The sequence below is a fragment of the Malania oleifera genome, chromosome 9 (genome assembly GCF_029873635.1).
Source record: "Malania oleifera isolate guangnan ecotype guangnan chromosome 9, ASM2987363v1, whole genome shotgun sequence".
In the NCBI taxonomy this organism is placed as follows: domain Eukaryota; kingdom Viridiplantae; phylum Streptophyta; class Magnoliopsida; order Santalales; family Ximeniaceae; genus Malania; species Malania oleifera.
In genome coordinates this window covers 8674540-8746628 of record NC_080425.1, presented here as the reverse complement: position 1 = coordinate 8746628, position 72089 = coordinate 8674540, and the positions used below count along the sequence as shown (strand labels likewise).

At 35.9% G+C, this 72089-nt stretch overlaps 1 protein-coding gene across 2 annotated transcripts; it reads right to left on the bottom strand.

Moving 5' to 3' along the window:
* Nucleotides 1-33853: 33853 nt before the first annotated feature.
* LOC131163900 (AP-2 complex subunit mu) lies at nt 33854-66124 on the bottom strand. 2 transcript variants are annotated; one of them, XR_009139170.1, is made up of 14 exons: nt 65609-66075; nt 47226-47403; nt 43121-43211; nt 41354-41448; nt 41056-41145; nt 40913-40961; nt 40700-40838; nt 37894-38010; nt 37459-37549; nt 37237-37379; nt 35737-35851; nt 34435-34479; nt 34161-34342; nt 33854-33910 (listed from the first exon to the last, which is right to left on the bottom strand). XR_009139170.1 is itself a non-coding variant. In XM_058120720.1 (13 exons), exons 1-13 carry the CDS (start codon nt 65689-65691, stop codon nt 34262-34264), a joined length of 1317 nt encoding a protein of 438 aa, XP_057976703.1. In that variant the 5' UTR covers nt 65692-66124; the 3' UTR covers nt 33854-34261. The 2 variants fall into 2 exon arrangements, 1 of the variants encoding a protein (XP_057976703.1); XM_058120720.1 differs by having other exon boundaries at nt 33854-34342; nt 65609-66124.
* Nucleotides 66125-72089: the final 5965 nt, after the last annotated feature.

The window sequence follows — 72089 nt, the reverse complement described above, 5'->3', positions numbered from 1 at the left end:
AGCTTTTGAGAAGTATTTGCAATATAGCTTGATTGTTGTTTGTATTCCTTGGTGTTTTGAAATCCTTGGGTTTAAGGTATATTTATAGATTTGATAAAGTGTATTTCGTGTTCCCCAAGTGACTTGGAGTGTTTCCCAAGTTTTCATAATGTTTAGTATTCAAAAAATCAAATTTGGAAACTTCCCGTTATTTTTAAAATTTGAAATCTCGAATAGTCGGTCGACTGGAAACAGAGAGTCAGTTGCCTGGATAGTTAAAAACATATAGAATTAAAAGTCAGCAAGGAGTCATTCAATTGGAAACACTGAGTCAGTCGCTTGGGTCCTCTCGGGTTGCTGTTCAATCGCCTAGACAGATTATGTCAGTCGCTTGGGATGTTGACAATTTGACTAGCCTTCAGTATTTTGGGTATAACTTTCACTATACAACTCTGATTTTAACATTCCTAGTATCAACAGAAATCTAAGAGAAAATACCATAAATTTCATGCTGAACACTTTTTAAAATAAGGAGTGTTTGGTAGAGAAAAATGCTCATCAATATAGATGTAGAAAAAAGAAGGTAATTTGAAGAACCTTGTTTTGGTGCTTTTTATTCAAAAAAATAATTTAAACGTTTTTGAAATAACTTTTGACCTTATAAAAATATTTTCCAAGTATTTTAAAAGGTATTTAGGTCCAAGTAATTAACTTAAGAGCTTCATGTGTAACGCCTCGACCCTTCATACGGCCTCGAAGTGTTACTACACTTGTATAACACACGTGTCTATGATAAAAATATGTATACAACCCGCCTTGAATAGGGACATACAGGTGGTTCATACTAACCTTTAATCTCATGCACAGCAGAAAATATAAACATCCATATAGAAATCTAAAAGACATACCAGAGTTTCTAACTGTATTCTCACATACATACAATCGTGCTTAAAACATAATCTGTTCTTACAATACCCAAAAAGACATTCTGAACTAAGTTTATTACATATACAAAACACTTACGTAATCTAAACACAATATGAAACTCCAAGTCCCTTTAGCAACTCGTACTGACGTCCTACAGGACCTGAAACAAAGTTTGTATGTTGAGGTCAGACACTTCTCAGTAAGGTGGAAGATATTACATCAGTGTGTGACAACATGTGTTTATTTTAGTTGAAAGTAGTTACATATAAAGCATATTCTCAATACTATAATATAGGAGATATTTATATATTTCTTGCAATAGATAATTCAGCATCGTTGCAAGCAAGAGTTCCTGAGGTTAAGGTAGGGTACAAGCCCATACACTGTACAATCCCTCCCGGTACTCAAACCTGTGACTTTGCTTATTTTAGTTTTTAAATCATTTATATGCATATTTAGAACACCATCCAGCTTAGAAACTTCATAATTAATGCCATCAATGCCTTGTGGCGTAGGTTATGCGATGATAAAGCACTGCTCAAGCCCTACCTTGTGCAGGCACATGTCAGCCTTCACCGTTATTATAGTCCGACTGAACCTCCTTCACCTGGTCCATTAATTCACCAGTGGCCCTTCTTATCCAGCCAACTATCTCGATACCCACACTAAAAAATAGATGTGTGGTTGCACTATATCTGAATATAGTAACGGAACCGCGCTTAAGCTTTTTAAGGATTCATATAACGTTGAGCTTTTTAAGGCTCTCATAGTAACAAGCTGTGGTCCCAATTCACAATTTACAATAGAACAAATTAACTTGTTTCCAATTCACAAACCACTTGTACAGTTCTAATATTTTCACAAACTCATTCGTTCATACTGTGGTATAAACCAGCACACGCCCTCTCGGTTTAACCCTTTTCACATATAAAACTTGGTATATAACCGACACATGTTTTCCATATTTTCAGATAACAAAAAGGAACTCCAGTTCCCATAATTCATATACGTATTTAAACAGATTCAGTATATCCTATTTCATATCATATGCCACACTCATTTGATCAAAAATCTGCTATATATAGTATATAACTAGAAAAGTAATATTTAAACAGGAAACAAGGGGTTCAAGCATCTCTTACGTTAAGTTTAATGCACATATTGAAGTTTTGAAAAGTTTGGAGATCATACACCAAAACTCTCGTTTTTATCAAAATCGAAAAATCGACATTTTTACCTAGTGAAACTTTGCAAATAAGAAGTCAATACGTGCATATAAACATAGGCTAACTTTCTAGGGGTTTAGTTTTCTGAAAAGACTGATGTAAACAAATCTCCTTACCTTTTTCCGAACTTCGAAATACGAACTATACGACTCCAAAATAGCGAATCGAGTTCTCAAAACCTAAAAACCACAGAACAATACCTTAATACAATCCTATTTACTACAGATCTACCAAACTAAAAACAAACTTAGACCCTTACCTCGATTTCGGGATAGAACCCGAAAATCCTCAAAATGAAGATCCAATCCGCTACAATAGTAGAGGTTTTCCCCCTGATCCACGTAGTAACGTTGGACATGGATTTGGGTGACGAATAACAAAGGATCAAAGAGAGAGAGAGAGAGAGTTTATCGATTCTAGAGAGAGAGGGAGAGAGAGAAAGCTTTTAACTCCCCCTAAATGAAATGTATTTCATATTCAATAAATTCATAATTTCATTCTTGGAGTATAAACTATGTATTCATGAAGGTGTTAAGATTAGGAATCATGCTTTTAAATTTATCATGCCATGCTCAAATATCGATCATTTTCATGTAAGTCTAACCACACAACATAGAGTCTTAGTGTTAGATATATGCATTAAAAAATGGAAGAAAAAGGATAAAATAAACCAGTGTAGGAGAACTAGATGGTGGAACCTAAAAGGAGAAAATATAATAAAATTTAAAGATAAAATGATCAAAGATGGGGATTGGACCTTAGAGGATGTGATAGATTCAAATACTCTTTGGAATAGATTAGCTAGCTCTATTAAAAAGATAGCAAAAGAGATTTTAGGCGAATCAAGGGGAAAATTATCAAATAGCAAAGAAAGTTGGTGGTGGGATAAAGATGTACAAAAAATCATAAAAACAAAAAGAATTTGGTATAAAACGTGGCAAAAATGTAGAAACAACGATAACTTTGAAAAATATAAGGAGGCAAGAAAAGATGCAAAAAGGGCCGTTAGTGAAGCTAAATATAGATCATTTAATAGTTTGTATGATAGATTAGGTACAAAAGAAGGGGAAAGAGATATATTTAAACTTGCTAAAGCTAGAGAAAGGAAGAACAAGGACTTAGGAAATGTAAAATGTATAAAAAGTGAGGATGATATTGTCTTGGTTAAGGACGAAGATATTAAAGAAAGATGGCGAAGTTACTTTAGTAAGTTGTTTAACGAAAACCAAATAGAAGGCTTAAATTTAGAATTGTCAAATGAGGAAAAGACTAAAAATATAAGATTTATTCGAAAAATTAGAGTTAACGAAGTTAAGTTTGCACTAAAAAAGATGAAAAATGGGAAAGCTATGGGACTAGATAACATCCCAATTGAAGTTTGGAAATGCTTGGGTGATAACGGAATTATATGGTTAACTAATTTATTTAATACAATTGTAAAAACTAAGAAAATGCCAGATGAATGGAGGAAAAGTACTTTAATACCTATATACAAAAATAAAGGAGATATTCAAAATTGTAATAACTATCGTGGAATTAAACTTATGAGTCATACGATGAAACTATGGGAAAGAGTAGTTGAACAAAGATTAAGGTTAGAAACGAAGATCTCTAAAAAATCAATTTGGTTTTATGCTTGGGAGATCTACCACAGAAGCTATTTATCTTTTAAGAAGATTAATGAAAAAGTTTAGAGAAAAGAAGAGGGACTTGCATATGATATTTATTGACCTTGAGAAAACATATGATAGGATACCTAGGGAAGTTCTATGGTGGGTTTTAGAAAAAAAGGGTGTATGTTGTAGGTATACCGATGTCATTAAGGATATGTACAATGGAGTAATGACTAGTGTAAAGACTATAGATGGAGAAACTAGAGAATTTCCAATTACCATAGGTGTACATCAAGGATCTGCTTTGAGTCCTTATCTTTTTGCTTTAGTGATGGACCAATTGACTAAGAGTATTCAAAAGGAGGTTCCATGGTGTATGTTGTTTGCAGATGATATTGTATTAATTGACGAAACTAGGGATGGAGTAGAGGCTGAGTTAGAATTATGGAGAGAAGCTTTGGAATCTAGAGGTTTTAAGATAAGTAGAAATAAAACAGAATACATGAAATGTAATTTTAGTAATGATAGGAGGAATATTGGAGACAAAGTTAAACTTGATGATGAAGAAATAAATAGCACTTGTAGATTTCGATACCTTGGATCTATTATGCAAGTTGAAGGAGAAATTGAAGATGATGTAATGCATAGAGTTAAAGCAGGTTGGGTAAAATGGAGAAGTTCTTCAAGTGTTCTATGTGATCGTAGAATACCCTTAAAATTGAAAGGGAAGTTTTATAGGACAGTTATAAGACCAGCTATGCTACATGGATCAGAATGTGGGGCGACGAAGAAACATAATATCCAAAAAGTAAAAGTTGCCGAGATGAGGATGCTTAGATGGATGAGTGGTATAACATTGAAAGATAAATTAAGGAATGAACATATTCGTGGTAAGTTAGGTGTAGCTCCTATAGAAGATAAGATAAGGGAAGGACGACTCAGATGGTATGAACACTTGCAACGTAGGCCTTATAGTGCACCTGTGAGGAAGAGTGACTTAGTTACTGTGGGGGGTAGTAGAAGGGGTAGGGGTAGACCTAAAATAACTTGGGAGGAGATTGTGAGTAAGGATTTAATATCTTTGAATCTATCAAAAGAAATGGTCCATGATCGCATAAATTGGTAGAAAAGGATTCATATAGCCGACCCCACTTAGTGGGACTAAGGCTTGGTTTTGTTGTTGTTGTTGTGAATCTCTCTCTTTTGATTTATCATTTTATCAAGCTTCAAATGACTTTCTAAATTGGCTTTTTGAAGCAAATGACTTCCTTGATTTTGAAGATAAGCCTTGTATAATCCAAGCTTTCTTAATTTGTAGCAAAAAATACCATTTTTGTATTCATTTGTTTCAATGTTATAGTCGTCAATAAGCTCATAAATTCTTCTTTAAGATTTTCCATTTCAACTAGTTCAATATCCTTGTATTAATAAGGATTAAGTGATTTTCCATATATTGAAGAGGGAGAAATTTTCTTCTTATATTTAAATTTGACTATCTTGAATCTTGTAGACTATTCCTAATATATTTGGAGAGAACTTAGTTTGTGAACTAGGCCTTTTATCTAGGTGCCCATACTTTCTTAGGTTCGGATGATTTAACAAGAGTTGATTCTTTTATTCTCCAAAATTGTCCGATTTTTGCACCTTTTCTTTTTAATGGACATTCAAACTTAATGTGTCATTTCTTCTTACATAGCAAATATGTGGTATGTGTGTAATCATTTGAGGAGGTGCTAGTATAATCTTTGGAGGCTTTTGCAAAGTACCCCATGTAGAGGTTCTTTTTCCTTGTATTCTCAACTCCATTGAATCCTATGCCTTCTTTATTCAAGGACATTCTTTGTGTGCCAATCATTTTATCAAGATTTTATTTTCCTCTAGTGAAGTTGTAAATTATTTTATTTTGATACTCAATTTTTTTTTCAAGAACACAAATTTTCGGGTCTTGTGTATTTTTACCCTTTTATTGATTTTGAGACATTTTGCTGATTTTGTTTTCTAGTTTAGAAATATATAGATCTTTCTCATTATCAATGGAAGTTTGGAATCTTAGATCTCCCAATTCTTTCATCACCTTTTCATTCTTGCTTTCTAATCTCTTGATTTTTAAATCGTTTTCTTTTTCAGTAAGATTTTTAGATTCTAATTCTTTTATCACATCTTCATTCTTTATTTTCAATGAAGTATATTGTTTAGTTACTTTAACTAAAATCTAATTGGCTCGCTAAAAAAAAGAGCAGCTTGGAAGCTATCCAAGGTATAGGAGTTCAATCGTGTAATAATTAGCCTAAGGGTCAGATCGTCTCCTCAGGGAATGCAGTTTAGTTCCAAAGTTTGTGTAAACCCAAAAAAAAATAAGGAAAGAAAAGTTCACTGAATACAGTTCATATTTGGTATCCTGGAAATTTTGAGATTTTGTGAGAGAATTTAAAACAACTCAATCTCTAATTAAAGGTTTAACACGCATAAAAATAATCAAATACTCATTCATGAAACAAAGATAAACCAAAATTAAACTCAACAATAACGTACGAATAAATACCTGACTCAACGCAATTTAAAAGTAATAAATAGATCTTGCAATATCCCAACGAAACAAAAAAAAAAAATAAACTAGATAATAAATAAGGCTCAACTAAATAAATTTAACAATAAACAAACTCAAATAAGATTTAGCTCCAACAATATCTTTAAAAAAAAAACTGAACTTGATAATTAAAAATAAAGATAACCCAAAGAGATTTCAATTCAAATAGAAACTTGTAAATAATTAAAAAAAAAAAAACTGAACTGAATATCAGAAAGTAACCCAACCAAAATTGAAATTCTAACAATATTTTTTTTTATTAAAAACAACTAAAGATAAAGAGAGTAAGAGAGAGAGTAGAAGGGAGAGCAAATTGCAAGTCGTGAGGTCGGTGGAGGGTTCCAGCACAACTGCTCTCCTCTCGGGTCCCCCCTTCCTTGCACACAGTATCAGCACCAAGTAGCGGGCAGCAGCAATGGATAGCAGCAATAGTTCTGGTTACACAAGAAGGAATCCGAGAGGGAGGGCTAAAAGACTGACAGAGAGAGCGAAAGAGGGCTAAGGGAGACCAGAGGGCTGAGAGGTGAGGCAATGAGAAGAGACTGAGGGAGAGGAGAGGGAGAGAGAGCTAAAGGAGATAAGAGATCAAGCCGTGAAAGAGGGTCCTCCACGCAACAGCTTGCTAATGCTTTCCTCCAAGCACCCTGCTGCCGCACGACTTCCCAAGGAAGAGAAACTAAAAAAAACACTTTACAAACCCTACCTTTTCTAGCCTCAAAAGTCCTCAAAACACACCAAAAAGGCCCTTAGGCGCGACCTTTGTCTTGGAGCTTTAACGGCTGCTGCATGGGCTTAAAGCACGTGGTCACATCAGCTTCTCATGAAACCCAGCATATACACATGCGAACTGAAGCCCAACTCTTCACAACTTCATTGGTAGCCCACGGTTCTAGGCCCAACCGCGTGTCTCTCCACGGTTTTTGCATGTCCATCCAGTCCACGACCTTTTTTTGTTTTCATTCTTTATTCGGCTGCTTCCCAGCTTTTTTTTTTTTGTATGTGTATTCGGCCAAGCCCTTCATGTGCATGGCTTGGTCTCTTCAGGCATGCAAGCCCCTCATGCTCACACATGCATGACAGGTCTTCATTCGGTGTACACGACTTCAAACAAATGCGTGCATATAGTCACGTGCATGACTCACGTACACTTTAATTTCAGATTTAAGGTCCAAAATTTATCATGCAATAGTAAAAAACCAAAAGTTCCTAAATTATTGAATAAAAATTAATTATTATAAATTGAGCGCAATGTTAAAAGATTGAACATAATTTGGCGTTTAATTAAAAATATAATCTTTACAGCATGATTTTAAACACCTAGTTATGCAATTTAGACGCATAATCACACCCTCAACTAACGTTTTGCTAGTCTCTAACAAATAATATGAATGCAATCCAGGGCGATACCCACAGATACCGATTCCAACAAACATTAAATGAATGCATATGTGACATGACCGTACCATTTCACATACATAAATATAACTAGATTACACACTAGTTCATTCATACACAATTCATGCAACTACGAAGCAAGTCATTCGTGCAAGTTTCATCATTATATAGCCATTAAGAATAGTATACTCACATAGATTCAACCAGCAATACAATTCAAAGTTAATGTAGTCATATAAATTCGAGTATAAATAGGCAAAATCTCGAGGTATGTGTAATGTGTATGACTCGTTACACCCAGGATACCAGTGGACACCTACAAAACGGTCATTTTGACTCGACCTAACTAGTATACCCTAAAAAACACTCAAAAAGGATGGGTTCATTTGTCATATGTGAGGAGGAGTGTCATGATCAAACATCCCACATATTGCAAGGAACAAACTCTAAATGTATGGAGTGGACTAGTCTGAAAAGGATCCAACCTATTTGTGAGGTGTCGGGTCATTCACCCTAACATCTTCTCACCTACTCGCCATATCCAACTAAGACCATCCTAAATCAACTTATTCACTAATCAGGCGTGAATACATATGAGGCATTAGGCAGTTGAAGAGTCTTCATATATGGAGAAGATGTGTCGTGTCCCTGACTTTTGTGGTAGTTGTGTGGAGCTGTTTGACCATATTCATGTGCATTTCTATTTCTTTTTTTTTTTCTTTCTTCTGCTCATTTTTCAATTTCTTCCTTTTCATAGTCAATTAGGACAATCATTACACTTCTTTTGTTATCTTCATACCACCTATGGAAATTAAGCTCGAACAAGAGTCCATGAAATAAGTCTATCTTTAGGGGTGGCTCAACCTTCACATCTTGAGTAGGTTATAAGATCTAGGTTTCTATCTCCCCACTTGATGTCACCTCTAAGGCTAGCAAGTCAAAAATCAGGACTAGTGTACAAAGAGTATCGAGAAAAAAAAAAAAAAAAAAGGAAAGTTGAGTTTCATGAACTTTAAATTGACGTCAAAAAATTACAAAAATGATAAATGGCTCAAAAGTACCTCACAAGGTGTTAAAGTCACCACAAGCGCTCTTTCAATGCTCACAAGGAACCCTAAGTGCTACGAATCACGTGAATGTGTATATTCAGCCTCATGAGATACCATATAAATACAAGAGTTTGTATAGCCAAATTAACATGAATGAACTACCAGTCAACTTTCATGGAGTTATAAAGTCATATAAAGAGAAACTACACATAAATAACTCGAATGTGTAACTGTTAGGTTATATGTAAGTATGTGAAGGGTATAAGTCAGTGTTAGTCATGACATAATCATCCATCTTCAATATTTTTTTTTAAAAATTCTAAAAACTCGGCAAGTGGAAGCACATAGTATCACATGCAAATTTTCACCCCACCCCCCCCCCCCAAAAACTAAAGTGGAACATTGTCCTTAATGTGAAAGCATAGGGGAAATAGAAAAACTGTGCATGGGGGAAACAAGCTAATAGAAAAACCACAGAAAATCACTACCAACTAATGTAACAAAAAAAGAAAATAAAAAATGCAAATAAAGAAACTAATAAAACAAAAAGAAAAGGAAGAAGAAAAGTAATAGGAGAGAAAGGTCGGAAAACTCCGCTAGGGTGTTGTAGAAGCAAGACCTCTTCATTTGGATTGAAGGGAGTCATGAAAAGCTTGAGCCACCGTCCATTGACCGTGAAGTCATTACCATTCTTTGGATCCACAATGTCTACTGCACCGTGGGGATGAGCATGTTTAACGATGTACGGGCCACCCCATCGGGACCTCAGTTTCCCGAGAAACATATGTAATCTGGAGTCATAGAGAAGAACTTGCTGATTCGGGAAAAGTTGTTGATCCTTGATTTTATTGTCATGCAGCAGCTTCATCCGCTTCTTCGCTAAGTGAGCTTTGTCATAAACTTCCCTCTTGGATTATTTAAGCTTACACACCAACAACTTTCTCAAGCCTTTGGCATTATCAAGTGAAAAGTTAATCTGTTTTATAACCCATAATGCATGATGCTGAATCTCAATAGGTAAATGACATGCCTTATCGTAAACCAACCTGTAGGGAGACATCCCTAAATTTGTCTTGAAAGCAGTTCGATAGGCCCAGAGTGCATCAACCAATTTCTTTGACCAACCTTTTCGATTAGGACAACCCATCTTCTCAAGTATGATCATGATCTCTGCAAAGAACTTACGCTTATCCTACGTTACCCAATGTTCTGGCATTCAGTCGGTGACAAGGTAGTTCACAATATCATTAAACCAAGGGGTGCATGACATGTCGGTGATAGTGTTAACTTTATTGTAATCCCAAAAGGGGGGTGAATTGGTATTTTAAAGATTTCTCCCCTAGGTCAATCAACTAGGAGCAGTATTACACAACCCTAAGGTCAATCTAATGCAGATAAAATAAATAAATATATATTCAACTGAAATTAAACTTCACAAGTAAACTAATTAACCATGCACAATAAAGTAGTAAATAGAGATAACACCAGATATGTTATCGAGGTTTGGCAACAGTGCCTACATCCTCGCCTTGGCTCACAAGCACAACGATTACACTAAGGCTCACTTAACGGGTGGAGTGGCACCTAAATACAACCAAGTCAATTAGCACAGGACTGACCTCAACCTTTACAACCAATCCTTTTGAGCTGGATTAACGCCCCCTCAGGCCACGCCTGGAATACAACAATGAAATACAAATTTGTGTACAAATATTATGCTTCTTAATCAAGCAGATTGCACCAGTAATATCAAACACACTACAGTATGATAGGATATGATAAACTCAATGTAGTCTCAATGTCTACTCTCAAAATAATGCTAGTATATCAATCAGAATGTGAGAGTGTATGTGTTAGGATCTTTGTGTCAAAATAATAATAGCAAACACAAGATGTAGCAACAAAGATCTTCATTACTCAAGCAAATATCTAAAAAAATAAGCACAAGAGATATTTGAAATTGGTTTGTAAAAAGTTATTTCACAAAAAAAATGCAATACGAGCTCTTGAGTATTGCAATGATGATGAAAAACTCACAAGCTCTAAGGAGTTTTCCCAAGGAAGACTTATTGATAAAGTCTCCAAAAAAAAAAAACTCTAAGCTTACTCTCAAATGAAAATAAATCTCAATCAAGTTGAACAAAGAGAGTATAAGCTTAATGGGACAATCACAAGAACACTGTTACTAAATGAATTTTGCAATATGGATGAGTAAGAATAGAAGTATGGAGCTTGAATGTGAGAAATGGAATTTTTGAATTTCACAAAAAAAAAAAATTCGAATTGTATTTGCTAATTGGGTGCTAATCCATGCAAATGAGGGGGTATATATAGACACCCCAAGAATTATAACCATTTGGGACCTATCTGGTATTTTTGGAAAAGTTTAAATAAGGTTAATAAAAATTAACCTCGTTTTAACCTCGGTAAAATTCAAGCAACCCCAGAGGCTCAGTCGACCATTTTTAAGGTTCGATTGACTAGGTTGCTCAGTTTGGTCAACCAGGGAGTTTTTGAACTGAGGAGATGGTCGACCAAACTTGAGGCGATTTCAGAACCTCTAAGGTTGGTCGATCGGGCCAAATTCGATTGACCAAATTAGGTTGTTCGGTCGACTAGGTCATTTTTCTTCTTCAAGTTCAGTTAACTAGGGCATTGGGGTTTCCCCACGTGCCATTTTGGTCGACCAAGGCATTGCAGTTCAATTTAGAAGTGGTCGACCAAATGGTCAACTTTTTGACCCTAGAGAGGTTTGGTCGACCGAAGTGCTCTGTGTGTTGGGGCTCGGTCGACCGAACACACAAATTTTGTGCAATTCAGTCCTATTCTTCTTATAAAGTCACCCATATTCACATGATAATTAATTCTAAGATTATGAGAGACTTTTCAAGCAATATTTTGGGTCCTATGGTCATTCTAATGTCTTTGAGCTTATTTATCCTAACATGCATGCAATGCATTAATTATCACAGACCATTAATATTGAAATATTATAGACCCAAATAAAACTTAATATTTAAGTTATAACAAATGAATCTTCTAGGTCTTTATTCTTCAAATCTTCACATGCCATCAAATGATCTTACTAATATGAACCTGCACACAAACTTGATAGACATTAAATACCTGAGTATTTCTTATAATCAATACAGGGTATGACCTATAAGGTTAACATTCTCCCCCTTTTTGATGATGACAAATACATCATGCAAAAGTGGGTACAACCAAGAAGGCTCCCCCTGATAATATGCATAATGAGAATGTTAAAGATTTTAAAATGCAAACATTTTTCAAATACCCAATTTTGCCTCTTCTGCCCCTTTTGGCAACCATAAAAATGGGTACTGTAAATATAAGGCACGTAAGCAAGGCATTGATTATGAATCATTTATATGCAAGATATGATTAGGAAATTTTTTTTGGAAATTTCGGCAGCATGTTGTTTGAAAATAGAGTATTTTCCCAAAAATACCTGTATGAAAATGATCTGATTGAGTTTTAAATTAACAATTTATCCACAACTACTAACTCAAACAGTTTAGTATGATCAAGAAAAAAAACATAAATATAACTATCAACATGCAAGAGATATGATAGCCATGCATTTGCAAAGCACATACAAACTCATGAGTATAAAGCAATGATAGATTTAAAGTTCAGAGCCATATATTTTCTATGTTAAGAAGCTCGCCCTAAGTTTGTGCACTCTATAAAAAATCTAGGGGGCATCTCTACTATGCATTAGACCTAGCTCTCATCTAATCTGTATGAACCTATCTTCTTGAAGGGGTTTGGTGAAGATATCAACCCACTACTCATTTGTGCACACAAACTCAAGTGCAACATCCCCTTTCTACACATGATCACGAAGGAAGTGATGTCAAATCTCAATATGTTTGGTTTGTGAGTGTGAGATAGGATTTTTAGAGATGTTGATTGCACTAGTATTATCACATTTAATTGGAATCGTATCATAGTGCAATCCAAAATCCATAAGTTGTTGTTTCATATAAAGCGTTTGAGCACAACAACTCCCAGCCGCAATATATTCTGTTTCGGCTGTAGATAAGGCAACTGATTTCTGTTTCTTGGAGAACTAAGAAACCAGAGATTGTCGTAAAAATGAAAAGTGCCGCTAGTACTCTTCCTATTAACCTTACTACCGGAAAAGTCAGCATCAGTGTAGCTAACAATCTTAAATGTCATTTGCTTAGGGTACCATAAGCCTAAGTCTATAGTCCCAACTAGGTACCTAAGAATTCTTTTGATTGCTAATAGACGAGACTCCTTAGGAGCAGCCTAAAACCTAGCACACATACACACACTAAACATGATATCAGGACTACTAGTTGTAAGGTATAAGAGGCTACCTATCATGCCACGATATAGTTTCACATCAACAGGGATGCCTTGCTCATTTTTATCAAGTTTTGTAGAAGAACTCATAGGGGTACCAAGAATTTTACCATCTTCCATATTAAATTTCTTTAGAAAGTCCTTAACATATTTAGATTGACATATAAAGGTTCCATGTTTAGCTTGTTTGATTTGAAAACCTAGGAAGAAACTCAGTTCGCCCATCATGCTCATTTCGAATTCACTTTGCATGCATTTGACAAACTCATCACACAAATCATCATTAGTTGCTCAAAAAATAATATCATCGACATAATTCTGAACAAGGAGCACATCATCATTTTTAGATTTGATGGAAAGTGTTATCAAATCAAAGGTAATTTAACATGTTTTGGTGAAAGTGATGATACTTCAGGAATCAGATCTTTAATCATGAAGCTCATTACAAGACTACAAAAGGGAATTAAAGCTTAAAGGACATGAAAGCATAAATTCTAAAGATGACATGATGAAAGCTTAGAGAATTGAAGCTCAAAGGCAAGATGGAATAAGCAAATTACAAGCATGAAGACTCCAAGCTTAGAATATGTTTAAAGTTTTAAGAGAGTCTCTATGTAAGTACTTCATTCAAATGATGATTTGAGAGCTTGTGAAGGGAAGATAAATAAACACTCTTTGTAAATTTAAATCACTAATGGGTACAGAAGAGTATTTAGGATAGACAAAACATTTTTCAAAATATTTCTATGATGGTAATCATGTCCATGCTTGGGCAAAGAGCATATAGGATATGTGAATGTTGTTAACAATGCTCTTTGGTGATTGGAAAGTATCCTTTAGAGTCCCGTGTGGGGACATTGTATTCTGTGTGGATATGGACCCTGTGTGGGTGTGAATGAGGTATGTGTATATCCTGTGTGGATTGATTGTGATATGTGTGTACATGTGGAACTTTGTGAAGTGATTAGCATTCGTTGCTTGTATGGGCAGGTAAGCTTCCCTAACTTTAGAGACTTTACCTGGATACATAACCTGAGGGTTTACTGAGGAAGGCGAGTGCCCTGCTTTTAGTACTAGAGCAGAGGGAAGCTACTTGTATGGGCGGGTAGACTTCCCTATTCTCAGGAATTATCATTAAAAGTAATTATGTATGTGTGTGTGTGATTGGGAAACAGAGAAGTCGATAATGATGTGATTATAAATGCATTTTTCTTCTCAGCTGCTATTGATAGTGAAACACAAACGTATGTATACTTTGTAATTATATATTAAACACTTCAATCGCACACTGTTGTAACTTATTTCTTCCTTACTGAGAAGTGTCTCCCCCTAACAATTTATTAATCTTTTCAGGTTTTTCAGGTGATTGAGCTTAGAAAGCTCCAGGGCGGGGTTAGATTTTGTGGGTGGATAAAAGAACGGATATTTGTACAGTTTTATGTTGAATGTTTTGTCCTAGTTATGTAATGGGGTGAAAATGGTTATACCTTTTTATGGGTTTGTTTGTATATGATTGTAGAACTTTGGTATTTTATTGAGGTTGTTTAATTAGTTATGCTGTGTGAATGGTATCAGAAACGCGTGGTTGGTCTCATAACACTCTGGGCCCCACGTGGCAGATTCGGTGTGTTACATCTCATGCCATACAAATTAAATAAAACTTAATAAATATCATCTGTAATACTAAATAACTTCCATGCTCTAATTTATTCAAAAACCTTACTCTGTAACTCATCTTCAAATACTATGTTTTACTAGTAAAATTTCTAAACTAACTGCCATAACATATTTCCCTTACTTGACTAACTGAGTTCGTCTTCTGATTTCTAACACATGCCTACATTGTTCATAATTCCAAACCCTAAAATTATATATATATATATATATCCATGTCAATCAACTGAATATCCTGAATAATTATCATACTCATATTTCTAAACTATAAACTATTTATCATTTACCTGGGTTTTTGAGATAACACCCGTTGGGATCCTCAACCCATGCCTGCGGTGTTTAGAAACCCAAACCTTGAAACCACAACACCCTAGTTTAATCATCCCAAACACCAGTATATTAACATCTAATACAAAATCTGAGTTCAGAAAAGCCTGATAACTATGAAAACCCTAAAATATCCTACATACCTTGATTTTGGGATGGTGCTTGAACTACTCAAACCAAATTTTGCTCCGGCTAATTTGTAGAGAATCTCCCCAGGATTATCGTGGTAGCTTCTGATCGTCAAACCGAGGAGAAATGGGATCAAAATCTTAGAGAGAAGGTGAGAGGGCCTGCTTTTAGAGAGAGAAACAGTAAGAAAACATTTCTCTCACTGAAAATGCAATTTCTGACTATATATAGGCAGTTGTCCACGTGGCTTTGTTGATGAGCCATGTGTACTCATCGACGAACCAAAGAAGGGAGTTCGTCGACGAAGGTGATAAGCTCGTCGACGAGCCAAAGGGTCTAAAATCATCCTTCTCGGTATCTTTTCGTCAACGAAACATTGAAACTCGTCGACGAAACCAGGGCGTTTGTCGACGAACCCTACTTTATCCCCTATTAATTTTCCTCTCTCTCTATTCTTTATTTGATATTATTTTCCAGGTCTCTACATTCTCCCCTCCTTATAAAATTTCGTCCTCGAAATTTGCTAACTGTACTATACACCATTCTTTGAGGAAAACTTGCTACTTATTTTATTAATTACCCTCACTCATGGCGAAGGAATATAGTGATTACAATTAGGGTTTTGGGAGATTACATGTATGTACATAAAATAAAATTCTCCCAAAACCAAAAACACTACCTATACATACATTATCCTGTTTTGTATAAAATAAAAACCAAACTATATATACTCTATCTAAATTACTATCAACCCTTTTCTGTCTAATGTTGGTCCCCACTGAACAAATGTGGGTATTTCTACCGCATCTCCTCCTCTAACTCCCACAAGGCCTCCTCCACTGCATGATTTCTCCACAAGAATTTTACTAATAAAATTCTCTTGATACGCAACTTTTGTTCTTTTCTATCTAGAATCTGTACTAGTGATTCCTCATATGCTAAAGTATCTCTGAGCTATATCTCCTCGTAACTGATCACATGGGAGGGATCTGGGACATATTTCCTCAGTATGGAAACATGAAATACATCATGAATCTTGGATAAAGTTAGTGGTAAAGCTAGCATGTAGGCGACTGAACCCACTCTCTCAAGTATCTCATATGGGCCAATAAACCTAGGGCTCAACTTACCTCTCTTCCAAAACCTCATAGCTCCTCTTAAAGGCGTTACTTTCAGGAACACATGGTTTCCTACCTCGAATTCCAATTCACGGCGATGAGTATCTACATAGCTTTTCTACTGACTCTGAGCTGCACTGATTTTATCTTTAATAAGTTAGACTTTATTGTACGCTTGCTGCACTAACTCTGGTCCCAAAACTTGCCTTTCACTCCTTTCATCCCAGTATAATGGAGAATGACACCTCCGACCATATAATGTCTCGTAAGGTGCCATCTCGATGCTGGCCTGATAGCTGTTATTATACATGAATTCTACCAGCGGCATATACTGGGTCCAACTACCCTCGAAATCCAGCACACATGCTCGTAGCATATCCTCAAGTGTTTGGATCATCCTCTCTGTCTACCCATTAGTATGAGGATGAAAGGTTGTGCTAAATGATAACTAAGACCCCAAAGCTTCCTGGAAACTTTTCCAAAACCGTGATGTGAAACATGGGCCTCGATCCGAAACTATAGATACTGGCACTCCATGAGATCGAACTATCTCCTGAATATATATCTTTGTCAATCTGTTCATAGGGTAGCTAACTTTAATAGGTAGAAAGTGGGAAATCTTCGTCAACCGGTCTACAACCACCCAAGTGGCGTTCTGTCTATGAAGTGTCGGTGGTAATCCTATGACAAAATCCATAGATGTATGGTCCCACTTCCACTCAGGAATGTGGAGTGGCTACAACTGTCCTAGCAGTCTCCGGTGCTCAGCCTTTACCTGCTGGCATGTCAAATACTGCTCCACAAAGTCGGTTATCTCTCTCTTCATACCGCTCCACCAGAATGACTCTCAAAGGTCCCGATAAATTTTAGTGCTGCCAGGATGAGTTGTGTATAAAGATCAGTGCGCCTCCTCTAAGATAATCCTCTTAATTTTAGCATCTCCAGGTATGCACATTCTGGTTCGGAACCTCAAAGCTCTATCTTCTAAAATAGTAAACTCCTCCCCTTGACCATCCTGCAATTTATCTATCAATTCTACCAATTTCGCGTCATTCCTCTGAGCCACTTTAATCTTTTACAGTAAGGTAGGTAGTAACACTAGGTTGGCAATAAATGCTTGATGATCATCCTCTACTAGCTATACACCGAGCCTCTCCAGGTCCATCTGAATCGGAAGTTGAATCTCTACAACTGGTAATGCTGCTCCCATTAATTTTCGGTTTAAAGCATCAGCCACCACATTTTCTTTCCCTAAGTGGTAGCTGATAACGCAATCATAATCTTTAATGAGCTCTAACCATCTTCTTTGCCCCATATTCAGTTCTTTCTGGGTGAAGAAATACTTCAAACTTTTATGGTCAGGAGAGGATGGATTTGTTATATACAATGAGGCATCTCCTTATGGGATAAATAATACCGGTGCGGTGACCAACCGGTGCTTCAACTCTTGGAAGCTCTGCTCTCATCGGTCCATTCAAACTTTACATTTTTTCTCGTGAGTTATACCAGTGGACCTGATAATTAGGAAAAACCATCTACAAAGCGTCAGTAGCACCCTGCCAGTCCTAGGAAACTTCTGACCTACTAAACATTTTTCGGTCTCACCCAACTCAGCACTACTTCTATTTTGCTCGGATCTACTGATATGTCATCCCCAAAGATCACATGTCTAACGAAAGAACCTTGCCTTAGCCAGAATTCACATTTCTTGAATTTAGCATAGAACTTCTTTTCTCTCAATATTTGCAATACCAGCCTCAGAATATTCTCGTGTTCCTTAAAACTCTTCAAGTAGACCAGTATGTCATCAATAAATACCACAACAAATTGGTCCAAATACTGATGAAACACCCGATTCATTAGGTCCACACTACTGGTGCATTAGTCAATCTGAACGACATTACCAAAAACTCGTAGTGCCCATACCTGGTTTGGAAAGTTGTCTTCAAAACATCCTTTGCTTTAACTTTCACCTGGTGATATCCCAACCTAAGATCAATCTTGGAATAGACCTAGGTCCCCTAGAGCTGATCAAATAAATCATCGATTCTAGAAAGAGGATATTTATTCTTAATTGTCACTTTATTTATTTCTTTATAATGGATACACATCCTCATAGTCCCATCTTTCTTCTTTACAAACAGGACTGGTGCTCCCCAAGGCTACACGCTAGGTTTAATAAACCTTTTATCCAACAACTCCTGCAATTGGTCTTTTAATTCTTTTAGTTCAGCTAGAGCCATTATGTAGAATGCTTTAGATATCGGTGCCGATCCTGGTAGTAGATCCACGGAAAACTCTATCTCTCAATCTAGTTGTATACCAGCTAATTCCTTTGGAAAAACATCTGGAAATTCTCTGACTATTGGAATATCATCCTATTTCAATTCTTCCTTTGGCATTTCCTTTATATAAACAACATATCCCTAGAAACCACCCTGAAGAAACCTCCTTGCCTGAATAGTCGACACCAGCTGTGGCAAGGCGCACATACGTGATCCCATGAATCTGAATTCCTAGTCACCTAGGGGTCTAAAAATCACTTCTTTTTTACAGCAATCAATGCTGGAGTAATTAGCTGTCAGTTAGTTCATACCCAATATCATATCAAATCCCTACATATTTAATACTATAAGGTCGGCTAGTAATACTTTCTCTTGAATATCCACTGGATAGTTTTTAAGCACCCTTCTATACCTCACTACTGCTCCAGTCGGCGTGACTATTGACAACTCAACATCTAACATCTGTGTCTCAGCCCCAAATAGTTTGACATATCCCGACGACACAAAGGAATGGATGGCACCTGTGTCAAACAAAACAACAACTTTATATGGTAAAGTAGTAAGAATACTTGTCACGACGTCTTCGGCAGTCTTAGTGTCTCCCGGCATCAATGCATAACCCTCTACGGTGTTTTATTCCTCTGCTGGCTGCCACCCCTGGGTGCTTGATTATATCTTCAGATCTATCTAGGGGTTGGTGCACTATTCGGTGGCCAATAACACTCTCGTTCTATATGTCTGGTTCTACCACATCTATAGCAAACATTGTTTCCCAACCGGCATGCTTTCGTATGTCTCCTACCACATATGGGGCAAATAGGGTATGTCTACTCACCCTGGTTCCCATGATCTCCTCTCTCCTGTCTCTGAGCTCTGCCATATCTATCTCCCCTCCAAGGGCCTCGGCAAGACCCTACCTGGAAACTCGGAGGCGTGGGCCTCTTTCTTGACTCGAGGTCCCCGCATCCTTTTGACTACTCTCCTCTGCCACTGTGACCCTATCAACCAATTCACAGAAATCCGGCATTTTTAAAATTGCCACCTTCTTGTAGATATCCTGCCTTAAGCCCCTTTCAAACATCCTTGCCTTTTTCACCTCATCTAGGACGATGTAGGGGGCGAAGCGTGACAACTCAATAAACTTTGTCGCATACTATTGGACCGTGAGATTTCCAAAGTCAATTTCAGAAATTATAACACCTTAGCCTCTCTGACAGTGGCAAGAAAATATCTGTCAAAGAATACCTCCCTGAATCGGCTCCACATCATAGCCACTGGTGTGGGTCTCTACTCCAATAATTTCTTATCTGTCCACCAGCTTTTGGCCTCGCCTATCAACTTGTAGGTAGCATAAAGAACCCTCTATTCATCTGTATAGTTGAGCACCGTCAGTATTTTCTCGATCTCTTACATCTATTTTTCGGCCACCGCAGGGTCAACTCCTCCTGAGAACGCAGGAGGATTCATTTTAGTAAACTTTTCGATGGTACAACATTGGTCTATCAATGGGCATCCCTGCTCTCTAGAGTTTTGTGCAATCTTAGTCATAACCTACTAAGCCACACTACATAGAACTACGTCTGAATTGCCACCACCCGCTCCAAAGGGGCTTGCACCATCATCTCCACTAGCATGGACACTGCTACCCCCAGGGTCCATCCTGCAAATGACATAAACATAGTCTAAGGATCCTATCTGCATAACATAACTAACATATTTATCTAATTGAAATTTCATATCCTCAACTAACCAAACGTCCTTATTCTCAATTTAAGATTCGTTTCAACAATTGAGAAACACAACCCGACAATAGTTTACTATGATTTTCCTGAAATCGTCACCCCAGGAAAAACACAGAAACCACTATGGAATCCTTTTTCTTGATCAGGGAACGAAACACTAAACACTCATCTTAATTCCCTAACATTGACTTACCAAATTCCTGATCTATTCCTATACTCTGGTATTGTTTCCGTTGCACACTATAGTCTACAGAACCTAGCAACCTAGGCTCTGATACCAAATTGTAACGACCCAAAATTTCTGACCATTTTTTTATGTTGTCAAACTATATATCATAACTCTAATACCCTATATATATATCATCATCATCATCATCATCATCACGGCCTTGAGCGGGTGTTGTGGTATCCTGTGCATTCTCTGTGGTATCCTGTGCATTCTCTGTATAATACCTATGCAGTGGGAAACATAATATCCAAACCATATCCCAAAATATACGATACTAGAGTGCTACTGATCCACCTATAAATATATACACACACAAGTACATCATTTCCTAAATATCCCAAAATACCAAGAGCTCTACTACAAAGCCCGAGACTCACCCCCAAACTATGCCAACTCAGCCGCCTCCTCTATCTCTGAGTCGGCCCTGCACGTCTCTCTAGGTTACTTGAAATGTTCATAATGCTGGGGTGAGACACCTCTCAGTAAGGAGAAACATGTTATTACCAATGTGTGGCATATGAGTCTGAATACAAAACATAATCTTTAATTAAACTATAAATGAGAAATCATATAAAAGTATCTATATAATAACCCACACCTATGTCATTTAAAATACAGAATTTCTGAGTTGTCTTTTCAATCATACTTCTAACTATAATAGGTAATCTCTGTTTTATGTGTATATAATATATATATATATATATATATATATATATACACACACATCATTTTAAAAGTTTCCCTGGATGGCTGTATGTCATGATTTAACCCTTCATTACAAGGTTGTGCGACCCAGAGGCGGGCTTAAACACTGGTTGGCCTACTAGTGCTAGCATAACTGTATGCATATGTTTGTATATGCCTATAGCACGAAAGGCCCGCTCCACCTGGTCCGGACGATAGGGAGCCCTCTATTATACCTACGACACAATTGGCAATACCATACTCTATCTGAGACGTATGGTTGTACTGTCTATACTGTATAACTACGGTACCGTGCTCTGTAAACTGCTCTGTTCCGTCAGGGTCTGATACTATATAATACTATTTCTATATATATCATCTATCTATTTTACCATGATTATGTATAAACTGTATTAACCATGATTTTGTAATTTTCCAGTATTTCTTATGCCACACAAATTAAATAAAACTCAATAAATATCATCTATAATACTGTATGATTTCCATGCTCTAATTTATTCAAAAACCAAACTCTATAACTCATCTTCAAATACTATGCTTGACTAGTAAAATTTCTAAATTAATTGGCATAACATATTTCCCTTACCTGACTAACTGAGTTCGTCTATTGATTTCTAACACACGCCTACAACATTCATAATTCCAAACCCTGAAATTATATATACATATATATATATATATATATATATATATATATATATATATATATATCCCTGTCAATTAACTGAATATCCAAATTTATTATCATACTCACATTTCTAAATTATAAACTATTTATCATTTATCTGGGTTCCTAAGATAACACATGTTGGGATCCTCAACCCATGTCTACGGTGCTTGGAAACCCAAACCCTAAAACCACAACACCCTAGTTTAATCATCCCAAACACTAGTATATCAACATCTAATATAAAATATGAGTTTAGAAAAGTCTGATAACTATGAAAACCCTAAAATATCCTACTTACCCTGATTTTGGGATGGTGCCTGAACTCCTCAAACCAAAATTCTGCTCTAGCTAATTTGTAGAGAATCTCCACAGGATCATCGTGGTAGCTTCTAATCGTCGAACCAGAGAGAAACGAGGCTGAAATCTTAGAGAGAAGGTGAGAGGGCTAGATTTTTAGAGAGAGAAATAGTAAGAAAACAATTTTCTCGCTGAAAATGCAATTTCTGACTATATATAGGCAGTTGTCCATGTGACTTCGTCGACGAGCCACGTATACTCATCGACAAACCAAAGAAAAGAGTTCATCGACGAAGGTGATGAGATCATCGATGAACCAAAGGGTCTGAAATCACCCTTCTCGGTATCTTTTCGTCGACGAAACATTGAAACTCGTTGACAAACACTACATAGGAGCTCGTCAAAGAAACCAGGGCGTTCGTCGACGAACCCTGCTTTATCCCCTTTTAATTTTCCTTTCTCTCTATTATTTATTTGCTATTATTTTTTGAGTCTCTACAAGAACCCACCAACCTACCCCTAGGAGAAGAAGACTGGAGGAATGGAAGATTATAGGTAAATCCAACTCCCTTTCCCTATTCTAATTCTGAAATATTACACTATGGAGAAACTCGTGAATGTGGGTATCCATATCCTAGCTTCAGGTTCACATTTGAACCCCAGAGTGAACCCCACAACTAAGCCCAATTCCCTAAACTCGAACCTTTGACCTGAACCCGAACTTGGGTTTGAACAATTGAGACTGAACCCCACAACCAAGCTCAATTCCCTAAGCTCGAACCTCTAACCCGAACTTAGGCTCGAACAACTAAGATTGAACCCCACGATCAAGCCCAATTCCCTGAACCACATTCCCTCAACCTAAACCCGAATTGGGGCCCTTCGAACTAGGCCTCAAAGCCCACTTTAAGTTTAAAATAGAAGCCCACATCCTTTTAAAATATACCCAGGCCCATTTCATTTTTAAAACCTACCCAGGGCCTAACTTAATTTGAAAACCCAGACCCATTTTTAAAACAAGTCCCAACAACCCATTTTTTAAAACAAAGCCCACTCCCAATTTTCAAACCAGGGCCCGAGGTCATTTTTTTTTTAAGACCAAAGCCCAATAATCATTTAAAAATAGCCCAGGCTCATTCAATTTTAAAACCCCAAAGCCCATTCAATTTTAATACCCTAGAGCCCATTTTATTCCAAAACCCTGAGCCCAAAACCTTTTTTATAAAACTGGCCCAAACCCATTTTCAAGCCTGTTTGCACTTTAAAAATCAAGCCCAGGAAAACAAGCCCAACCAAACCCGAGACCGTTTGCATTTTAACGACCAAGCCCAACAGAACCTGAGCCCATCTTTAATTTCAACCAATCCTAAATCATTACTCGAGCCCAAATCATTTTTAGAAAACTAACCCCAAGCCCACTAAGCCCATTGAGCCCACTCAAACCAAACCGAGTCCACACAACTTCCACGGGTCGACTCATATGAGTCAACCCAATACCAACTCACTAGGTTAAGACGAGTTAGCTCGTCTTCAAGCCGAGACCCCAACCTGACACAAACACGAACCCTAACCCCCCAAAACTGAAACCCTAAACTACCAAAGCACATCAACCACATTTAGATCCACAACACACAAAGCACACACCCGCATTCACACATCAAGATTCAAAAAGAAAAAAGCAACAAAGATAAAAAAGGATACTTATCTTAGGGAGTTCATGCTAAACTCCGGGAGCAACGAACAAAAACTAAACCCCAACGTAAGGGGGATCACCATCACAGAACCACCCCGATGCGATCCCTCACAGATTTCAGGACTAAACCACCAGAACAGAGAGAGAGGAGTTTAGAAGCAGAGCAGAGAAGGAGATCAAAACTTGAGCAAATAAAAGGAAAGGGCAAGAGAGAATGGGACCGAGCTTTAACCTCAAACCCTAGGGTTTCAGAAATCACAACGAGCGAAAAGGTTGTAGAAAAGAGTATATTAGGGTTTTAGGTGTCTCACGGGTTAGAGAGAGACTTAGAGAAGGGAGGAGAGATTGGGATAGCTTCAGAGAGAAAGGTTAGGTTTCAAATCTAAGGGTGAGAGTTAGGGTTTTCAAAGCATGTTAGGGTTTCAGAGGAGTGAGTCCTAGAAAGAGTTTGAGAAGAGGGCTTGAAAAGAGAAGAGAGCTTGGAGGAGGAGAGAGCTTGAGGAGTGAAAGTTTGAGAAGAGAGAGAAGAAATATCGAGAGAGTTTTAAAGGAATTAGGGTTTCAGGGGGTTTCTGATTCGCAGAGAAGAGAGAAGGGAGAGAAAGCTTCGAGAGAGAAAATGGAAAATGAGAGAAAGAAAACAAATTTGGCTTAAATATGTTTAGCATCGTGACCACAAGGAGGCAACACATGGATCACCCATCCTCCACACACTCCAAGCCCTATGCAGCCAAATCTCCACCGTTCGATCTGTGCTTTCTGGAAACGGCGTGGGTTATGCCACGTCAAGGATCCAAGTATGCCCTAATCCCAACTATTCAATCTGCATCCTTCCACAACGGGTAGGATCACGCCACGTCTTCGATCCGGAATTCCTCCCATTGCTCCATCCGATAGTTGAAACGTGGCTTGTTTTCTTCCACGCATGCAGAGCACAACGTGGCCTTCTGATGGCCGCTCGATTGGTGCTTCCCTAAGACGGCCACAATGAAACCACATCATTGATCCCCATTGTATACTCTCACCCACCCAGGATACGACACGTAGCCTTGCCCTAACCCACTAACCAGTCCCCCTTCTAACTAGTTGACCCCTTGACCGGTTCCCCTCGAACCGGTTGGCCTTTTGAACCGGTCTGAATCGGTTTCCTCATTTTTTCTATTTATATTGTCTTATTTATTTATTTAAAAAATAAAAAAATCAGGAAAAAATACAAAAAGAAAAAATAAGAAAAATCATAGGAAAAATTATAAAAATAGTTTTGAGTTGGTTTTCATTATTTTCTTTATTTATTTTTGTGTTATATATTTATTTGTTTATAAATTTAGGAAAAATTTGGAAAAAAATCATAGAAATTCATAAAAATCATAGAAAAATCAAGGAAAAATATTTTTGAGGTCAAAAAATTATTCTTGCACACTTTTCATCCAAAAAATAGAAGATGGTTCCTAAAATCCTCCCAGGAAATTTTAAAAATTATTTTAATACTTAGAAAAATTCTATAAATTTTTGGAAACAAATCTGGGAGTTATTTTCATAAATTATTTTATCGATTTTCTTTCCCTATGATTTCAAAAAAGGGCAAGAGCTTTTTAAGTTTCACATGCCTTAGTTGTGAGGGATGTATTATTATAAGTATATTATGTAAAAAATTGTGAATACTCGTGTGATTTATTGATGTTTTGTAAATTGTTCAAAAGGAGTAAAACAAAAGGCCATTAAATTTAATTTAGGGATAATCTTCAATTAATTAGATATCGTTCGTAGAACGCGAGTGTAAGGATTTTTTTTTTTTTTTAAAGAAGGGCGGTACCTCCATTTATTTATTTATAACCCCTCACTTTTGGCGGAGGAATACCGTGGTTACAAGACAATCAATGAGAGATAACAAAAGACAAACGTTAAAAATCTCCCAAAGAACAACACCAACATCCAGCCAAAACCGAGTTACAAGTCCAAACAAAACGAAACAAATCAGGACCTACAAAACAAACCTCACACAACAAAACAAAACAAAAGATAAACAGTAAAAAACATAAGCAAAAACCAAAAGGAAATCAGCTAAACATACCTCATATAAGCCATACCCATCTTTTTCAATTTATACAAACCATTGCTAACTCTAGGGAGTTGACTACTATTTGTAAACAAACTATTCCTCCCCATAGCACCTTGTCGAGCCAAGGCATCTGCTACTTTGTTCCCTTCTCTATACGAATGATTTATCGAAAAATCCATTCCCTCCAATAAACCAATAAGCTGCTCCCAAAAATCCCACAAATACCACAATGAGCACTTCCTGACTCTAATCCATTTAACTACAATATTCGAATCACATTCAATATCGATACAGGTATGACCCAACTGTTTGCAAATCTTTATTCTCTCCAACACAACTCTCAATTCAACTTCATTATTTGAATAAGAACCAAAATATTTGAAAAACCAAATACAAAAGAACCTGTATGGTCTCTAAGGATGCCACCACCACCCGCCGGCCCTGGGTTCCCCAGGCTGCTCCCATCCAAATTTAGTTTCAACCTCCCTTGCCTCGGTTTTAACCATCTTACACTTTGCATAGTTTTAATTCTTTTATTCACAATTTGCACTTCCAGATTCTGCAAAACCCGAAAATCAGCATCCTTTAACTGCATCATTTCTGTCATGTTCCTACTCAAAACCCCCACCCAATACTTAATGGAGAGCCACACATCAGTACTACTCTCTAATTTTCCTCCCATTCTAGCCACACATCTCCTTCTCCACAGCCTCCAAACTACTAAACAAGGAATCAAACCCATCAATGAGCCCAGTTAAGAGAACCTAGAAGCCCTATTAAACCACATTTGGACTCTTTCTTTCCATCTTTGTTGCCTAAGGAAAGGAACACCTACCTCCACCAAAACCTTCCTCCAACCTCAAAAGCAAGGTCTCCCTTATTTAACACATGCTCCAAATCTTCTGATTGCCTCATCTCACAACAATTACACGCCGAAACCAGAGAAACCCCCACCCTTCTCACCTTTTCATCAACACTTAGGCACTCAAAAGCAGCTTTCCACATACAAATAAAAATTTTCTTCGGTAACCATTTGTTCCAAACCCACTTAGCCCAATCAAATTTTGGAACTCTAACTCTGATAACATCCCATGCGGATTTTGTATTAAAGCAGCCATCCTTTTTCGGGAGCCATAACAGAATGTCCAAAGAATTTCTAAGATTTCCCACCTTTTCCATCACTTCATCCGCTTTACTAAACCCCAGAATCCTCTGCAAATTTTCCACATCCCACGCATTGTTGATAACAAAATCTTTTAATTTGATATGAGATTGTGCACCATTTGGACAATTTGCAAACAAAGGTCCCGAATCTAGAAACTTATCATACCACAATTTTACATCTCCTTCTCTAACCTTCCACTTAGATTTACTTAACAGATCAGGCATACCCTGCAAAACTTTCCTCCAAAAGGAAGAATCCGATCCATGCAATCTGCAAAGAGCAATATGTCCTCCTTTCACATATTTAGCTTTAAAAAATCTAGCCCATAAAGAATTCTACATTAATAAATGCCAACCAAACTTCATGAATAAAGACCGTTGCACTTCCGAAATGTCCCTTACTCCAATGCCCCCCTCCTCCACAGGAACATACAATTTCTTCCAAGCCCTCCATTTCATTTTTTCTTTTCCATCCTTAAATCCCCAAAAAAAAGAAACAAATATACTTTGAATCTTTTTAATCACCAGTTTCGGTACATTTAGAACAGCTAACAGATGCAATGACATACTTGAAAGCACATATCTCAACAAAACAAGACGACCTCCTTGAGACAACAGTCTACTTTTCCAGCCCTAAACTCTCTTACTGATTTTTTGGATTAAAGGGTCAAAATGACAGCCTTTCAATTTACCATCCACTATTGGCATACCCAAATACGTAAAAGGAAATTTACCCTCAATAAAACCAGTCTCTTGAAGAATTTCTCCTTTCCTCTAAACACCCAACTTGTTTGAGAAAAAAATAGCTGATTTATCTTTATTCACCCTTTGGTCAGTCCAGTTTTCATACTCCTTAATCACCTCCACTAACAGACTAACGGATTTTTTTCTAGCATTAGCAAAAATAACAACATCATCTGCGTACATTAAATGCGATATAATAGGTGCACCACACAGGTGTGCAAATGGTAAAATCCGCTTCTCAGACAACTTTTTTTGAATTAATTTAGAAAGAATTTCTTCCATGATGATGAAAATATACGGCAACAACGGATCCCCTTGCCTCAAACCTTTTTTTGACTTGAAGAAACCTCTATAAGTGCCATGCATCATGACAGAAAACCATGGAGTGGAAATACAATTCTGAATCAACTTACAAAACCAATTTGGAAAACCAAGAGCCTTAAAAATCTGATCTACCACCTGCCACTCCACTCGATCATACCCTTTGCTCATATCAAGCTTTAGCATTATATTACCTCCTCTCACCTGCCTATATAATAATTTTGTCATCTCTTAAGTAAGCGTTATATTTTCAAAAATACTTCTCCCTTTCACAAAAGCACCTTGTTCTAACTAAATTAAATCACTCATCGCCAACGAAAGCTTACCAACAAGGATATTGGAGAAAATTTTATAGATTACATTACAAAGGCTTATCGGTCAAAATTTATCAAAAGACTGAGGATCCTTTACCTTAGGAATAAGCACAATGTAAGAGGAACAAAAATGCCGAGGCAACATATCACCTCTAAAGAATTCTTTTACCGCATCCATCACATCATTTTTAATAATCTTCCAATAGTACCTTCCCCTCGTATAACCAAACTTCCGATCCCGATCATGGTATCACAAACCGATTCTACCCTTAATTGGGTGATAATCACGTGCTCTAACCACACTCCAAAAGGTTAGTGGCGATTCTAACATCCATTTTTCACGAAAATCAAAATCATTTTTCATTTCGCCCACCTTGGGGCACCCCCGCTCCCGGGGACGTCGCGACAGAATCTAAAAAAGAGGAAAAAAAAACTTCAAAATCAAGCTCCATAATTCCATAACAATCCTCCACCATCCAATCCATCACAATATACAAAATATACAAAACCGAAAAAAAAATACCTTCCTTCATACCCACACAAATCATGTAAGAAATCTTCAAGTACCATCATATATCATAAGTAAACAAAACCCAAAATTGACAAAAGGAGAACCTAATTGTGATTGCAGATATTTGTTCTCAAGCTTGGTGAGGATTATGGATGAAAAAATTTATCGGAGTATACGTACGAGATGGATCATTGGATAAAGAGAGACATGAATAACAATAGGATGCTTTGGGTTGCCGATGTTAGCGCTCTGACAACAAGGTTGCCTACACAAAAATGTTGTTTGAAAAGGCTTGGGAAGAATTCTCACAATGGCCAAACGAACGTTTTGTATTTTAGGGCATGGTGGAATTTAAAAATTAAATCGAACCAAAATTTTGTATGAATTACACTAAGAGGGTAATTTTGTAGAATTCTATCTTTGGTCACCTTGAGGACTGCCAACTTTAGCCTTTGTGCTTTTAGGAATAGTTTAATTTTGATGTTCTAATGAAATACGATGAGATGATTGTAATGCATTAGCGGGAACAAATTTGTATGAACGATAAAAACAATTGAACTTGTGCGAACTCGAGCATAAATGGGTAAATGATGAACATATTGTTAACAATAAGAAACCATGATGAAATTTGAGTATTTATGCATTGGTTTTGGGGGGGAGGAGGGAGCTTCTTGACCCTTATTTTTTAAGGTAGCTTGTTGTCAACATCGGGTTTTTAAACAACTTATTTTGGATGCCAGCATTTGGTGACTTATGAAAACCAAAGTAAGTAATATGAACCAAACCTTTGATTCCTTTACTTATACTTATATTTCTAATGAAGTTGTCACTTTATTTTAGTGTTTGAAAAGGGATAATAAAGAAAAAAGTTTTTCCAAATAAAAAATCTGATTTGGGAGTACAATTGTGAATAGAAAAGATAGACTTTTAAATCTTTCAAATTTGAGATTTAAAAGGTTCAACATCCTAAAACACCCATTTCAAGAGTGATTGTAACACTTACCCTATGTGAGTTTGTGTGTCTCTCACTTAAAAGTTCAAAAAAAAAAAAAAAAGGAAATGACTCAAGAATAGCAAAAAAATGTATTTGAGGGATAGAGAGCGGTCAACCGCTTCTTGCAAATTTTCTATTTCTGTTTGTTTTCTGATATTCAAACTTTCTACCCTCGATCCGAGTTGAAAAGACCTTCATGAAGTTCATTTAGAGGCTTATACCTTATAAGAGCTCCACTACTTGGATGTCTTATCAAATTCCTCAAATAAAACACACAAAAATAAAAAGAAAATAACAAGAAAAACACTTAGTTTTTTAGTTGTGGTTGAATCTACAAAAATAGATTGCCTACATGAAGAATCAAAGCCACTTGTTCTAAATCTTTTTAAAAACAAAAAAAAAAAAAAAAAACAAGTTTTAGAAAAGATTTTAGTCATCTTTTGAAAAAAAAAAATATTTGAAAAGACTTAAAGCTACCCTTTGAAATCTTGTTGAAAAATCATTTGTTTCTAATTAAAAAAAATATTTTTTCAATAAAAATTCAGTAGAACAAAGATTAAAGTCAAGTTAAATATTAAGAAAAAACTTTTTTTCCACTCCAAAGCCACTTCATGGTTGATTACTTGGAAAAACGGTATTTCCTAGTTTAAACTTGAAAGAGTATGAATTTTTTGTAGGAGAACCACAATCCTGTCTTGAAATCTATTTTTAAAATACTTGGAGAACATCCACGAGCCACATCATGGATGTATGACTCTAAGATTATTTGAAAAACCTGAAAATTTTGTGAAAACTTGCATGAAATCATTTTTGAAATGAGAAACTTGGTTTTTAATGAGTTTTTAGCAAATCATCATTCAAATTCAAGCAACTACATTCTACTGACTGTAAAGACTCAAAAACATTTGGAATACCGGAGAAAATCATTAAAAATGCAAAATTTGTACTCTCAGAATGTGGCGATCAACCATTTGCAGGGAGGCATTGACCACTTACAGGGAGTGATCAACCACTTAATAGCCCAATGGTTACATTTTCAAATCTAACAGAGGGTGGTTCTGACTACCTAAATGAGTAGATCAATCACCTACAAGCCAATTTTTTAAAACACATTTTTTTGGCTTTCAAACATTTTTTTTTTCACGAAATTAAAGTAGAAGCATCCTAAATATGCAATTATTGACATGATTAATGATGAAAACATGAAACATTTGGACATAAGCATTCATAAAACATCAATATGCCTCAACATACAAAAATTATAAAAAATGTAAAAATAAACCAAGAGAAGGGTTAGGCACTAACCTCGTTAAAGAAAATACTTTTATAAATCAAGTGGCGGACCCTCTCTATTAAACTCACTCTCCAAACAACCCAAGACAATGGATGAGAGATGAACTTGTCTCTTTCTTTCTTTCAATCAAATTCCCTACTTAACCCCACAAAATACTTAGAAATTCTTTTCTTTACCTCCACTTGGACATGCCCTTATTTCTTTCTCAAAAAGTCCTTTTATAAACCTCCAATGGAATGGAAGGAAAACACCCCTTTAAATTTAAATTTTGAAAATTCAAATTCAAAATTAGCTACCATTAACTACCAACCACCAACTATCAATGTCATTACTTGACATGTGGCCGTTTTAAGATACATTGCATGCCCAAATTTCCCGGCCAATCACAAGAAGACAACATGAAAATTCAAAATTTGCCGACGTCGGTCTACTGCCTAAATGAGTCTGTTAACCGCCTATTTGGGGCACCAAACAGCAATGGTGGGAAAAGGGCCGCCTCATGCCGTTTTCCTTTCTTTTTGTATTTTTGACCTAATTTTCATATATTCAACTTAGTCTTTGTTTTATTGGATAAAAAATGACTGCCAACACTTGTTATCAAAATGGGGAATATTGACAAACCTAAGGTTTTATTTTATAAATTTTCATAATAACAAATTTCTTGGACTAGTGGTTTTAATTTGAGTTGTGATCCCATAAATTTTTAAGTTATTAGAGTTAGAACATTAAGAGAACAAAATTTTCAAATGTTATCTTTTTGTGTAATTATTCTTCTAATTTGTAAGTTTGTTTGTTTCAACTCCATGCTTTTTTATCACCTTAAAGCACAAAGAAAAGTTATTTTAAACCTCAATTTTATTAAAAATGGGTTTAGGTTTAAAATGAATTTAAAATAAGGCAAAAATCAGCTGCCTCATACAAAGTGCAAAGGGATCTACTATCATGAAGATAAGTCTACCAACATATAATAGGTAGATTGTTATAATAGATAGAGTGTTCCGAAATATGTGTCAACAGATCTTGGCAGAAAGGTTAAAAAGTCGACTAGATCAATTGATAGGTTAGTTGACCTGTACAAATTGTCTTAATAATTAGAAAATAGTTAGATAGTTCGATTGACCTTTCGATAGGTCAAGCAATCAGAGTGCTTGGCACATTCTAGCAGGCAAAAAAAATACTCAATTGACCCTAAGGTCTCTATATGGGATCTCTAAGCCCAAAGAAACATTAGATATATATTTGCTAAGATATTGCCTAAGCTTTCTACCATGAGTTGTGTTTGTGAGCATGAATTTCAAGCATTGGATTTAGATTTCTATGGATTGAGCCAACACCTAATATAAAAAGCACCGAATTTCTTTCAAATCAACACAAATACAAATTCAAATCCCAAAGTCCATGTTGCCTAATAGTACCTTAACCTCTCTCAAATCTCTCAACTTGCATCTTACTTCAATGAGAGAAAATGTCAAAATTTCTCTTTCATATTTTGATATTCTCACTTGATAGTTTAGTCACAACTATATTTCAATTTTATGTCTTACCATTGCTCCGAATCTTAATTATTATGTTCAACCAATTAGTGTCTTTTCTTTTCCTCCCCTTGGTTTGCCTTCAGGATAACAAATAACGCATTTTTGTGAATAAATTCTTATTTTATTACTCTGTGACCTTAGTGTTAAGATCTTATTATGTAAATAATTATATTTCTAAATAATAGCTATTTCGTTCTCACAACAGACACACTGAGCCAGCCATAACCCTAATGTTGAGATTTTACTATGCATAACTATATTTCTAAATAATAATTACTACATTCACTTATTCCATTCTGCAAACAAAACAAGATAAATTTGTATCAGCTATTCACCCAAGACGTGAAGGACCAAGCTCAACAACTCAAATTCAACTAAACCTCACTATATGTCATTCCACAAACCAAATCCCAAGCCCAACGTAATATTGATTCATCCAATACTTGGAAGACCCAGCTCAACAAATCAAATTCAAGTAAACCTCGCTTTACTCCTTTCCCCAAGTCAAATCCAAGGCTTTATCATTCATCGAAGACTTAAAGGGCTCGGCAATTCAAAAACTGATCTCATAGCCTCAAAACTTGAACCAAAACAACTGCCCAGATTCAATCGCTTGTAATGCAGGCCTTAGTTGTTTTTACCTTTCAAAACAGTAAAAAATTCGTAATGCACAATTTGCTCAGTTTACATGCAAAACAGTACACAGAGCTTCACTTGGTTAGCAAAAAACAGGCAAGGAAACAAAGATTTCAAGGGCACTGAAGAAAGGAGTCCAGATTGAGGTTTTTTGCAGTTCTTGCACATTTTGAAGTCCCAGCAATGTCTACAAGTATATCACTCAGTGCCATTCTATGCTGCAGTGCCCAACTACAACTGCCTCATATCACTGTCCACATTCGATATGTTAAAAGCAAACTAAGGACAAATGGCAATCTTTCTCAGCGACAAATACGTCGAAACAACAAACGTAGCTCTGGCAAAATGCAAGAGAAAATTCATTGTTAGAAAAATAAAAAAATAAAAAATAAATGCACACACTATAACAAAGGACTAGCCTTTACAATACAAGATCAACCCACATTTCCACTCCAAATAATAATATTGACAGGACTTGCCCATGATAAATGGCAACTGTCTCAACAACACAAGAAATTCGGAACGTGCGCTGCATAGTTCCAAGTATAATGCAGGTCTACTTCACCGCATTGACAGGGAAAACTTACGCAGTAATTCCTCTCAACCCAGCTATAATAGCCCGCAAATGTTCCCACATCCACCCAACAAGGCCTCAAAGAAGTACAACAGCAGCAGCACCCTTGTGTTTCTAGCACCTAATCTCATATGAGCCAGCTTTGGTAATATAGCGGACCCACTCAACTGTATTGTATCCACTCTTCTCCCAGACCTGCAGGAATTTGTGAAGGTAAAAGATGCATATTTAACAGGTAAACTTTTGTAATGGTAGAATAAAGGAGATTGATTAGTCTGAACAAATACCTTCAGAAAACGGACGCGTAAACCAGATGCTGTGAACATAGGCACCTGCAAAAACAGAATCTCAACAGATATGTTTTTATCCTTCTTAAGAATGAATATACCACACATACAACATGTAGATATCTAATGATCATAATAACACTTAATATTATCTTTTCAAGAAAAAATATTTGATCATAATGATCTGACAAAATTTTACAATGTCTTTGATAGTCGCAATCTTTCTTTTCATCAAGCTTGGGTGCAGCTTTGCGAAAATAAATATATATATATATAGTATTATGCGCATAGCTGGCAGATTTTTTTTTTATTTTTTATACCACAGAGTTGCAAGGGGATAACTCGTTAAGTCATGGAGGATTAAGGAAGTTCAAAGGCTAATAAATGCTTCATCACAGCATTTATATGGACAACTTTGAAAAATAGAGAAAAAGTTCAGTTAAAATTGAACAAAAGAACAGTTGAAAAAATTATACCCGAGTTACAGAGATTTCATTCGTAATCTTTCTAACAGCAAATAACAAAAAGTTTGAATGCAGGATACACTAAGCAAAAGACAACAAACTGAACAAAGTATTTAACAGCAACTGGACCACGAACAAGACAGACAGATTGCCAACTAAAGATAAAAACAAAATTCTTGCTAAAAATGGGAGACATCAATGGAAGCATAAGCAATATTACTTTCTAGTTATAATTCAGTCAATCAAAACCCACATCCATACAGGGCATAAGTAATATTATTTTCTAGTTCTAGTTCAAACAACCAAAACCACATCCATATGAAATTTGCCTGGCCGGTCGCCCTATTTAGTGCATAAACATTAAACACAAGCAGAGTCATACAGACATTGCGCTGTATGGTTGACCTATACAATGCATGATCATTAAACAAAAAAGCTTAATACAAAGGAATTTGATTTCCTATCAACAAAATAAATAAGCAAGGACATTGTTTCATTCCCATTAAGTCATTTAAAATTCTCCTGCTGTTGTAACTATATAAGAAATGATAATTTTCATATATTCCAACTTAGCTATTAAAGAAATTAATTTTTTTATTAAGGACCCATTTAAAACCAGCCTCCATGAAAGCATGAACACAAAGTTTCATGGGACCTTATGGCAGCATTATAATATGCACATGATTGGAGAGGTAGGCAACTGAATTTTAGCACCCTCAAAAGTTGGTTGTCTTCTAACATTAACAATTCCAATAGTAATGCACTCCATGCGTTTCCATAAATTTGAAGAAAAAACAAAGTCAAATGAATTAATGACTGACAAAAATTGACTTGTCACCTGAAATTCCATTTGAATGGGTGGTCTAGTCCATGACTTCTTTTCTGCCATTGTGGAAATCAACTCAATATCTGCACTCATGGTTGGTTCAGTTTGCCCAGGAAATTTTCTTATCCTATAAAGTACAAATTATATTAGATAATTCAAATCCACCCGCACAAACTACAGAAGGAACAGAGGGGAACTGAACATAAAGTAAACGTCTAAAATAGCAAGTTAATAGATGCTTCCAAAAATAAAGCAAATTGCAGCCACATTTTGAAAAAATATAACATACCAACATATCATGTTGTCCAAACTAGCAACAGCCTCTAAGAGCAATTTACCAGGACTACCAGGGAAATGCTAGGGAGGTATTTTCAAAAGGGGAAGGTTTTAATAGATGATCTGGGAACTTAAATGTCTTGCATATTTCCCCTTTTACATGCAATTGCTGTCATACCTGTTAATTCCCAAAAATCAGTAGTTTTTTAAATTAATCCAACAGCATATTCTCAAGGAAAGGTGCACTAGCACCTTCTTAGGAATTCTTGAGGTAAGCGAATGCTTATATACCACCGCAAGGTAAGTCAATATTAATTGATATCATTTTAATTAAAACTGAGGACCATTTAATTTAATTTATAATATTCCATAGCTAATTGGTGCTGTTCACATACATCCACTTACAGATACAAATATACTAAAAAGACATCAGTGACTGGATATTTAACAAAAATTTACAAGTCAATCAATATGCCCCATTATGCATGGCAACACATTTAATACACATTGTTAACATTAATAATGACATTTTCAGGCTTATAGAAACAAAATATAATCAATGTGGAGAATTATATATATAAATATTTAACACGGCCATTTATTGAACAGGTAAAACCATGGAACTTTGGGCCCTATTTGGAACTTGGAAGACATCAAGGAAAGGAAACACAAAAGAAACCACTTTTTCAAGTTTGGTTATTAAAGAAAATGAGAAACAAAATAAAATGTACATTACAAATGAATGGACAAGTTTTTAATTTTGAGTTTTACATGTCCTTTTTTACATGCAATTACTATTGCATGGTTTGTACCTAAGAGAGCAAATCATACATACACTTAACTGTTTACTTATGAGAGAAAAGATTGATAATTTCACTTTTTGTTGTAATATAGTAATTTGAAGACTTCTGGTGTTAGTAAAATCATAAAAATTGACTTTTGTTTGGTCTCTATTTGAGTTATATTTTATCTGCTTTTTTGTCATAATTAATAATTTGAACACTTCAGGCCTCCGTAAAATCATTTAAAAATCATAAAATTCACACTTTTTTGTTGGACTCTCTGTGCTTTCTTGTGTGCATGCAAATGAAGAAGAAGAAGAAAATCCAACAAGACTCTTTTCCTGCACATTCAAATTCCAATAATAAGACAGAAGCCAACTACCTATTTCCAGGTTATCACATTCAAATTAAAACAGAAACATTGAAAAGCTAAAGTAAACTGCAAAATACTCACTTCCAGACTAAGCAATCTATAGCCGCATTATACTTCGCCCGACCCGATGTAACTTGGAAACTTGTTTTGGCAGTTTGTTTCGGCACTGGAATCTTGATCACTACACCAAGTGCAAACATTTTTGCACCAAAAACACTCTTTACCTGAACATTAAGATCAATTACATAAGCTTTAACCAATAATAAGTACTCCTCGCATCATCTCAAAATGCGAATCACACACCTTGACGTTTACTTCCATGCGTGTTCGTCCCAATTCTTTAATTGTTGGCAATACGCGGAATGGAAGATTTACACCCTCGGTGATACGATACCTATGGTTAACACAATTATATATAATAATGAAGGAAAATGTGTCAGGAAAAAAATCATATTCTGGGACCACAAAACAACCAAAGCACTCTTTGGACAACTATGAATACAGAATCCTCAGAAATGAAAACGCATGGTAGCACAACCCTATACAATGTTTGAAAATCAGGCTAAAAAAATAGAACATAAGAATGTATAACAATGTGTTTTGGCCTCTCATGTACGTATCCAAGCAACACTTTACCATTACCCAGAAATCAGAATCAATGTGTCATAACTTTTTGTAACCATATGATGCACCAGTAAGGAAAGCAAGGAGCAGATCATTGAAAGAGTTTAAGCTTACTTCATCAATTCAAATTCCCCATCGGGAGGCACAAAACTGACGGTCTTTTCTGAATTAAACCTTGTCAAATTTACACACTGATGAAACGTAACATCGTCGAGCTCAATAGTTTTACCACTGTAAAAGATAGCAATTCAAAGATATAAGTACATATAAAGCGCTTATCTTCCATTCTTAATATAATCATTTAGAAAATGTAATCTATCTTTCAAAAAACAAAATCATAACATTCAGTATACTGCAAAAACAAAAACAGGAAATCACACTTCATTTGCTGCAGCCCTTGCAGATAAATGCAAATCCAATATTGTCTCATTGTAGAATGCAAACACACATGCACGCACATGCAAGCAATCAATTACAAAAAAAATATCTTCTGAGTACTGAGAAATTTTCAAAACAAAATTACAACAGGCATTAAGCTAAGATGGTGAAATCTAGAGTGAGTTTGATGACAGAAGTTTTTGTTCTCCTTAATCAGTAGATCAAAAATGTGTTACTAGAGAAAGGGCACCAAGGAGTGCCAAACCGTGCATGAAAAAAAAAAACTAATTTTCAAGCCAAAAATCAACTAAATCTGACACAGAATGCATATACAAATTACTATTCCCAATATACCAAAAAATTAAACTCTTCAACCATCAATCCGTAAGCCTGATGAGGGGCAAATATTCTTCCCCAAATGCTGTCCAAGGTATTGTCCTTTACTAGTCAAATCTAATAAAGCAGAACTAATATTCACTGAATGGTAATTTGGGAACCAAAATATGAAAAAATATATAGAATTTAGGTCAAAAACCTCTGTTTGCCCTTTTCAACTGTTCCATTTGAAAATCACCAAAAAATAGGAACAGTATTAGGCTTGCACCCCATCCTGTATGCTGCTGCAGCACACTCATGGCATCAACGAAAGCCTTCGAACCTAAGGCCCCCAGGCTTGAATGGACTTTCCATCTTGAATCAAAAAGGGTCAAATGTGAGAATAAATTAATTTCCTGGGAGCTAGAAACTTGGATTTTTTCCCTAAAAACAAAGGATTAATCCTAGGCCTCTGTTTTCTTTGCTTGGAGAGCTAGGGCACCTCATTTCAGACAGAGTTTACCCTACAGAAAACCCTAAAACAAAGTGTTGAACTCATCTTCCCCTCAAGGTAATGGAAGAAGAAAAGAGAAAGCTCCATACAAAGTGCTGAAACCCATTTCCCCACTTGATGTAACTAACAATGGAAATTGGGTTATCATTGTACTTGACCATGGTCAAGTCTTTCAGATGAGGCAACATAGGCAACTCCCAGCTCCCAACACAGAGTTCTTATCATTTATAGAATAGCAGCTAAGTGAAAAAGGTTTAACATATGATGTAGCATATGATTTTAGAAGTCATTAACTCATTATATAACCCTTTTACAACTTCAGAAAAAATCAAATTGTAGTTCACTGTGGAAACAGAATTAGCATTCACAAGGTTATGTCCATTAACACAAGGAGAAAAAATCAAAACAAGCTGGGCCCGATGTCAGATTGTTAAGTTCCCTATGAATTATGTAAATCAAACAAGCTTTCATTTAATTTCATGATGTATAACAAGTAGGACAATGGATGGACCCTTGTTGGAGGCTGATCAAGGAGAATTGTATAAAGGAATTATTGGGTTTCAGTCCAATAGATTTAAGAGTAATTAATTAGGCATATGTTCATTTGAGAGTTTGTTTGTGATATATGTGATTATTAGGGGTTCATTGGCAATTTCATGTAGCTTTTGGGGCTTCAATAATTCTTGTAATTTAGGCTTTCTTATAAATAGGGTATGCAATTCATATAAGAGTTGATTTTTTATGAACTCAAATTGAGAAGTGAATGTGTGTTCTTTCCCCAACTGTATCTCCTTCCTCTCTTCTTCTCCCTTCTTCTTCTTCCCCTCCCCTTTCCTCTATTTATCTGGGCAGTACCTGGACTGCTGTTTCTGTTCTTTACCCTTCTCTCCTCTATCTAACCCAAACTCCACAAGAAAGGGCATGCATGTGCTTGAAGACATTCCCAATATGTCCACTGATTCTGATTTTCAACTAAGCTCTTCTCTTTCTTTGGTGCTACAGAAGGAAAAAAGTTTCTCACATCACATGTGCACTGGGTTTTGAAGAGTACAAGTTCATTGCTTCCTACTTTGATCCTCCAATATTTCAACTGGAGGAGATTCAATGTAGAACAAGAAGCAAGGCAATGAAGGGACACTCGTTGGAGGCTGATTAAGGAAAATTGTACAAAGGAATTTTATCAGATTCCAATATATTTAGGCTCATGTTTACTAGGAGCAATTATTTAGGAGTAATTAATTAGGCTTATGTTTACTAGGGGTTCTGTTTGTAATATATGTACATTTAGGGGTTTATTTGCAATTTCATGTATCTTTAGGGGATGTGTAATTCTTATAATTTAGACTTTCTTATAAATAGGGTATTAAAGCCATGTAAGAGTTGGTTTTTGATGAACTAGAATTGAGAAGAGAGTGTTTTCTTCGCCCAATTGCATCTCCTCCGCTCTTCTCCTTCTCTCCTCTTCTTCCCCTCCCCTCTCCTCTTTCCCTGGGCAGCACCTGCACTGCTGTTCTGTTCACTACCGTTCTCTCCTCTATATCTCCCAAATTCTCTATTGGCTGTGATTCCTTGATCCTGCTACCACATCAATATAGCAAAAAACTTTTTGACAGTCAAAGGCACAAAAGAAAAACTTAACAATTTGAAAGAAACAGCAATATTAAGCTAAAAAACAGGGAAGAATAAAGTATGCCTTCAGACTTCAGGCAGTACCTTTTTGTGGGACGAGATTTGACTTGTGACTCTTTTTCAAGCCCAATCTTATCATTTAAACCCAACTTCAAATCAGGCATTCCAGAGAGGAAGCACTTCATAAGAATCTTCCCAGTTACGTCACAGCGCAGAACACTACCTACAATCACCAATACATTCATTAGCACCCAAACAGAGAAAAATGTATAATCACTTTAAAGAACCATTACCCACCTTTGGAGGACATAAGAAGATTAACACTTTCCACAATATCCAAAAACACCTGTAACAAACGTGTAACAAAGGAATATTCAAATCCAGCAGAATAGCCTTTTCCCATAATGCATTCACACAGAAGAGAAGGAAACTCTTATCACCTCATTCTTTTTATAAACAAGACCTTCTCTCCGCCAGCCAACAGCGCCTGTAACTTGTAACGTGGCATTGGGTACTGGTTTATCTGCAGGCTATTTTATTTTTTACATGGCAGAAGTAATCACACAGTAAATATTCAATATCATATTCACAAGAAAGAACAAATAAAATCTTCAATTTTCATAAGCTCATCAACTCAAGTATTGCAAAGCAGAGTCCTAGCCTCTCAGGGAACTGCCACAAGCATCATATTTAAAAATTACAAGGTCGTTAGATAACTAACATCAGTATACTTCTAACCTTGGATGAGAAGGGTGAGCGTACTCCTTCCTGAGTAATGTAAAGCTTCAAAATTTCTGGAGAAAGATTTTGAGGGTAACCAAAGTCCATAATTTCTGCAATTTGAATGCATACAAATCTTTAACATTAAAATAGCAATTGAACCTAAAAAAGGTTTTAAAAATATACACGATAAAGGGGCTTAGTGGTGTGTGTGTGCGTGTGCGCTCATGTGCATGTGCAAAGTGTGAGCATGTTAGAGATTCCAACACAAACAAAAACAGAACAATTAAAAGAGAAGAAAAATATGCATGCAGTGGCACAATCCATAATGGGGTACCACCGTCTCAAAAATTTCTTTTTTGGTTTGCATAAACTCAAAATAAGAACCATACCAAAATTTCGACATTAATGGGATCTCATCCTCTTCATATCAACAGATAAGAACATGTACACATTTTAACAACTCAATACAACTAAAGCTAATACAATGCAACATAACGATTTTAATAGTTTTCATCATCCAAAGCAACCCTATTATTTCTTTACTTTCAATGATCAAATAAAGAAATATTCAAATTAATTGAACTTGAGCCAGCTTCACTTTGGGCTATAGCTTTTATTCTGGTCATATATGTACAAACAATTTTCAAAGGGGTTGGAGACAGCTCTTTTGTAATTTTACCTTTTCAGTTCGATGGCATCGTTTTCCCCTTTTTCTGTATTCTACTTTTCTTTCTTAATAAATTTATTTTCCTATCGAACTTCACCTTTATGACTGCTCATATCAGAGGCTCCCTTTATTGTCAAAAACATTGAGCAGCACTACCAAAATTATCATTACGCCTTCAGATGTGCTTAGCAAAGAGGAATCACATTTAATAGCCAACGCACAAAATTCATGTACCCTATTTCAACACCAAACAAAGAATCATAATTGAAGAAAAAGAAATACTAGTCTTCAAAAGAAACTTCTGTATAAACCTTCAACTATAATCTCAATAAGTTTATGTACAAAAATCTATAAGAAGAGTCACCTATGTCACAGATGATGAAAGCAAAAACGTTGTTTTTGGAAGCATCAAGGTAGTGCCTTTGGGGTGTGTGTGTTTTGTTGGGGGGTTGGGAGGGGTGGTGGAGGCTGCTTGTATGGATTTGGACAAATGTAATACACAATTGTATAGAGTTTTGTCAAATTTCACATAATTCCAAGTCCAATGCTTGAACTCCACGCTCCAAACATTGTGTAACATAAGCGAAGCAACTACAACAGCTGAAAAAGGAGTTCACGTAGATAGAGCAGGATAAGGGCTATTTTCCACTTCACATTAGATCTTGGAATTAAGTAGAGATGAAAAAGCAACTCATAATACCATGCAGAAGTCCAACCATAATGATTAATAAAACATGCAACAGCATACAATGGCATGCCACTATATCTATTGGAAAAGGAAAACAAAACACAACTGCAGATAAGCACAGACATAGAAGAGCAGAACCACCACAACCATTTGAGGAGTTGATGGAGATAGAGAAGAATTACATCTTCCACTTCACATTAAATCTTGTGAGTGCCTTAAGTACAGATGAAATGGTAACTCGAGGCACACTGCAGAAGTCCTAGCACAATGAATCACAATATCACAAGCAACAGCATACAACTGCATGCAACTATATTTATTGAAAAGGAAAACAAAATAAAACTGCAAATAACCACAGAGATGGAAAGAGTACTCCATTGGATCTTAAGAATTCTCTTGGAACAAATAATTCTTTACTAGTACATACCATCTAACAGCTCATAGATCAAAACAAAATTATTACGGATGGCATCTTCATCAAATGCCCCACCAAAATAAGACTTGAACAATGCAACAGCCTACAAAGCAAATAAAACAGATGTCAGCCAGCATACAAGACAAATTATTTGTCCCCTTCATTTTTTTTCTTTGTAGTGATAAGAATATATTTGAAGATAAATTACTGACTACTGGGGAACATAGACAAATATATAATTTGTCCCTTCATTTTTTTTTTCCTTGTAGTGATAAGAATATATTTGAAGATAAATTATTGACAACAGGGGGAACATAGATATACATATATACAGATTAAATCTGATGCAGGACCAATGTCCTTACAAAGACAGGTAACCCGAACAATTCACATTCATCCAATCTCAATAATATCCTTCACATTAGATATTGATCGTAGTATGGTACTAATATATTAGGGGCTCAAGTAAAAAACTCTAGCCACTAGTTTCCTAAATTTAAATGTGGCCTAAAATTAAAAAGATACCAGACCATATCTGAAAAAACTAAAAATAAAAATTTCAATAATCTAGAAATAAAAATTACAAGAATCTACAATAAAATTTTCAAATGTTTCTCACAATTCCTAAGCTTGGGCTGTTCAGCTGGACTTACATCCTACATCATTCTCCCTGAAGTCAACCTTGAATTTTAAATATTTAAATGATCGAGGACCAAGTAATCAAGTAGGCTTGTAGATTACAATTACAGTCTGCAGGCTTCAAAGCTATAACATGAATGCATGCAGGAAAAGTTGCTTATGGCACACTTAAATAATTTGTTGAGAATAATGAACACTGCATGCAGTCCTGCAGCTCCTGCTCATGTCTTCGATTTTAAAATTTAAATCCTACAAATGTGTCATCCATAGATGGATTACCATTGACAACTTCCTCTTCCTCAACACTCTTTCCCGAATTCAAATTGTTTTGGCTCAGATTCCAGCATTGACACATGATGCAATCAGCAGTCTTTATTTTATTTTCTGCTTATAATATCAAGTGTTGCTATTTATAAGTGCTAAGGGTATTTCTGCAATTCCAGAAATTTGGGGTTCATTTTGGTCAAATTAGCTTTGGGGGTTTTTTTTTGTAACATTCAGGGTGTAATTTTGTGATGGGATTTATCTTTAGTGAGGCTTCAGAAGATAAGTGGCTTTTAGAGGGGGTTATGAGCAAAATAGGAGTTGGCTTCTCTTAGTAGCTTCAGGGCTAGTATAAATTATAGTCTTCGGCCACTTTTCCAGGAAGTTTTTGGCATTTATCTTTGAGATGAGCTCAGGTTCAGACCAGCTAGGGTTTGAATATTTGGAGGCTTAGGTTTGAGGAGATGACCCTGCAGTGCCTACCAATCCCTCCATCCCTGCTAAAGGCATGTGAGGCTAGCAGAAAGCCACTGTTACAGTTCTGAAACAGTGCCAAAATAGGTACTAGTCTGAGGATTAACCTGCTGTTGTGCGAAAAAAACTGCCCTATTTTTTGTTGTACAAAGAAATAGCGGTAATCTGTTATTATTCAGAGGATTCAGTGGTTATTTGAATCAAGAAACGTTGCTAAAACACTATCCTGAAATCTCAGTCTTTATTTCTCAATCCCTTGTTCTATTTCTACACCTATTTGCATCAAGACATCCATCATTTTCTTGAGTTCTTCAAGTTCAATTGCAGATTCATTAAACCCTTCATATATGAGACTATGAGAGCTACTCGATGGGCTTTCTTTCTCCCTCCTTGGATTTGAAGTCTCCCGTTGCAGTAGATTTGAGAGCACCAACATTCCTTCATTTTGCTAAATTGTCCTGATTCTTTCTGTTGTATGCTTTCTTCTTGTTATTTATTATTTTGCCACAGAAGAGGCATCTTAACATAATCATGAATGCGTTGGTGAAAATCCTCTCTTCAAATGTAGGAACAGGAGATGCACTAATTGATGCACATATATCATGGGCTGGCTTCCTTTGGGAAGGGTACTGCCGCAAAGTAAGCTTCCATTGGTTTGACATATAGAATGAGATCTGTTTGGTAATATATAGATGCAAACTAAGGGATAACGTTTGGATTAGTAAAATTTTCCATTGTTTGGACTCCAAGCCTATCCATTAAGGCATGATCAGAAACATTACCACCCTTCCAAGTATAAAAGCACATCATTTTTATCATAAGTAGGTATGTCTAGTACTCACAGTATCGACCATGTAGTTCGGCAACAATGACAATCCAATACAGTCTGCCTTTAAAATATTGATAAAATTTAAAAGAACTAAGAAGGATATATTGAACAGGTCACCCATAGCCCATTGCCTGCCTCAGACAATCAGAATGAAGCACAGTACAATTTTCTAAAAGCATGTGGACGAGTAATGAAAAATCTGCATTAATGCATGACTAATGCAGCTGAATACAGCCTCGACATATAAAGTGCAATTCTACAACAGAAGCCAACTCATTTCTATAACAAGAACCAGAAGCCCTCCCAACTTTTGAATCAGAAGTCAGAACAGCAAAATCTAATGACATGGTAGAGACAACAATTGCAGCTTAGGAACATGGGCTTGCATTATCCAGTAACTTCCTCCCTAAAGAAATAAGATTGTCATATTTCTTAAACAAGGGAATCTTTCAACCAAAAGGGTTGACAAACCATAAAATTTTTCAACCAAAAGGCTTGACCAAGCTTTCAACCAAAAGGCTTGACCAAGCTTTCAACCAAAAGGCCTGACCAAGCCTTCAAGAGATCCATAGACCTCGTTTCTTCCTCTAAGGTGCTTTTTGGGGAAAAAGGCATCCTTCAAGTTTCAGAAAGTCCAAAGCTCTCCAGAATGACAAATCTCTACCTAATTATTTATTCATTTATTACATTTCAAAACTCATTTTTTAGTGCTCCAAAAACAATCCTATTGTACATGACAATTGAAAAATGATAAAAAAATTCTTTCATGAAGTTATTATTTTTGTTTTCAATTTTTAAAATTTGTATGAAATTTTTTATTTTAATTATATTCTAAATGCACATGATCTTTTTATTTTAATTTTAATTAAATTTTTTTATAAAAATGAATGATTTAACAGACAAGTGAATTTTCGATATTAAAATACTTAGCAATAAGTTGAAAAATAACAACAACAAAAAAAACATAAATTCTGGTTTTTAAATTTTTTAAATTTTCTAAAACAGCTGAAAACTGACAACAAAACCATAAATCTAGCAACATAAACAAAAGTATTGTCCTAATTCTTTTCACCAATGTCTTGCAATGAAAACAAGAACAAAAATAGTACCAAATAAGCCCTTAAATGCTGAGAAAGAATGAAGAAATTGAGAATGACCATAGAACAACATGAAAATACTATAGTTTCAAGCGGGCAAATCTGCAGAAGTGCTAAAAAAGAAAAACAGGTAACTAGAAAAATAGTTTTGCACTTGAAACACAATTGTAAACTGGATGACTGGTGTGCAATCACAACAGAGATTATCTAAAATTAACATATAGGCATGTATGGTGTCTTCGATGGAATGCTTCGGCATACCAACAAAGGCATAAATAATTCTTAAGCAAAAGCAGAAAATGTAGCCAGGATGGTACACCGGGTCAGTACGAAACTCCCACAAGGGCCGTGAATCAGCAATTTTGAAGTTTGTAATAATCATTTTCATGTTTATAACAACTAGTACAACAACTAAGCCTTAAATCCCACTAAGGTAAGCTACATGAAATCTCTTGAGCCATTGCAGGCAATCTTGGGCAATATCGTCTAATAAATTGAGTGCCATCAAATCCAATATTTTTCATTTTGGTACATCTTTTTTTCTTTTCTTAATCCTTGCTCATGATAGTTGAATAATCTAATAAATTAGTCCGCATCTACAAAAATATTTAAGAAAATCTAATATAGCAGTACAAAGACTTTTGACCAACAATTTGGAAAGTTTCACTTTGCAATGATGAATATATGAAAATGAAAGAATTAAAGATATACCAAGAAGCATTTATATATTTAAAAATTAAAAAAAATAAGAGAGAGAGAGAGAGAGAGAGAGAGAGAGGAAGAAGAAGGAAGGAAGGAAGAAATAATTCAGTACCTCAACAACAAACTTGAATGCGCAAGCTACATTAGCATTGCTGCTGACAACAATCACAATGTAAACATTGCTTATTCTCATGTAAAAGAAAGAGCAACCCCCAATCTGCCGCACAGGACATGTACCCAGTTCTTTTGTTTGCATTATATGCATTCTGAAGGCATCCACCATATTTCCCCTGAAGAAGTCGTAGATACGATATAAGCAAAAGCTACACAAGATCAAACCAGAAAATGCATATAATGCAGGATAAGAACTTGTCTGCCACTTTAACACTTCTGCTACTTAAGACAAGTTGATTGTAATCAACATTGTTTTAGAACCTGGACCCATGACCAACCCAGAAAAAGCCATCGGATTGGTAGAACCAGTTGGATCGGTGAGTCAAACCGGTGGTCAAACCAGTGACATCAAGGTAACATTCTACAAAGGTGGTTTAATGACGATGATGATTATAGTAATAGTTCTTCTTAGGAGCCAAATAAGTATGAAATACTAGAGATAAAGGATTTGATTCAACTAAAATCTACTTCAGGGTAAACAAGTTCATGTTTTGATTAATTCATAAATATTAAATAAGATTAACATAGGGAATTCAATAAAACTACAGAAGAATTGATTTAAGGCATAGTTATTTAGAATTTGATTAAATCTATATATAATTATACGTAAGTATGCTTGTGTGTATGCATACATGTCTATATAGATGTGGAATAAGCTGCTTATAAATATTGCTTGCTCAATTAAAGAACGTAGATGTCAAAATGGTTGTATTCATAAGACTTCTCTTTAACCTCGATGAGGTCTTGTGTTTTATCCTCATTGACAACAGAACTATAATGCCTTTTTATGAAAGCCTGGGTCACCAGCCAGCTCATCTGATCTGCCTGTTAGGCCGACTCTCCTGAGCCAGTTGAGCCCTCTTCATCCCATTTCCAATTTCATGACATCACCTGGGCCTGTAAGTGACCGGTTCAGGCCTGACCCAGTTGAACTGGCAGGGCCAATCTATTCCAAGTCTTAAAACATGGTAATCAAACAGATCCTTCCACAGCACAATTGCAGCAACAACAACAACAAAACCAAGCCTTAGTCCCACTAGGTGAGGTTGGCTATATGAATGCTTTTCCGCCATTTGCAGGAGAGGAACAAAAAAAAAACCTAAATTGAAAATAAACCACCACATAATATTTGTAACCCATTTGAATTTCGATGGGCAATTAGAGGTCTTCCAGGCTCTAGCTTCCCTTTATGTTTATTTTTGTTTTTCTTCGTAAGAATGTATGCTATTCTGTCCATGCTTTTCTTTTTTTTTTTTAACTTTCTTTTAATTACGAAGTTGCAGTTCTGATATCTCCATTTTGCGACAAACTGTCAATTTACCTCAAATTTGTGAATTTTATTTAATCATTACATTATTAACTTTATACAGCATTGGATTAAGCATTACTTTTATCTATAAAAATATATTGTTAAAGCAGTGATATGGGTTTAGCCCCCCCCCCCCCCAAAAAAAAAAGATCCTAATCCCCAAACAAAACATGTGGAAGTTTTTAATTGTTTGAAAAGAAAAAGTAAGACCCTCCACGAGCTCCAAGATCCTAGTTTCTGTTATTCTAAATAAGTCATTCTTAATCAATTACCCGACTCATTAACACTTCCACACAATGCATAGGCTCACCTTAAGTGTCATAAAGGAGTTAAAGCAGTCAATATCTTAAATTCAGACTCAAACATTTTGAGCAGTCATGGGCTTGGTAAATTAAAAAACTTGACAATAATTATAGCCCTATGCATCATTTAACAGGTTAATATAAGGTCATTAAGGAATAAAGATATGTATGATAGAGTAGTGAAGCATTAGGATTATAGAAGGGGAATCTAGAGATTTTCCAATCACAATAGGTGCACATCAAGGTTCTGCTTTGAGTCCTTATCTTTTTACTTTAGTGATTGACGAACTTACTAGGAATATCCAAAATGAGATCCCTTGGTATATGTTGTTTGCAGATGATATTGAGTTGATTGATGATAGTAGGAGCAGAGTGGAATCTAAGTGGAATCTAAGCTATAACTTTGGAGAGTCACATTAAAGTCCAAAGGGTTTAGGATAAGTAGGAATAAGACATATAATTTCAGTAGCAGGGGAGGAAAGATTAAACTTGATAATCAAGAGATTAATAGCACTAATAGATTTAGATATCATGGATATATTATACAAGCAGAAGCGGAAATTGAAGATGTAGTACCTAGAATTAAAACAGGTTGGGTAAAATGGAGGAGTGCGCCAATTGTGTTGTGTGATCATAGAATATCCTTACAATTAAAAGGAAAGTTCTTCAATACAGCTATAAGGTCGACTATGCTTTATGGTTCAAAACGTTGGGTAACTAAGAAACAACATGCACAAAAAGTAAAAGTTTCTAAAATGTGAATGTTAAGGCGTATGAGTGGTATAACATTAAAAGATAAAGTAAGAAACAAGCATATGCGCAATAATTTAGGCATAGAACCAGTTGAAGACAAGATAAGCGAGGGGTGGCTTAGATGGTTTGGGCATTTGAAATGCAAAACTAGTACAGCACCTATGAGGAGGAGTGAGTTAGTTATTGTTTCTGATTTGAAAGGAGGGGGGTAGGCCTAAAATAACTTGGAATGAGATATTGAGGGAGGATTTAATAGCCTTTAATCTAATAGAGGAAAATGCTCTCGATTAGGTGAATTGGCGGAAAAGAATTCAGATAGCCGACCCCATTTAGTGGGACTTAAGGCTTGTTGTTGTTGTACCTTCAAGAAACTAAGTGCGTAGGAGAGAAAGCTATAGAAATTAAAAAATATGGATTTAACTTTGGTACAATGTGAAAGAAAAACATAATAATGGAGTATGAATGATTTGTAGTCAACAACCTAAAAGACAATGATGTAGATGTTAAAAGAGTAAGAGATAGAATCATTAAATCAAAATGCTCTTAGAACGAGATAACAAATGTCATTAGTGCATACAGCCTTAGTGGAAAACCTTAAAAGACAATTTTGGGAAGATATACAAGGGATATCAAGGATGAAAAGAATATTCATAGGAGTAGATTTGAATGATCACATTGGAAGGACAACAAAGGTTATAAGGAGATACACGGAGGACATGAACATTAGTGCATATGCTCCATAAATAGGCTTAGTGGAAAACCTTAAAAGGCAATTTTGGGAAGATATGAATACAAGGGATAAGGAGGGAGTTTCTAACTTTGATAACGATGTGTTGGTGAACAAGTTATGTAAGTAGGGATGGGATTTTGCCTACATCTGTGGTGGGGATTCCTAAGGACTTAGAAGCTAAAAATCTTTTGAATAAAATGGATTTAAATTTGACCGACATTGGAGGAAATGAAGTGTGCATGGATGGTGGTAAAAGTCGAAAGAGGAAGGGACAAAGGGCATTAGCGAATTTGAAGATCTCGGTAAACTATGATGGAAGAAGAGTTTGAAAAGGGGGTTGCTTGGCTCATATTGTTTAATTTCATTTTTCATTTTTATTTTTTATTTTTTTCTTTTTTTTTTCTTTATTTGATGGAGTTTTTGTTCTCGTTGTAACTTCTCTTCTTTTCATCTAATACATCTTCTTTTGTTATCAAAAAAAAAATAAGCATACAAGGGATATCAAAGACTGAGAAAATATCCATAGGAGCATATTTGAATCGTCACATTAGAGAAGTAAACAAAGGTAATAACAGGGAACACGGAGAACATCAATATGGAGATAAAAATGAGGCCAGTAGGTGATAATATGATCTTAGACTTCGCTATGTCATGATCTTATAACAATGAATACTTGTTTTAAGAACAAAGAATGACACAATAACTTTCAAGAGTGGATAAAATAATGTTATATAAATTTTTTAGAATGTAAGGATTGTAAATTTATTCTAGGAAAAAGTTTAACTACACAACATTAGAGCTTTTTGTGCTAGATGCATGCATTAAAAAATGGATGAGAAAGCGTACCATAGAACAATGTAAGAGAACTAGGTGATGAAACTGAAGGGAGAACATAAAATATAGTTTAACAACAAAATGATAAAAGGAGACAGTGACTCAACAATATGAGATATAGACACAAACATTCTTTGGAGTAAGATGGCCAGTTCTACTAAAAAGAGAGCAAAAGAGGTTTTAGGTGAATCTAAAGGAAGATTCATGACTAGCAGAGAGAGAGCTAGTGGTCGGATCAAGTAATTCAAAAAAGGTGTTAGGACAAAAAGGTGTTTTGAGACCTCACATAAATGAAGAAACATGAAAATCTTTGAAAAGTACAAAGAAGAAAGAGAATATGTAAAAAAAAAAAAGTTGTTATTGAAGTTAAACATAGAGCATATAATAATTTATATACTAGAGTAGATACAAAAGAAGGGGGGAAAGGCATATATAAACTTGCTAGAGCTAGAGAAAGAAAAGAGTAAATCTAGTTAATGCTAAATGGATAAAATAAAAAAAAATTGAGGATGATAGTGTTTTTAGTTAAAGAAGAAGATACAAAAGAAAGATAGCGAACTTATTTTAGTAAGCTACTAGTTGTGGGCACACAACGTCTATGCCTCACATTTTCAAATTTACTATTTTTTAAGGGATAACGGGGAGTTAAGAAAATAATGGGAAGTTCTAAAGATTTGATTTTATTTCAAAAAAATAATAATTTATTAAATTAATTATGTATCCATGATTTGTAAATATTATAATTATAAGATAACTTGTAAATTGAGGGCATTTTTTGAAAGATGACTAAAGAAAAAATATGACTGAAAACTGCCTAGGCTTCCCCTAATTAATAGTAGAGATTTAATGAAAACCAATTAGAAGACTTAAACTTCGAATTGGCAAACAAGGAAAAGTCTAAAAATTTGATATTCATTTGCAAAATTAGAGCCAATGGAATTAAATTTGCATTGAAGAAGATGAAATATGGCAAAGGAAACAAGATGACATCCTAATTAAAGTGTGGAAATGCCTAGGTGATAATAGAATTTTATGGTTAACTAACTTATTTGACACAATTATAAGGACTAAAAATGCTTAAAAAATGGAGGAAAAATACTTTAACATCTATATACAAAAATAAAGGAGTTATTTAAATTGTAATAACTATAATAAAATTAAACTTATTAGTCATATAATGGAACTTTGTGAAAGGGTAACTAGACAAACGCTAAGGCTCGAGACAAAGATTTTACAGAATCAGCTTGGTTTTTTTGCCCAAGAAATCAACCACAAAAGATATATTTATTAACAAGATTAATGGAAAAGTTTAGGAAAGAGATCAGGGACTTCCACATGGTTTTAAGTGACCTAGAGAAAGCCTAAACAGGGTAGCTAGGAAAGTTGTGGGTTCTAGAGAAAAAGAAAATACATAGTAGGTATATAGATATCATTAAGGATACTCATAATAGAGTAATGACTAGCGTCACAACTCTAGGGAATTTCCAATCACAATAGGGGTATATCGAAGGACTGATTTGAGTTCTTATCTTTTTGCTTAGTCATGGATGAACTTACTACAAATAACCAAAATGAGGTGCCAAGGTGAATGTTGTTTGCAAATGATATTGTTTTGGTTGATAAAACAAGAGGTAGGCTAGAATTTAAGTTAGAATTATGGAGAAAGGCTTTCAAATCTAGAGGTTTTAAAATAAGAGGGGTGGGGGAAGACAGAATATATGAAAGCTGCGTTTGGAAGCATGGATTTTGGGCCTTGGATTTGGATATGGGTGAATTTGGACAAACTTCAGTACAATTTAATATTACATTTTATTCAAATCCATACAAATCCAAATCCAAAGTCTTTCCCAAACATAGGGGAAGTGTAATTCTAGTCATGCTCAGAGAATTTGGAGAAAAGATTAAACTTGATGATCAAGAAATTAATAGCACTAATAGAATTCTATACTTTGATTTATTAAGTGAGCCAAAGGAAGAAACTGAAGAAAATGTAGCACATAGAGTCAAGGCAAGTTGAGTAAAAAGGAGAGTGCTTCAGGTGTGCTTACCAGCATTGCTATATGAATTAGAAGTGGGCAGCTAAGAAACCACATATCCAAAAAGTAAAGGTTACTGAAATGAAATGCTATGGTGAATGAGCAGCATAAATCTATAAAATAAATTAAGGAGCAAACACACAAGTAGTAAGTTAGCATAGCACCTATAAAATATAAGGGAATGGTAGTTAAGATGGTACCAACACATGCAACATAAGCCAAATAACACAACAACGTGTAGGAGAGAGCTAGCTAATGATAGTGGTCTCAGGAGGGCGAAGGGTACAAAATAACTTGGAGTTAGGTAATAGGTAAGGAACATCTCTCCATTTGTCAAAGGATATAGCACCGGATTGTGTAGAATAGCATAAGATGATTCATGCAATCGAAAAACCTAGCAGGACCCAGGGCTTGTTTGTTGTTATTGTTAGTGTGTGCTTGTATGTATATATATATATATATTATTTGTTCAATTACCAAGAACACAGGTATGACAATGGTCATATTAATAATGCTTCTCCTTAGCCTCCACCAAATCTTATGTTTTATCCATGTCAGCAACAGAATTATTAACTCCTTTTATGAGATCTCGGGCCAATCTTGCTCAGTTAGATCAAGTCATTATCTAGTAGAATGACTCTTTGTTGGCCTAACAAGGCTTATGACTCCTATTTTAATGATAACAAAGTAAGGAAATTTAATATGCTTCAAAGTTGTGTTGTTTCAAGAAAAACAGATCTTAAAAGTTTAAAGTCATAACTTCTCAGCATACAAATGATCACATGAGATATTTCAAAAGCTTACATCATTTCAAGTGATCAAGAATGAAAGCAAGATGAAATTCAGGACTTAATGGACTCAAAGCAAACAAGCTCATATATGAAGACTTCAAGGAGCTCAAGAATTGAAAGTCTATAGGAACTATTATGTAAGTACTTAAAGTATACTCCAATATGAAATTGCTTGAAGCTCATTAGGTATAAGAGACCTAGAGACCTAAACTTTAATCTTGGAAAATATTTTTTAAAGTAAAACAAATCAAAAATTCAAGATTTGAGAAGCAAATGGAGTTTTTGCAAAGAAATCTTAAAAACAGTGTTTTTGAACTAAATAGAAGTCTGACTGAAAACCCTCAGTAGGCTGACATATTTAGTGTTTTTAAGATGGACAGACAGAAGGTCGTCAAGCTACTAACCAGACCTTGACAGGCGCCTAACGTGGTAAATTGAGAAGCCTGACTGGGTTCTGCCAAGCGACTGCCACCCTTCTGCCTTTGATTTAAAACTGAGTTTTAAAGTGACAGGCATCTGACCAAAAGTGATAGGCTACTGCCACGCGGAAAAATTCAAATTTTTTATAACAGTAAAGCTTTTAAAATTAATTGATTAAGGCTCAAATTTGTCTAAAACTTGGAAACTACTCCAAGTAAACTTGGGGATCAAGTTAAATGTTTTTCTAAATCTATAAATAGCCCCCAAGGCCATTGATTTTATTCACCAAGAAACAAATTCAGTCTCAAACTCTCGCAATTACTCTCATCTTTCAAAGGCTCTCTTGCTCACATATTGCTCACGAATTTTACTGAGTATTGCTGACTCTCAATCACTGAGTTTGTGCTTCAAGTCTAAAATATTTCATTCATTGAAAAAATCAATCGGTGATAAAATTCCTTGAGCTTTAATTTCAATTTCAATTTCACATTGATTTACTTTGAAGTATATAGATTTGCTATTGTACTAATCAACTCTATTGGAGAGTATCTTGTGTACAAAAATATCTTGATTATTTTCTTCTAGGCTGTTGACGATTCCAAGGTGATTGCATCGTTGAACTGAGCGAGGGGAATCTCTTGGAGAGGGTACTCTACCCTTAAAGAGGGAAAATTGTAAAAAGTTTGCTCCACCCAGAAAGGAGCGTTCATAGTGGAATCCTTTGGTGGTATTGGCCAAAGGCGAGGACGTAGGCTGGGGATAAGCCGAACCTCGTAAAAAACGTGGTGTTTTTCTTTCCCTATTCTTTTAAATTTCAGTACTTCATATATTGTGTGTGTAAATGCTAAGTGCAGGTTGCAGGGCTCAAACGTTGAATTAAAAAAAGACTCTTAATTTAACAAAAGTACGTTTCAATTAACCGTTTGCGGAACCCAAAAGGGAGTACATTGGTTACTTTGCGGAAATCTTATTTAAGAGAATGCAATAAAATCAATTCAAAAACAGGGTTTGCAAATTACTTACAGGGCTGCTTATAAAAGCAAAAGCTGAAATTCCACAAAGGCCTTCAAATTGTGATTGGTTTGGTATTTGTGGCTGGTTACTCTTAAATTGATTGGTTGTTTAAATTTTCAGTTAATTTGTGACTTGTTTAAGTTTTAATTGTGAATTGATTGGTTTACTTAAGTTTTTTTGTGTGTATTAAACAAGTAAAAATTTGTAAAAGGAACTTAAAGATTTTAATAACCCACCCCTCTTGGGATCACTATTCCACTTTCAGTTGGTATCAGAGCTAAGTAGTAACAAATCCTAAACAGTAGCTATGCAAAGATCTACATGGCAAATATAGGAGTAGCTCCCTTCGAAGAGGGTCAATCCTCAACACGACCACCTATCTTTTGTGGACTGAATTATACCTTTTGGAAATAACGTATGAGAATCTACCTTCAAACTATGGATTGGAAGGATTGGAAGGTTGTCACGGGTGGTGACTTAATTCCTACCAAGTTGGTAGACGGAAAACAAGTCCCAAAAGAAGAAAAAGACATAACTGAACTTGATCATAAAATGCTTCAAGTAAATGCAAGTGCAATTAATGTCATATATTGTGCACTAGATATCAATGAATTTAATAGAGTCATGACTTGCAAGACAGCTAAGGAAATATGGGACAGACTTAAAGTAACCTATAAAGGAACCGACGATGTAAGAGATAATCGAATAGATATGCTAACCAGTGAATATGAGGCCTTCAAGATGAATCCCGACGAATCCATCACTAGTATGTATACCAGATTCACCCACATAATAAACTCCCTAAATGCTTTAGAAAAAACTTATTCCACCTATGAGATGATCCGAAAAATACTTAGGGGTCTTCCATCCATATGGGAACCAAAGGCTACGGCCATTACCGAAGGAAGAAACCTTAAAACCGCATCTCTAGACGAACTCATAGGATCACTACTCATTTATGAAATGGCTCTAAAAGAAAGAAATCCTGAAAATAAGAATAAGAAATCTATGGCTCTTAAAGCATCAAAAGAAAGCTCAAATGATGAAGATAGTGAATCAAGTGACTTAGATCAAGATGAACTGGCCTTTATTACTAAAAGACTTGGAAAATTCAATAAAAGAAACAAGAAGTTCTCTAAAAAATTCAGAGGATAAAAAACTGAAAAAGGTGAAACAAGTAAGAAGGAGAACAAAAACAAGAATGATCCACCGACTTGTTATCACTCCAAAAAGGTAGGACACATCAAGTCGGACTGTCTTCAGCTCAAGAAGGAAAAGAAGAAGAAGAAAACTGCAATGAAAGCCACATGGGATGACACAAGCTCGAGTGAATCAGAAAACGAATCAAGTGATCAAGAAGTACCAACATATGCCTCATGGAACACGAAGATGAGGTATGCTTTAGGACAACACCACCAAAGGAAAAGTGGTACTTGGACAGTGGATGTTCAAGACATATGACCGGAGATAGATCCAAGTTCACTACATTAGCACAAAAAGATGGGGAATATGTAACCATCAACAACAATGCTAAAGGTAAAATTATTGGAATCGGTAAAATAGGCAAAGAACCCTCACTCACTATTGATGATGTGTTGTTAGTAGATGGACTAAAACATAATCTTTTAAGTACAAGTCAACTTAGCGACAAAGGTCTTGACATAATCTTTAAGCAAGATAAATGTTTAGTTCAAAATCCTAATAAACAAGAAATCCTATTCACAGCTTAAAGAGTTAATAATGTATATTGCATAAACCTTGACAATCTAGTTGATCAAAGTGTAACATGCTTGGCTGCCATAAATGAAGCCAGATGGCTTTGGCATAGAAGACTAGTTCATGCAAGCATGGACTTACTATCAAAATTATCTAAAAAGAATTTGGTCAAGGGATTACCTAATTCAAAATTTATGAAGGATAAAATTTTTGATGCGTGTCAACTAGGAAAACAAATTAAAACAAGCTTTAAAAAGAAGAAACATATCTCTTCTAGTAGACCCTTAGAACTCATTCATCTAGACTTGTTTGGTCCTACTAGAACCCAAAATTTAGGAGGTAAGCAATATGCCTTTGTAATAGTAGATGACTATTCTAAGTTCACTTGGGTATTATTTTTAGCCTCCAAAGATGAAGCTTGTAACTTACTAATAAATTTATGTAAGAAACTCTAAAATGAAAAAGGATATAATGTGACAAACATAAGGAGTGATCAAGGTAGAGAATTCAACAATAAGGATGTTGAAAAATTTTGTAATAAACATGGTATTATTCATAATTTTTCAGCACCTAGAACTCCACAACAAAATGGAGTTGTAGAAAGAAAGAACCGAACACTACAAGAAATGGCTAGAACTATGTTAAACAAACATATCTACCGAAATATCTTTGGGCTGAAGCGGTAAATACCGCATGCTATGTAATCAATAGAGTATCTATAAAATCAAAGTTAAATAAGACACCATATGAACTTTGGAAAGGTAGAACGCCAAATATTTCATACTTTCATGTGTTCGGATGTAAATGCTTCGTATTGAACGATAAAGATGAGTTAGGTAAATTCGATGCAAAAGCTGATGAAGGAATATTTTTAGGGTATTCATTGAAAAATAAAGCTTTTAGGATATACAATAAAAGGACTCTTACTATTGTTGAATCAATACATGTAAATTTCGATGAAGAAAATCCTTTCAACAAAACATCAAAAGCAAAAGAAGGACAACCTACTCAAAAATCAGAAGACTTAGATATAGTTGAAGCAAAAGAAGAAGAAAAAGAACTAACTCTAGAAAATGACACTAAAAGAACTAGTGAATTACCAAAAGAATGGAGATACATTAGAAATCACCCAAAAGATCAAATAATTGGAGAACCATAAAGAGGTATAACCACTAGGTCATCCTTGAAAAATCTACGTAATCACTATGCATTTTTATCTCAAGAGGAACCTAAAAATATTGAAGAAGCTTTAAAAGATGACTCATGGATAATTGTTATGCAAGAGGAATTAAATCAATTTGAGAGAAGTAAAGAATGGCATTAGTACCTAAACCTAAAAATCATTCAATCATAGGAACTAAATGGGTATTTAGAAATAAAACGGATGAAAATGGTATAGTTGTTAGAAACAAAACTAGACTAGTAGCTAAGGGGTACAACCAAGAAGAAGGAATAGACTACGACGAAACTTTTGCCTCCGTAGCTAGAATGGAAGCAATTAGAATGCTCTTAGCTTACGCATCCCACAAAGAATTTAAATTATACCAAATGGATGTTAAAAGTGCTTTCTTTTTTTCTTTTTTTTTGGGTACGACCCGGGTATCCGCCTACCGTCAACGACGTCCGTTTTACGGTCCGTCGCACCGTCCAGCGACTAATCCCACGCCCCGTGGATCCGGCCCCACATCACCACGAGGAGGGTAAACCAGGAGCCCAGGGGCGGAATCGAACCCGGGAGGCTCATTGCTGACCTCGTGAGAGGCACACCCGTAGTCCGCTCCACCACCTGAGCTACGCCCTGGGGGCATGTTAAAAGTGCTTTCTTGAATGGATATATAAATGAAGAAGTTTACATAAAACAACCTCCAGGTTTTGAAGACACAAAAAATCCCGATCATGTATTTAGATTAACTAAAGCTTTGTATGGTTTAAAACAAGCTCCTAGAGCTTGGTATGAAAGGTTGAGTAAATTCTTACTAGATAATGGTTTCTCAAGAGGAAAGGTAGATAGTACCTTATTCATAAAATCCAAAAACAAAGATATGCTTATAATTCAAATCTACGTTGATGATATAATATTTGGTGCAACAAATGAAAACTTATGCAATGAATTCGCAAAATGCATGCAAGATGAGTTTGAAATGAGCATGATGGGAGAATTAAACTACTTTCTTGGATTACAAATTAAGCAAGCTAAAAATGGAACCTTTATAAATCAAACTAAATACATAAAAGACATACTGAAGAAATTTGACATGAAAGGAAGCAAGCCTATAGGGACTCCCATGAGCACCTCAATAAGCCTTGATAAGGATGAAAAAGGAAAATCTATTGATACAAAATACTATAGAGGCATGATAGGTAGCTTATTATATTTAACAGCAAGTAGACCAGATATAATGTTAAGCGTATGCATGTGCGCTCGATTTCAATCCGCTCCCAAAGAATCACATCAAATTGTTGTTAAAAGGATACTAAGATAATAGGAACTCTTGATCTAGGATTATGGTATCCTAAGGACACTAGTTTTGAAATGATTAGTTATTCGGATGCTGACTATGCCCGGTGCAAGGTTGATAGAAAAAGCACAAGTGGCACATGTCACTTTCTAGGACGTTCCTTAGTATCGTGGTTTTCAAAGAAACAAAAGTCAGTAGCTTTATCGACTGCTGAAGCTGAGTATGTCGCAGCCGGGAGTTGTTGTGCACAAAACCTATATATGAAACAACAATTAAAATATTTTAATCTAGATTATCATACAATTCCTATTAAGTGTGATAATACAAGTGCTATAAATATTTCAAAAAATCCAGTATCTCACTCAAGAACAAAACACATTGATATTAGACATCACTTCTTGAGAGATCACGTACAAAAAGAAGAAATAACCCTTGAGTTCGTAAATACAAATGAACAATTAGCTGATATTTTCACAAAACCACTTTCAGAGGATCGGTTTGTATTTATTAGACGTGAATTAGGGATGTTACATGCTCGAGAAGTCGTTTAGGAAAGAAATTCAAAACAGCCTGCATAACAGGCGCCTGCCAGGCTACTACCTGATGAATATGGGTCATCAGGCGCCTGACTCGCAGCGGGTTACTTAAACGCGAAAAATATTTCATTTTAAGCACAGCAGTCGTCTGACTTTGATCCTTCCATCTCCAAAACCCTCCCTCCTTCCCTTATTATCTTTTCTCCTTCCACAAATCCATCCAAACTCCTTCACCACTTCACTACACCCATCCCTACTACACCTTTAGGGTTTAGGACATCTGATTTTCATCACTATGCCTTGACCAAAGACGATTGGACATAAAGACAAGGCTTCCTCCTCTCGACAAGCCAGCGTCGATGACATAGAAAAATGGTTAACCTCTCCTCATGCAAAATCGTTGTACAGAAACCATATTCGGAACACCGCTCCCATATTCGGTAAAGTTCTAGATGTTCCTTTCTTTGATTCTGATTTTCCCGAAATTTTAGCATTATTCAAAGATATTGGCTGGGACAAGTTCATTCAGAATCAAGCTAAGGGATATTATCCTGATTTGACAAAAATTTTCTATGCCAATATGGTGAAGAAAGAAATTGGATTGTCCACTGATCTCGTGGGCCATTCAATCACTCTCACACCACAGTCCTTAAGCAAACTGTTTCAAATAAAACGGGGAGAGTTTGAATGCAATCCTGTTGAAAAACAATAGAGTATGGAGCAAGACTTTACTCCGCAAGACTTTTTGCCGCTTGTCATGGAAGATCAACCCATACACTTTAGCAATCCCCCAATTTACAAACAACTTAATCTTCAAGCCATGATCCTACACAAACTGATTGCTTATAATATTTTGCCTAAAGCCGGATCATATGACCATGTTTCATTCTAAGATTGTTTTGTCATGTGGTGTTTGCTCAAAGGAAAAAAGTTGGATTTGTCTAGCCTTCTGATTAAGTGGATGCTAATGAAGGTAGAAGCTCCACGCATTGTTCTTCCCTAAGGTGGGATTTTATCCTTGTTGTTTGCACACTAACAAGTCATCACACCATCCTCCAAATTTGTGAAAAGGACCCATTATGACCTATTTTCCTCCACTACTCTAAAACTGATGGGTTATAAGAAATATACACAAGGATGGCTATACAGAGGGAATAGGCCACCTCAACCAGCTCCAGAGGACCCTATCCCAGCTCCACAAGAAGCAGATATGCCTTCATGGTTTCTTCCATTCTATCATCATTACTCCAACTTTAGTAATGACTTGAGTGTTGGCCTTTATTCACTTCAGGAGAAGGTCATTAGTGTACTATCTCAATATTCCTCACTCAATCAGCATTTTGAAAAATTGGAACAGCATATTACTAGCTCCTCCCGGTTATGGACATCAGCTCTGCTCCGCCTAGTGATGCTAAATCTGATGAAGAATCTAAGGAAAATGAGAGTGGTGAAGTCTCCAAAGAACAATCTGCAAAGGAATTTGAAGGAACCAAGGAAGAAGACTCAGAAGAAGCTGAAGATGATGAAGATGATGTTACAAGTTCTAATCATGATACTTGATTTAGATATCTATCGTTTGTGATGTTATTGATTTTACCTATGACCTTTTTGCTCACTTTATGCTTACTATGGATATATTGTACACTCTTCTTTTATATGCTCTTACATGCCTATTATGTTTTGTATTTCTCCTTTTTGAATGACGACAAAAGGGGCAGTATCATTATAAGCAAAAGAAGATTACCTACTTGATGAGAGCATGTCTTATGAATTTTATATCTTATGCATTTTGATGAGCATGACCTCTTAAATGGACTTAATGCTATAAATTTAATGCGATAATGAACTTTTGAAAATGCACTTTGAAGATATTTATTCTGCTTATTGTAAGGGGGAGCCTCTTAAGGTTCACTCTCTTTTTGCTCCTTATTTGTCATCATCAAAAAGGGGGAGATTGTTGGCCTAACAAGGCTTACGACTCTTATTTTGATGATAACAAAGAAAGGAAATTTAATATGCTTCAAAGTTGTGTTGTTTCAGGAAAAATAGATCTTGAAAGTTTAAAGTCATAACTTCTCAGCATACATATGATCACATGGAATATTTCAAAAGCTTACATCAATTCAAGTGATCAAGAATGAAAGCAAGATGAAATTCAAGACTTAAAGGACTCAAAGCAAACAAGCTCATATATGAAGACTTCAAGGAGTTCAAGAATTGAAAGTCTATAGGAACTATTATGTAAGCACTTCAAGTATACTGCTTGAAGCTCATTAGGTATAAGAGACCTAGAGACCTAAACTTTAATCTTGGAAAAAAATTTTAAAGTAAACAAATCAAAAATTCAAGATTTGAGAAGCAAATGGAGTTTTTGCAAAGAAATCTTAAAAACAGTGTTTTAGAACTAGACAGAAGCCTGACTAAAAACCCTCAATAGGCTGACATATTTAATGTTTTTAAGATGGACAGACAGAAGGTCGTCAGGCTACTGACCAGACCTTGACAGGCGCCTAACGTGGTAAATTGAGAAGCCTAACTGGGTTCTGTCAGGCGACTGCCACCCTTCTACCTTTGATTTAAAACTGAGTTTTAAAGTGACAGGCGCTTGACCAAAAGTGATAGGCTACTACCACGCGAAAAAATTCAAATTTTTTATAACGGTAAAGTTTTTAAAATTAATTGCTTCAGGCTCAAATTTGTCTAAAACTTGGACACTACTCCAAGTAAACTTGCGATCAAGTTAAATGTTTTTCTAAATCTATAAATAGCCCCCAAGGCCATTGATTTTATTCACCAAGCATCAAATTCATCTCTCAAACTCTCAATTACTCTCATCTTTTAAAGGCTTTCTTGCCCACATATTGCTCACGAATTCCACTGAGTATTGCTGACTCTCAATCACTGAGTTTGTGCTTCAAGTCTAAAATCTTTCATTCATTGAAAGAATCAATCGGTGATAAAACTCCTTGAGCTTCAATTTCAATTTCAATTTCAATTTCAATTTCAATTTCATATTGATTTACTTTGAAGTATATAGTTTTGCTATTGTACGAATCAGCTCTATTGGAGAGTATCTTGTGTACAAAAATCTCTTGATTATTTTTTTGTAAATTGTTGACGATTCCAAGGTGATTGGGTCGTTGGACCGAGCGAGGGGAATCGCTTAGGGAGGGTGCTCTACCCTTAAGGAAAGAAAATTGTAAAAGGTTTGCTCCACCTGAAAAGGAGCGTTCATAGTGGAATCCTTTGGTGGTATTGGACAAAAGCGAGGACGTAGGCTGGGGATAAGTCGAACCTCGTAAAAAACGTGGTGTTCTTCTTTTCCTTTTCTTTTAAATTTCAGTACTTCATATATTGTGTGCGTATATGCTAAGTGCAAGTTGCAGGGCTCAAACGTTGAATTAAAAAGAAGACTCTTAATTTAACGAAAGTACGTTTCAATTAACCGTTTGCGGAAACCCACAACGGAGTACGTTGGTTAATTTGCGAAAATCTTATTTAAGAGAACGCAATAAAATCAATTCAAAAACAGGGCTTGCAATTTACTTACAGGGCTGCTTATAAAAGCAAAAGCTGAAATTCCACAAAGGTCTTCAAATTGTGATTGGTTTGGTATTTGTGGTTGATTACTCTTAAATTGATTGGTTGTTTAAGTTTTCAGTTAATTTTAGGATTGTTTGAGTTTTAATTATGAATTGATTGGTTTACTTAAATTTTGTTGTGTGTATTAAACAAGTAAAAAATTTTAAAAGGAACTTAAAGATTTTAATAACCCAATTCACCCCCCCTCTTGGGTTCACTATTCCACTTTCACTCTTGTTCATGTCATTCTCAGTCTCATGACATCACCTCGAGGGTAAAGTGATAGTTCAGATAATCAAACAGATTCTCCCACAACACAAATAAACTAAATCAAAAACAAACAACCACACAATAAATGCAACTTGTTTGAAAAAGTTCAATCACAATTTATTCTAACTTCTTTTTGGTTTATTTTTATTTTTTATATGTATGCTATTCTTTTCAATGTTTTAAAAGGCAAAGGCGTAAGACAAGGAGTTTTAACCTTTAAGAGACAAGCGTAAGCCTTAAAGCCAAGAGGGTAAGCCTTTCAAAAATTTTATCTTTAGAATAAAATAATTACATATAGTGTTAAAAAAATAAAAATTAAGAATAACACAAGTATAATGTATAACAAAATAAAATATAATTTGCAAACTACTTGTTGGCTGTTGGTCATTCAAAAATTGCTAGCTTGAATTCATTACATGAATCATGACAAGAGATAGCTATAACATTCCATAGTTCAAATTGTTTTCAAGATCTACGACACAACTCTCAATTATTTTGGAAAAGTTGAGGTTTGACTCACATGATGACATTCCTTTTAATATAACACGGAATCAAAAATATTTTAGCCAAATCAAACTTGAGAATCACATACCCAAAATGTGTAAGCCTCAAATTAAAAGGAGCAAAAGGCATGTGTTTTGTACAAATGTGCAAGGTTCAACGTGTCATGTGTTAGCCCTTTTGGGATTTAGTATTTTAGATTGAGTCTCTCAAGGCATTTTAGGCATGCCTTGCCTTGAAGCGAGCCTCAAATGAGCCTTTTAAAACATTAATTTTTTAATGCTTTTTTTTTCACCTTTTTTTTTTTAAGTCGCATAATGTCCTGATATCCATTTTGTGTTAAACTATCAATTTCCCTCAATTTTGTGAATTTATTTGAGTATAACGTCATTGACTCTATTTCCTCATTTGATTAAGCATTAATTTTATCTATAACAGTACATTGTTAAAGCAGTCATAGGTTTAGGGCCTCCTTGAGATCCATATCACCAAACAAAACAAGTGGAGTTTTAATTATTTGAAAATTAAAAAATAAAAATAAAAATACGACCCTCCATGAGCTCTAAGCTCCCAATGCAGTTTCTACTATCCTAACTTAGTCACACTTAACCAATTAGCAAGTTCATTATCTTCCTTCCACGCAAAGCATAGGCTAATTGTAGTGTCATAAAGGAGTTAATGCAGTCAATAATATAAATTCAGGTTCATAACCCTGTCAAGCAGTCCTATTAGCTTGGTAAATTAAACAACTTACCAATAGTTATACCCATATGCATCACTTGATAGGGTAATATAAAGCCAATACTTCCACCTGTGATTGAACTATATACCATTTCGTTCACCAAATTATGTAAAAGCAATACCCAATAAATCCAAAGACTTCGACGTAGGTTGAATTATGTAATCTCTAAAAGCATTACCTACCACTATCCCATTGCTCAAAGCTTCATATATATTAAACTACTAGCACCAAAAACATGACATGCCATATGCACATCAATCACGCACATAATCAAACTTCAAATCCAAAACGCCCCACCCCGGGGACTCGAGAGAGAAAGAGAGTACCCGACGTCGTCGCGATAGAGGCGATTGATGAGGACATCGCCTCGTAGATTCAAGAAGTATATAGCTGAAGCAGCCACAGGCATCTCCGATCCAGTGGATCAAGCTCCAGAAGACTGAAACCTTGGAGGATCCACCGGTCCGAGCTCAGATCAGCGGGAGCGGACGAAGGTGGGAGGTCTGATCTAGGGCTTTTGAGGCTCCGCGATCGGAGGGACGACTACAGCATCGGATATGGAGGGTGGGTGGGTGGTCCGATGAACTCGTGGTGTTGCCCGGGAGGTGACGGAGTTATTATTAATTAATTAGTTGAGAGAGAGAGAGAGAGAGAGAGAGAGAGAGACCAAACGGAAAAACGGAGAAAGACTCCTAAACTCGAGCTCATTAGGAAACGAAAGCGAAGAAGCCTTTGTATTTCTCCGCGTGGCCGCCGGTTTTAAGCGGCTGCGGCTGCGGCTGCAGGACCCAACGTCCCAAAAACGACATCAATTTTTCCGATAAAAGAGCTAGTTAGTCCAAGTCAAATTTGAGTGCTTGCCAAAAAAATTTATCAAAAAATTCAAACGCCAACCCCCCAACATGCCCTAAAAACAAATAAAGAATAGCATATAAAACTTCTTTGGTGCCTTTGGCTTTTACTAGAATTATTAGTCAATTGTTTGTAAATAATTTTACGTATAATGTAATTTTTAATAATATAAAATTTTCAAAACATTAATAATGTATTGTCAATAAAAAAATTATAAACATTGAAGTATATAATTTTTTTAAAAAAATTACAAAAGCCGAACATAAAACATATTAAGTATAAGGACACGATAGATCTTATAAGTGAAGGATATGTAACACACAATAGTAATATTTTAATTAAAATTATGTAATATGCTAATTTTTTATATTTATATAACGCTATATGTCAATAAGTATAATAAATACATGTGTATTTTTTCATTCTTTTGTATTTGATAAGGTTTTTTTAGAATCTAGATATACTCCCAAGAGGGGGGTGAATTAGGATTTTAAAATTTCTTTTCTTACTTTATATTACAAATTCTTTAGTTGAATTTTAATTTCAGCAATATTTACTTTTAGTAATTAATTAGCCTTTACAATTACTATTATATTGATAATCAATTTATATTCAATTCAAATTCAATTTTTAATATTGAAATCCAGCTGGTAAATTTCAAGAATCAAGTTAAAATAGTTTAGAAACAAACTTCAGCTTTTAAACTCAAACTCAATGTTCACGCGCAGCGATTTTAATCTTCCGATCAACAAAATAAATTACACAAAGAACATTCACAAAAAAATGGAGACGAGAGATTTTACGTGGTTCGGCAAGGTTGTCTATGTCCATAAAGCGTGCACCTAGAGAAAAATCTACTATGAAACGATGGCAGTACAAGATTTGATCAGTCTCTCCCCGATCCCAGATCCCCTGTACACCCCTTCACCTTCAACCTGTTGAAAAAAAGTTCTTCTTAGAGAGAACCCCTCTCTAACTCTCCTTGTACAAAATGACAAGCAAACCCTATATTTTCCCATGGCTTACAAACATATACATGACACCACACAACCGTTGGATTTAAAGACGATCCAACGGCTATGATAAAAGTCACAATAAATAAATAAAAATAAACATATTTTTTAACAATCTCTACCTTGGCTTTTAATCACAGCCAAGCACAACATTCCATCCCCACGCTCTAGGATGCTCTGTCAACAATCAACAAGAGATTACATTAACTAAGTCCATACAGCGCTTGAACTTAGCTAAGGTAACATGCTTCGTGAGCATATCTGCAGCATTTCCATTTGTGTGGATCTTCAATAACTAGAACTTAGCACTTTCAACCCAACCTCTAATTGCATGGTACAGCACGTCAATATGCTTCGTGCGAGAGTGGTAGACCCGATTCCTTGCCAAGTGGATCACACTCTGACTATCACAGAATACGTGTAACCTATCCTGCATAACACCAAGTTCCTGATTCAGTCTACTTAACCACAAAGCCTCCTTACCTACCTTTGCCAAAACTATGTATTCAGCTTCTATAGTAGAAAAAGTTGTAGTAGGTTGCAACATAGCCTTCCAACTAATGGAACCACCACTGTAGAGACCCAAAGAATTATAATAATTAAATGAAAAAAAAAAAAAGGAATTTTTTTTTTTTTTAAAAAGTGGGGGTTTTCACAGGGTCTCGTCGACGTGTATAGAAGTGCTTGTCGACGATCAAGGCCTTAGGCTCATCGATGGGAACGTGTGTCTCGTCGATGAGAAGTCACTGAGAGAACTGTTTCCAAAACCTGAAACTCGTCGACAAGGAGAAGGTGTTCGTCGACGAGCTCCCTTCATTAACTCGTCAATGAGGAGTTGTGGCTCGTCGACGAGTCCACGTGGACCAGCATTCTATAAAAGGTCAAGAACCCATTTGTTCCTACAAGAAACATGCAGGAAACCTCTCTCTCTCTCTCTCTCTCTCTCTCTCTCTCTCTCTCTCTCTCTCTCTAACTATGTGCCCTCCTCCTTCTCTCTTCGATTCCGGCTCCGTCCTTCGCCTGTTCGACGATCCAAAGCCACCATGTTACTCTTGGAAAGATTCTCTACAAATCTGCTTGAGTGATTTGTTGGTTAGCCCAACTTGGGCACCATCCCAAAATTTGAGTGAGTTAATTATTTTAGTATTTATTAAGATATTTGGTATTTCTGAGCTAGGGAAAGGTATTAGATGAGTTAATACTGAAGTTTTGTTGGGGGGAAATGTAAATTCCAGGGTGTTAAGCTAGGAACACCAAGGGTGTAATTTTGGAGTAATTTGTGGGCTTTTCAATAAGTTAGGTAAGAGGATGAACTAAGTCAGATTTTTTCATGAAATTATTTTTATTCTACAGTATTTAATTTCAGGAAAATATGTATAATATAGAATTATGTTTGGGAAATACTGCTATGAACAAGGATATTTTTTAAACGTGTTTTATCAGAAATTATGATTTTAGAATAGATTTTATATTTAGAATGCTACCCATTTGTGTGTGGCATGAGTAGAAATTTTCATGTAATTATGTATTCTAGAATAATATGTTTTTTCCAGATCAAGCATGATATGATAGTTTTCAGGGCAATTATAAAACAATATAAGAACCATGATTTTATGAATATAATGTTTAACAATACAGAGAAATCATGTTCAGTATATTATGATATGACGGTGCAGATGCTGTGATTAAATGTTATGTTATACCGGCGCAGATATCGTGATTCATGTTGGCACAGATGCCATAATCGTGTATGATAAAACAAAATTCATGAAATATTATCATGTCAGATATTATTATGAAATACGAAACAATTATGTTTAGTATATGAAACATATTATATTTTATCAGAACCTGGATGGTATGGTTTAGTTCAGTTTTCAAGGGTACAGTACCGTAGCTATATGTTCAAAATTATGATAGTGCTACCACACGACTAGTAGTGTGGGAGATGGCAGTCCATCTGGCTTTAGTGTAGAGAGGAGTTGTTCCCCTGGCAGTCCGGGACCAGGAGGGACAGGCCCATCGTACTTACAGACTTATGATTAATCTAGCATAGTTGGCCAACCATTGCTAAGTCCCGCATTTGGGTTGCACAACCTAGTCATGTGGGGGTAAGACATGACATCAGCTAGCTATCCATCCTGGGTGTTATTTTAGTATTGTACAATTATATAAAATGATTTTCATGTACAAAAATATAGTATGCCTTATTATGATATGACAAGTCATGTTTCACTCAGTTTTACTACCGACAGATTTTACCAAACATGCTTATTATATTGTTTATATGTACAACACAAACATGTTCATGATGCCTCACACTGATATTAGTTTATTTCCCTTACCAAGAGGTGTCTCACCCTAGTATTTCAAACATTTCAGGAAATTGAGGTAAAGGAGTAAATAGAGCTCCGCAACGGTGGAGTCCGACCAAGCTACCCAATTAGAAGGGTAAGTTGTTGAGTTAGGGTCAGATTTATTTTTGGGAAGTGACCCTAGGTTACTTTTTTGGTCTTCTGATGGATAATTGTATATATAATAGTTTTAGTAGGACTCTGGTATTGTGGTTGGTTGGATGACATGTTTGTAAATTACATTTCCTACTACTTAGGAGTCAAAGTTACATGATAGTTTTATCCCTGGTACCCACGGGTCCAGGTTGATCATGTTTTATCAGGATTGTTATATTATATGGAAAAAAAATTTATAGTAAAAAAGGCAGGTTGTTACAGTTTGGTATCACAGTCTAGGTTGCTAGGTTCTGTAGACTTTATAGTGCAGCGAAAACAATAACAAAGTATTGGAAAAGGATTTGAGATTTTGTTCTGCAGTCTAGAGGTAGGATTTTAATAATGGTTTATGTGCCTTTCCTGGGGTGGCGATTTCAAGAAAGTCATAGTAAACTATTGTCGGGTTGTGTTTCTAAAGTATAGGACTAAATCTTGAATTAAAATAGGGATGTCAAGATAAAGAGATAATGTGAGTTTTGGGTTAGATACATAAATTATAAGGACAAAGTTTCTAAGACATGATTTTGTCCTTCTCAGGATGGACCCTGGAGGTAGTAGTGCTCATGCGAGTGGCAGTGATGGAGTTGGACCTTCAGGTGCAAGCGGAGGTTATCTAGACGCCGTATTACGCAGTGTAGCTCAGCAGGTCATGGATGATATTGCACAAAGCTCCAGAGAATAGGGAGGCTCGTCTGTAGTCCATGGGTGCATGATAGAGAAGTTCACTAAAATGAATTCTCTGGCATTTTCAGGAAGAATTGAGCCTGCAGTCGCCAAGAATTGGATGTAGGAAATAGAGAAGGTTTTGGTGGTGTTGCGGTACACTAAAGAGTAGAGGGTCTTATACGCCTCCTATAAACTAATAAGGGAGGCTAAAAGATGGTGGACTTCAGTAAAATTACTAGAGAATCAGAGGGTGCTGCCTATAGAAATGACTTGGTGCCGTTTTAAGGATTTGTTCTTTGACAGAAACTTCCCTGCCACAATCAAGGAGGCCAAAGTGGAGGAGTTCCTAAATCTGAAGCAGAGACAGTAGTCAGTCTAGCAATATGTGGTGAGGTTTATCGAGTTGCCCTGCTTCGCCCCATTTATTATACCTGACGAAGCGAAGAAGGCAAGATAGTTTGAAAGGGGTTTGAGGCATGAGATCTACAAGCAAGTTATGGTGTTGAAAATACAAGACTTTGCTAAGTTAGTTGATAGAGCATCTTTAGCTGAGGCTAGTGAGCGGATGGGTGTAGAGGAGCAGGGACAGAAGAAGATGTCCACACCTTTAAGCTTCCAGTAGGGTTTTGGTTGGGGTCAGTGGAGGAGAGGAAACTATGACAGAGGTCAGAGGCAGGAGATTAGGGGTCGTGAGGGTCAGGGTGTGCAGACCTACCTCGTATGTCACATATGTGGAAAGAGGCATCTAGGGGAGTGCCGAGCAAGGAGAGGTGTATGTTATCATTGTGGAGGATAGGGGCATCTAGCACGAGATTGTCCTATACCAATTGGTACCGCTCCTGCTCCCAGGAAATTCAGCGGAGGTTACCAGGCACCTCGTGGAGGTCAACAGAGGAATGTAGCCCAGGCGAGGGTTTATGCTTTGATGCCAAGAGACGTTAAGACTATCGTAGGCATCTTGACAAGTACCCTTACTATTTTATCATGTCATGCAATTGTTTTATTTGATTTAGGTGCTACTCATTCTTTTGTGTCTGTGAATTTCATTAAATTGTCTAGAGACGAGACCTAGTCATTAGATGTAGAACTATCAGTAGCTTCATCGACAGGTTCAGTGGTAAAGTGTCGTAAGGTGCTCAGGGGCTATCCAATAGAAATTCAGGGGGGAGTACTACCTACTAAACTAATTGTACTTGACATGCATGAGTTCGATGTAATACTGGGTATGGATTGCCTGGCTGCTAACTATGCTAATATTAACTGTCATTTGAAAGATGTGATCTTCAAACCACCAAGCAAGCAAGAATTTAGGTTTGTGGGGTTGCAAGTGTGTTCCCCACCTCAATTAGTGTCAGCTATGCAAGCAAAAAGACTACTCCTGGATGGATGTCAGGGGTTTATGACTTTTGTAAAAAAAGTGTTAGAAAATGAATTGAAACTGGGTAATACACCATTGGTTAAGGAGTTTCCAGACGTTTTTCTAGAAAATCTACCTAGGTTACCTCCCGACTGCGAGGTAGATTTCGCTATTGATCTACTTCCCAAGATGACACCGATCTCTAAAGTTCCTTACAGAATGGCTCCAGCAGAGTTGGGAGTGCTAAAGGATCAGTTGCAAGACTTGCTGGATAAGGGTTTTATTCGGCCCAGTGTATCACCGTGGGGAGCTCCAGTGTTATTTGTAAAGAAGAAGGACGGTTCTATGAGGATGTGTATAGAATACAGGGAAATTAATAAGGTGACAATCAAGAACAGGTATCCTCTAC

What these genes read in the sequence shown, in the direction of transcription:
- LOC131163900 (XM_058120720.1), bottom strand. Translation starts at nt 65,691, where the DNA reads ATGCCTGTGGCTGCTTCAGCTATATACTTCTTGAATCTACGAGGCGAT. An exon ending in CTCTATCGCGACGACGTCGG is followed by an intron (nt 47,404 to 65,608) that starts GTACTCTCTTTC and finishes CGACTTCTTCAG; the next exon opens with GGGAAATATGGTGGATGCCT. An exon ending in AAATCTCGTCCCACAAAAAG is followed by an intron (nt 38,011 to 40,699) that starts GTACTGCCTGAA and finishes TATCTTTTACAG; the next exon opens with TGGTAAAACTATTGAGCTCG.